Source organism: Papaver somniferum, chromosome 5, assembly GCF_003573695.1.
Source record: "Papaver somniferum cultivar HN1 chromosome 5, ASM357369v1, whole genome shotgun sequence".
Lineage (NCBI taxonomy): Eukaryota > Viridiplantae > Streptophyta > Magnoliopsida > Ranunculales > Papaveraceae > Papaver > Papaver somniferum.
The window spans coordinates 78,650,576-78,722,664 of NC_039362.1; the positions used below are offsets into that span (position 1 = coordinate 78,650,576).

The 72,089-nt window shown below is 37.5% G+C and overlaps 1 protein-coding gene and 2 long non-coding RNA genes across 4 annotated transcripts; 2 read left to right on the forward strand and 1 right to left on the reverse strand.

Moving 5' to 3' along the window:
- Nucleotides 1-31,420: 31,420 nt before the first annotated feature.
- LOC113281991 lies at nucleotides 31,421-34,172 on the reverse strand. Its single transcript, XR_003326479.1, has 5 exons — nucleotides 33,767-34,172; nucleotides 33,431-33,551; nucleotides 32,814-32,971; nucleotides 32,382-32,498; nucleotides 31,421-32,051 (listed from the first exon to the last, which is right to left on the reverse strand). It is a non-coding gene; the product is annotated as an uncharacterized LOC113281991 (long non-coding RNA).
- A 4,666-nt stretch (nucleotides 34,173-38,838) lies between these two features.
- Nucleotides 38,839-40,127, forward strand: LOC113277565. Its single transcript, XR_003324986.1, has 2 exons — nucleotides 38,839-39,637; nucleotides 39,749-40,127. It is a non-coding gene; the product is annotated as an uncharacterized LOC113277565 (long non-coding RNA).
- Nucleotides 40,128-65,394: 25,267 nt separating this feature from the next.
- On the forward strand, nucleotides 65,395-68,495 carry LOC113281992. 2 transcript variants are annotated; one of them, XM_026530904.1, is made up of 2 exons: nucleotides 65,395-67,849; nucleotides 68,074-68,495. In XM_026530904.1, exon 1 carries the CDS (start codon nucleotides 65,430-65,432, stop codon nucleotides 67,728-67,730), a length of 2,301 nt encoding a protein of 766 aa, XP_026386689.1. In that variant the 5' UTR covers nucleotides 65,395-65,429; the 3' UTR covers nucleotides 67,731-67,849; nucleotides 68,074-68,495. The 2 variants fall into 2 exon arrangements, with proteins under 2 accessions (XP_026386689.1, XP_026386690.1); XM_026530905.1 differs by having other exon boundaries at nucleotides 65,612-65,790; nucleotides 65,904-68,495.
- The last annotated feature ends 3,594 nt before the right edge of the window (nucleotides 68,496-72,089 follow it).

Genomic DNA, 72,089 nt, shown 5'->3' on the forward strand with positions numbered 1-72,089 from the left:
ATTTTTGCACCAACAGTGATGTCTGCTAATAGCGTAATGGAAAGGTGGCGCATGCCAATGGCGTAGTGGAAAGGTGGCGCCTGCCAATGGTGTAGTGGCAAGGTGGCTCCTGCCAATGGCGTAGTGGCAAGGTGGCGCCTGCCAATGGCGTAGTGGTCAAAGTGGCTCATGCTACATCTTGGCATATTGGTGTTAGATCCAAGTATGGCTTAATGATATTAGCTCTAGTTGCCACATCGAACTTAAGGGGCTATTTGGCATGCGGCGGCGTAATGGCCCTGGCTAAATTAGGGTTTGGCATATCAAAACCCTAAGTGGCATGTTGTGGGCCCAGAGTGGCATAATTGGGCCACGACTAGAAAAAAAGGGTTTCCCTTTGGTTTGACCAAAGCCATTGGCACGTTGCTGCCGTGAAATGGTATGGCCTGCCAATTGGCATACTGGCGCGGTTTGGAAGGTTGGCTATCCAATTGGCATGTTATTGCCACGGAATGGTATGGCATGCCGATTGGCATACTGGCGTAGTTTGGCAGGTTGGCTAGCCAATTGGCATGTTGCTGCCGCGGAATGGCATGGCCTGCCAATTGTCATACTGGTGCGGTTTGGCAGGCTGGCTAGCCAATTGGCATGTTGCTGCCGCGGAATAGCATGGCCTACCAATTGACATACTAGTGCCGTTTGGAAGGTTGGCTAGCCAATTGGCATGTTGTTTCCGCGGAATGGCATGGCTTGCCAATTGTCATACTGGTGCGGTTTGGAAGGTTGGATAGCCAATTGGCATGGCGCCTGTGATGATTACTAGGCGCGGTTTTGGGATGGCTTGTAGGCAATCCCAGCACTTTGGCGTGAATTGCAGCAGCGGTGTTGGCACATTGCTTGTGGTGGCATGGTGATGCCTATTTGGTCGCGTTAGGAAGCAACTAAACTTAATAAATCAAGTGGCCAAATCGTACGGCCGTGCTTTTTTTTTGAGACTGGCTTGGGCCGTCTAGATTAGATTCCTAACAGAATTAGGCGCATCGGCCAACCAACTTCCAACTTTATTAAAAGTGTGTGTGGCGGGTTTTGAGCGATCTGATTGGTTAATGGGAGAGGGGGCTGGCAAGAGAAAGATGAAGTGTGGCCAACGGCCACAAGTGGCGCCCATTGGATTGAATTGGATGGCTATGTGGCGTGGCCGCGCCTCCTTTGTCATTGTTCCTATTTTCCGCAGTTCCTCTTTTGTTACTTGTTTTCTGGTAGGACTTTTCTCCTACTGGCTCCATGGCGGATCGGTTTCCTATCTTACCTAGGTTTGGCCTCGACCAATAGGGTTCGAGATATTTGCACAAGGCGTAAAAGACCCAATGTTTGCAAATTAATTAGGTCGAAAACTTGAATGTTGTGATTTATCACAAAATTGAACAAATTTAACAAATTCTGAGTGTTGACACAAAATTCTTTTATTCTCAGAGAGCAGTTAGCGCGTCTTCTGATTGAGCATTTTCATGCAGACCTTAGTTTTGATATTTCGGGAAATTCGTGCTACTCAACTGCGAGTGAACACTAATTGTCATGTCATACCAATACTAAAGGGTTCAGCTGGGCAACATAGCATATGAAAATACTCAATAAAACATACACTAATGAGTAATGCAGGCGAGAGTTTACAGAATGTTTGGGATTATTGCTACATGCACCATACTGAATAAATATACTGAGTTGCTCAATACATGTGTGAGTAGAGAGGCCCGGGCACTCATTACTTTTAAATGGATCAGTCCTTTTGCAGACGACGCATTTGGTTTTATATTTTTAGCCCTGAACTAAAAACCACCATCAACAGTTATCTAGGAAACAATTGCACAAATACAATCGCTTATTTCGATAAGACCAAAATAAAGATTAGAATTAATTTTATTTTTCTCATCAGGTCCTAATTATTCAGACAATAACTCAGACCTTTCATCTTTTGACAAGACAGGTACTACGTTAGTTAAGTTGTATTTCTTGTCAAGGCATTCGATTAGACTTGAATAACCTAATCCTTTCACTTTGATAAGTCTAACTAAGATCAAAAATAACTTAGTTTCTCTTATCCGGAATCGAACTGGACTAAACAAATGATCTCGTATTTTCTTAAGCCATGAACAATTCATACAGACCAAAAGAAAATTGACTTGCATAATTATTTCTCTTAATCGGAAGCAATTGAAACAAACATAAACATTAAAGCACCGCAATTGCACCGAAATTTCGTTAAGCCAAAAAAAAATATATGAAATATAAACAGGCTTTTCTTGATTAACTAACAAATTCATTTCCTCGGATTCCACACCCTCTTCTCCCCAGAAAGATATATCATTAAGCGCAAGTTCAAGTTAGAACTCTCCCCCATTATGTTGTCATCCCATCGCAAGAACAAAAGAACAACAACAACATCAACCTTTACCAGAGAAAGGTTGAATCGTTCTTAACTATTGCGTACCAATAGCAAAAGTTGAAAACCCGAAACATAAGGTACTAATGTACCTTAACAATGCCAATAGATTTTCTAAATTTTCTAAGGTTGCCCTGTCTAATGGCTTAATAAGAATGTCATCTAGTTGACGTTCAAAGGGAACATATTCTAGTTTGATAACTCCATTCTCATACAATTCTCTAATAAAGTGATATCTAATATCTATGTGCTTAAGACGTGAATGTTCAACAGGATTTTCTGTTAGACGGATAGCACTTCAGTTTTCACAGAGAATTCCCATAGTTGGAATGTTTATTTCATAGTCGATGAGCATCCACAGTAGTTGGGTACAACATGTACCATCAACAATATATTCTGCTTCACAGGTTGATAAAGACTGTGAATTTTGTTTCTTGCTATGCTAGGCTACTAGATTTTGACCAACATAGAAACAACCACCAGAGGTACTTTTTCGATCTTCTACACATCCTGCCCAATCAGCGTCTGAATAGGCAATAAGACTGTTGTTTGTATCCATAAAGTATGATAAACCATAATCTAGGGTACCATTAACGTATCTTATGATTCGTTTTACAGCTTTTAGATGTGATTCTTTAGGGTCTGCTTGAAATCTGGCACAACATCCCACACCGAAGGCAATGTCTGGTCTGGTTGCAGTCAGGTATAACATACTCCCTATCATAGATCGGTATAATTTTTGATCAAATGATTTTTCTCCTGGATTGGACTGAAGTTTTCCAGTAGTTGGCAACGGTGTTGCCATAGGTGTTGCACCTTTTAACTCAAATTTTTCCACCAAATTTCTTGCATATTTTTCTTGAGAAAGAGAAATATTGTCCTTTTGCTGCTGAATTTACAAACCAAGAAAATATGATAATTCTACAACATTACTAATTTCAAATTCTCCACTCATAAGATTTAAGAATTCATCCGTTAGATATTTTGAGGTGGATCCATAGATGATGCCGTCTACATAAATTTGTGCCACAAGAACATTCTTTCCATTCCATTTGGTGAAAACTGTCTTATCAGCACCACCTCTTGAGAACCCCTTTTTAAGTAAGAAGGAAGTCAGCTTATCATACCAAGCTCTCGGAGCTTGTTTTAGGCCGTATAAAGCCTTTTTGAGTTTAAGGACATGGTTTGGAAATAATGGATCTTCAAATCCTTTGGGTTGAGCAACAAACACTTCTTCTTTTAAATCCCCATTGAGAAATGCAGATTTAACGTCCATTTGAAAAGGTTTACCTTAAGATTACATGCATAAGCAAGTAAAAGTTTTATTGATTCTAAACGAGCAACATGAGCAAAATTTTCATCAAAATCAATACCTTCAATTTGCGAGTATCCTTGAGCAACGAGTCTGGATTTGTTTCGGATAACTGTTCCGAATTCGTCTGATTTTTTCTTGAAAATCCACTTTGTTCCGATAATATTTACTCCTTCTATTTTAGGAACTAGTTCCCATACTCCTTGCCTTTCAAATTGATTAAGTTTCTCATGCATTGAGCTTACCCAAACAAGATCACTAAGCGCTTCTTCAACATTTTTCGGTTCTATTGAGGAGAGAAAGCAAGTGTAGTGACAGACATTCTGGAGTTCTCTTCGAGTCTAACTCTGGCATTGGCATCTCCTATGATGTCCTCAGTGGAATGTCTTTGATGAACCCACTTAGAAGGTTTGTGGACAATATTTTCGATATCATTGGGTTGTTCAACAATACTATCATTATCATCCTTATCATCAATGTCACTAATAAGAGGAACAATTATTGGTTCTTCTTCAATCTATTGTTTTTTCTATCAGTTTCTGAGGGAGGAAGTTCTGTAGCAATATGATTGTCTTGATGAAAGTCACTGATGTCATCAATAACAATGTTAATAGATTCCATCATGACTTTGGTCCTGAGATTATATACTCGGAAGGCACGACTATCAGAAGCATAGCCAAGAAAAATTCCTTCATCACTTTTTGAATCAAATTTTCCTCTATATTCTTTGTCCTTAAGTATATAGCATTTGCTTCCGAAAACCCTTAAATAGCTCAGATTAGGTTTTCTTCCATACCATAATTCATAGGGAGTATTTAAGGTTTTTGACCTTAGATAAACTCTATTAATGATATAACAGGCTGTGAACACAGCTTCTTCCCAAAAGGTTAATGGTAGGTTTTTATTGTGAAGCATTACTCTTGTCATTTCTTGAATATTTCTGTTCTTTCTTTCAGCTACACCATTTTCCTGAGGTGTAATTGCAGCAGAAAATTGGTGAGAAATCCCATGTTGATTATAGTACTCGTATACTTTTGCATCTTTGAATTTTGTACCACGATCGCTTCTTACTCTTTAGTTTGCAACCTTTTTCATTTTGGATTTTATTCACAATAATCTTAAATTCCTCAAGTGTGTCATTTTTGTGTTTTAGGAAAGCAACCCATGTGAACCGTGTATAATCATCTACCATTACTAAAGCATACTTCTTTCCTCCAACAGTTGCTTGTTGGATTGGACTACAGAGATCCATATGAATAAGATCGAGAGGAGCATGAGTGGCCATGTCTCGAGAAATTTTGTGTGGAATTTTTCCTTGCTTACCATTTTAACAAGCACCACATACACCTTCTACTTTAGTATTTACTTTGGGAACGCCCCTGACACGTTCACGATTAATGAGCTTACCCAGCATTCGGTAGTTGATATGACCAAATCGTTCATGCCACAAATGGGTTGACTCCACCTTGGTCAAGTTACAGTACAAATTAGACTGAATATCAAGAAGATAGCAGTTATTCATACTTCTTCGTCCACGAAAAATTATTTTTCCATATTTATCTTCAATATCACAACCTCCCATATTGAAGATAACTTTATGACCTTTATCACAAATTTGACTAACCGAAAGAAGATTGGGTTTCATTCCTTTAACATAAACTACATCATGAATTTCAGGAATGCCCGGAAGTTTGATAGTCCCCTTCTTGATGATAAGGCAGCTACTCCCGTCTCCAAAGGTCACCGATCTTCCCTTGTAGTCTTCAGTTTTAGTAAACCAAGAGAGATCACCTGTCATATGTCTACTACATCCACTGTCTAGAAACCATTAAAATGGAGAGGTTGTATTGAGTGAAAATGCTCCTTGGTATTTCTCAGCAGATTTTCAGTCTGACTACTTGATTCCGAGTAGGGATGATTTGTTAAGTTCTTATATAATTTCTTAACCTGTTTAATCAGAATTTTTGTACAACAAATCTTATGAGTTAAACTATACCATCATTTTTTAAGAAAACCTTTGAATTGTTTCTTCTTATTCGGTTTCAAATGTCTTGATGTCAGTTTTGAAGAATTTTGAAACTTCTTTATGTGAAGTTCTTTTGTATTGACCAGTCCCCTATCAGTCATGATATTACTGATATCTTTAGTGTGAGACCAGTTCTCTTCAATGTTTTCTTCTAACATCTTGACAAGTACTGAGTAATACTCTTCTGTACATTCTGGAAGAGTGTTTAAAATCTTTGAAATGTTAACTGAATCACTTATTGGATTCGATTCTTATAGGTTGGATCGCACCAAACACAGATTGTTAGATCTTTTCGTGTTTGCCTGCTCTGATACCAATTGAAAAGACAAGGGTATCCAAGTACACCATAATATTTTATTTATCCACCTATAAGTCCTCTACCGAAACTGATTGTTTATTGACAGAGTCGAGATAATATAGCGAATCGGTTCACACTTCGTGTGATTGTGTATGGATACGATATCGAGACAATACGACAACAAGATAACTTGTGTGATTGACTATGGATACAAGATCGAGACAATACAACAACGAAGTATGATACTTGATAATAGGCTCGGACTTAACCAAACTCTATAGGATCACTATCAAGTATATTCGAAATTAACGTTTGTGTATTTTACTTCTAATTATAATAAAACAATTATAATTCGGAAATAGAAAACTAAAAGACACAGCAAGATTTTGTTAACGAGGAAACCGCAAATGCAGGAAAAACCCCGAGACCTAGTCCAGAATTGAATACTCTCAGAATTAAGCCGTTATACAAAATCAACACTAACTTCGTATAGTTGAGACCAAGCAACTAAACCTATAGTTCACCTAGTTTCTTCAGTATCCCTGCGCTTCCGACATTCAATAAGTGCACGCACTGGAACAATTCCTTTGGATCGTAGTATTCCAAAAAGTAAAGGAACAACAAATCTGTTTGGTAACAACTCTATTGATTCTTTCCAATGAAGATATCTCAAGTCATATACAAAGGCTCTTCCGTTTAACCAATAAACTCCTTTGCCTGGTTAGATCAATCCAATCTTCAATTACCGAAGTAATAAGATCCGGATTTGTAACAATCAAATAGAACTCAAGAGATCTATTATTTCTACCGATCTCACGAAACTAATCAATCGAATAAATCTGATATTAGTTGGATCCCAGCCGATCAAGTTTTGTGCACCAAAGATATGAAAACCAAATCAGAAATCTTCTTTGTCTTTAAAACTTCTTAGATCTTCAATAAACACCTGCACAACACAACTTGAATCTCTTGTGATCAATCACGCACAGAACGGAGTCTGTTAACAATAGATTATCAAAAGACGTCTTTAGATCTATAAACAATTCTAAAGTTCATGTCGATACTTCGATCTAGTTTGAGTGAATCTTATATCAGAAGAGAATATTCTCAAGAATAAACAAACTAGGTGGAATCAAAGATCAATAACTGTTAGTCAATCAAATCAATCGAAAACTAATAATAAACTGCAACTATCTAGTTTCCCAGCAACGATACTCGTAGAGCTTCTTAATCCCACAGAAGTCTTTAAACAATCGGTCGTAAGAGATTTCGCATAATTAGGGTACTTTCCTCTCCGGATAGAGGGCTCCACCAGTAACAATACAACTTGGTAGTTTTGCTGGCTCTCAGGATAGTTTGCTCGAAAAGCAAACTTGGGTATTTATAGATCAAGGAAGTTTGGACACCAAGGAATCTCCAAAACCGAATATTCTCAAGATATGCAATATATTTCCAAATCGGTTTCATAATTCCTGGAAATGCTTTGTCCAACATAACCGAAATCTTACTAGAAAATCTTCAACCAGTAAATGCACAATACCGATTTTTATTCTCCAGAGATTTGCAGAAACTAATAACCTTATTTAAAAGATTCTTTAGTTTGTTTTCGGTCCGGGATATCCTTGAGTAATTAAGGAATATCTTTGAACAATAAAAGATAATAATTACTGAGCCTGTTCAAAGTATGTCGACATCTTTTCTTATGTAAATCCTCTTCCATATTTACAATCTTGGAACCGATTATACCACACTTCCAAACAAATTAGAATTGGTTCATCTGTAATCCAAGACAACTATGTGATTTATCAAATATTAATTCACTAATCATGGGTTTACGGTTTTACCAAACACAAGGATCGGTTTTACCTCCATATGGTTATTGGGACCGGTTACATCAGTAACCAGGATTGGTTATGTCAATTACCAGGACCGGTTACCATATTCTCACGGTATTACTTGTGATCGGTTACACAAGTCACTAGGATCGGTTACACCAATTACTAGGACTGGTTACGCCAATTACAAGGATTCATTACACAACTTTTTTGTGATCGGTCACACCAATTACTAGGATCGGTCACACCAATTACAAATATCGATCATACCATCTTAGGTGATTACTTAGGATCGGTTACACTAATAAAAGTCATACCAATACATATCTCAGGCGCTGTGACTAGTTTTACCAAGATACATAACAAGTTATGATCGGTTCTACTAAATCACACATATTGGTAATCCAAAGATATGCAATGAATAACAATACCAATAAGCCTAGCGATTTCCCTTTCTATTCATAAAACAAGTTCATGAATGTGCTTCCTTTAAACAAATGTAAACATTGTTTCCTATGATGAAATCTTCACCTTTACCCATACACATAATCACAATAACATTCATACGATTATGTCGATGTCTTATATGCAAAGTTCAAAAGATAAGTGTTATACTTCGTATCATATTCCTTAACACTATGATCATGTAATAATGTCCTACTACTAGAGTATAATCATTCACAGCTTCGCAGTTATGTTTTCAATATAGCACGACTTGAAAGATACGTTAGGAATGAAACCGTTCAAGTCAAAATATTACTAACCTCAAGAGGAAGGATGATGTTGTCAATGTAGCTCCTTACTTCTTCACATTCTTCAAGTCTTCGAGTAATACTTGTATGTCTCATAATCCTAGACTTTCTAGTCTAACCTATACGAATTTGTCTCTAGTACATAATCAAGCGACTCTTTAAATGAGTTTTGATTCACTAAAATATGACAACCAAACTTGACATACCAACGCTTGGTGGGTTCAACCGAGCTATGCTCTAAAAGAATCGACTCTAGTCACAACTAGTATCACATAAGAGGTGTGGGGATTAAGTTTCCTAGTTACTATAGTTCTCCTTCATATAGCCTTTCAAGTCAGGGTTTGCTAAGTTAGCGTTACATATTCACCATTAGATGAAAATATGATTTAAAATACAAGCTAAGTCTGCTTGAAACGAAAGCAATATCTCTCCACCATTAGATGGTCTTAGCTTGTCACATACAAAAGAAATATACTTTCATTTAGATATGGGTAACCGTACCTAAACGTGTAGATTTAGTTGGCTCAATAATAATTAACCAAAGTTAGTCATATGAACACTTTTGTCTTAACCACATTCATCTAACACATCTAGATCAACTATGATGATCAATCAATCATCAAATGGATCTAATTGTGTTTCACAGAGTTGTTCAATTGATGACAATCACATAGAAGTATATATGATCCAATCGAAGCAAAATCGGATTGATTTGTAATGTACAAAGTACAAGAATCAGTTCATGAACATTAAGCCACGGTTTGCAAAGATTGCATTCCTTATTTCATAAATATATTTGTTCATGAGTATGTAAACATACTAAACCGATTTTAGAACTTTGACCACTAAGTTTGCAAACAGGTACGCAAACTTTGGTTCCGTACTTTGGTCTTGTCCAACAGTTTGCAAACGGGTACGTAAACTGTCGTCCCGGACCTAACTCAGGTAGAACCGTTCGCATACTGGTATGCAAACTTGGTTCCCGGACTTTAACAGTTAAAATTGTTCGCATACTGGTATGCAAACTTGGCGTCGAAAACAAGAAATTATTATGGGGCAGACAAGTTTATAAAGAGATTCAAAGAACAGACAAGGGTTGCCACTAAGTTATGGCTTGGAATCATGAAGACAAGCAGCGTTGGGATTCAGGCTTCCAACTTTTATATTTTAACCTAAAGGGCACCTATATTTTGCAACTACTTTTATAGCTTGGAATCATGAAGACTGTTGCGAAGAACTACTTGTATTTTATTTTATTTTACAACTTTGAAGTCTTAATGTTAATGTTTCAGAATGCCATAATTTGTTTTGCGCATTTTTCCATGTATAAAACATGTAGGATATGGAGATGTCTTCACTTATACCTGCAGTTGATCAAATTAAAATTGCTACAGTTTGTTTTTATATCTTCCATATAGATTTTATTGTTTGCCGTTTTGTGTGGTTTAGTTACTAGACCTGATTCTTATACCGTATTTATTCTATTTTCATATCATATGGCAGTCTATGTGATTCCATGCAGTAGCGAATCCATTTCGACTTTTATATTTCCAACTCATGACTTTTACAGGTTTTGTGTTTCTCTATGTAGGTGTAATCTTATGGTAGAAACAATAAGCTGTACTTTAAATGGACTAAGTTTGGTGGAAAAGTTGGCGAAACTTAACAATATATATCATAGCTAAGTACTGAGGGTTTCCTTTTTAGAAATTTATAAAATGCAAATGGTACTGCTTCTTCAATGTTATTTGGTTGTTATTCCATTTTTGGAGACTCTTAGATGTTTCATACATAATAGAATGTAGGTTCTTCCTTTTAGGAAGTAGTTCTGCACTCCCTTCTTATTAATAGTCCTGTTCCATGGCACTCAGTACTTGCTATATTTTTTTTATGTGGTTTATTTTTGTTTTCCATGTTACATATAGTGTTCCCTTGGTAGTGAAATAAAACTTTTTTGATTAAACAAGTGTTAATGCACTAGGTCGAAATCTGGGTTCAGCTTGTTTCTGGATGAGTATTACATGATATATATCTTGCAGCATAGTAGGAGGAAGGTCCAGAATTTGTCGATGAATTCTGGAAGGTTCTTCCTACTGCCCTTCGTAATTAAGCACATACTGGGGATATGTTTGGAAGAAATGCTGCATTGGTATGGGTAGAGAACTTCCATTTTAGCGGTCTCTTATTCATCGTTAATATATTACGTGATATAAGAATTTTTATTCTGGAAGCCTCGGAGTTATGAATTTGTTGTTTGCAAAGAAAATTTTGATGGAAGGTCCGATTGAGGGAAAAATAGAAAATGGAGACATATTTGTAGGTGTCGTTCTAGATTATGATGGAGTTTTCTGTATTTGAAAAATAACATTTTGTAGTTGTCTGTTAGGGTACAGACCCTAAACTCGTGATAAGCCCATGGGTAGAACTTAACTCGAAAATCGGTTGACTAGATGAGGGAACCCATTGACTTATAAACTACCAATTAAACCCCATCTAACCAATGTGGGACTAGGATCCCAACATCCCACCATGCTTCCATACCCAACGTCCTCGTAGGCCCACTCTATCGACACTGACCCGAAGGTATCCCTTTCTCTTATGGCGGCTTCACTCCCCTATCAGTATTCAATGCGGGTGACAACTATGCCCATGCATAGGTTCCCCAACACTTTAATCTAGCCTATAGGTCACCCTTCTGTGGAGCGGGCATGGGTCGTGGTGGTTGGCTCTGATACCAAATGTTAGGGCACCGACCCTAAACTCGTGATAAGCCCATGGGTAGAACTCAACTCGAAAACCGGTTGACTAGATGAGGGAACCCATTGACTTATAAATTACCAATTAAGCCCCATCTAACCAATGTGGGACTAGGATCCCAACATTGTCTGTAATTTTACATGGGATGGTGTAGAAAGCCATTGGTGATTAATTGACTATCGTCATCCAACAACGCACTCATCCCCTTGCTAGGGCTCTGAATTGTTTCAACTTATTTTACGCAGGTTCAACAAAATTCGCGCCGCTATGGAGGTACTGCTTACAACCGTCTGGGGTACCCTATTTTCGATTTTCATCTCAAGTATGCAACACTGCACACTTTCAACGTCAAAGTGACAGTAAACTTAAGAAGTTAATTCATTGATTTATATGTTGATTCACTTGGGGAACTAATTTCAATTATTCATATGGAATCCAACCTTTCTCCAACCAAAGTTCAGGGGGTTCGATCTGCATGTTGTTGCATCAGTAAAATTTGAAGCTGGAAAGAGGTGAGATGATCATGATGGTCCCCCTAGCAAAACAAAAAACATACTGCATTGCATTCATAATGAGCAGAAGATTCGAGGTGACATGAATCCACCTTGATAGGCTGGAGGTTTTGATGGTTATGGATAATGAGCAGATGATTCAAGGATCGGAAAAATTTATCATTTTCAGGAAATATGGTGGAAACCATTCAATATGTAAGGGTCACAACATGCTGCAACTGGAGAATAATGGGTCTGAGAGCTTTCATTTATGGTTTTGGATATAAAACTCTTTTGTATACAAGGGTTTTATAGGAGTTTGATTCATTAAAACTGTAAATAGTTTAGAATATATGGTACACAACTAAAATAAGTTTGTTTGGTTGCGGGGTTAGACTCTCAACCTATGGGTTACGGGTTCAATTCTCATTATTGATCGATCGAAAAAAAAGTTCATTTGGTTTTGGTTTTTATTACTTTTTCTTTTCCTTATTTGATTCGTCGATTTGAAATAAAATCGCATTTAAATATGATTCAGTCAACCTCCCCTGATGTAATATTTTAAACTTTGGTCAGACCGCTTATCATCAAATCCGATTCTTAGCGAAAAACACCATACTCAAGTTGTTATCCCAAACATAAACACAACCTGCAAGTTTTGTAATAACGCACAAGAAACCTTAACCCGCTTATTTCTGGAATATAATTTCACTGTCCAAGTGTGGATGCACCTAAATTTTGATATGCAGTTTATACGTAATGATATTGTTAATTTTCATGAATGGTTGAACAATTGCTTTGAAAACCGGATAGAGGGGGCTCTGGTATAGAATGGCAGGTGTTATGTAGTGTCAGTATTTGGCATGTTTGGAAGGCGAGATGCAAAGTAACATTTAGAAAAGAAAGCCAAAACAATGTTACTATAGCCAATAACATGGTAAAATATTTGAATAGCTACTTGACAGTGAATAATCATGGGTACAACTTGATGCAAACTCTCGTTATAATCCTCTAAACGATGAAACACTGAAAGTGACCAAGACGGAGGACACACCAAGACAAATGGATATACAAATCAACATAGCTGTAACAATGATGAATTGTGATGCTAAATGTGGAATTGGGCCGACTTTGTGTGATTATACAGAAAATACCAGAGAAGCTAGGAGATGTATTCCACAGCAACAATAACAGAGCAACTAGAGAAAGATGGGGCTGAACCAACTTTCAAATGGGCCACAAAGTGGAGTGGACATATGATTACCTTCAAATGGGCCACGAGCTTCTTGCCACGGATTCATTTAAGTCGTGTCTATTGATGACGTATTGCTACGGGTTAGTCTTTGGCGTGGAAGTAGATGACTTATTAGCCACGTCTTGTGGGGAATTTGCTACGGGCATACAATAGGTCCATGTTTATATTATTATGGCATTTTAGTCACGACATAGTAATTTGTGGGAACTAGTGGGCTTTTTTACACCTTGCCAGAGATAACTGCTCAAATTATAAGCGCCAAAATGTTCCCGCTGAATCAAAACTTGATCCACGTTTTTAATTGTAAAATAGAGGAAACCTCCCCACTTCTCCTTATTCTTCGATACTCCCAATCCCATCATCTTCATCCAAAAACCACTGTAACTTAACTTAAACACTAAACGGAACATTATTTAAATACCCCTCATATAGGTCAGAAAAAAAACTAAACTTAAACTTCAATGCTTCATCTTCTACTCTATTGACCCAATCCTACAACAGTATCATTCTTCTACTCCATTGTTCCAATCCTACAAGAGAATCATTCCTACCTCGTTATCAATTGTTCATTTTTAAACCCTAAACATGTCAACCCTAAATACCATTAAAATCAAATCGAAAGAAACCCTGGATACTAAAATCTTATACGGGTAAGGGATATCCATACTTGTTTCGAGATAATTTTTGTTTCCTTCTCTCGAATAAAACACTAGATTGTTTCATTTTTTATGTCTGGCAATTTAATTTTATAATGTTTTAGTTAATTTTGAAATCTAATCTGTTTTAGTATAATTTTCTCAATAAAGTTGGTGGGATTCCCTAATTGCTCGATTTGATTTTAGAGGGCAAAAGAGGAAAAGAAATGGGAACATGGGAAACAAGAGGTCGATATAAGTGGTGCTGGTGTTAGTTGATTTCATCAGAAAAATATGAACATCCTAAAGATTAGGGGGATGAGATTTCTAGAGAGATTACTGGTATGGTCTTTCATTTAATTTAGCATACCATCTATTGTATGTATTCATGGGTTGTTTCTATGATTTATGCAATCTGAATGATGTTCTTGTTTGCTGTGTTTCTTTTTTACATTGACAGAGCATAGACACAATTACATCGTGTTATCAGATTAGAGTGGTTATATAATTTGTTTATATGATTAATTTTTGTATGGTTATTTGTAGAAAATTCATGTAAAAGTAAAACTGCAGATTACCTAATTGTTCGTCTGTATCTAACGATATATATATATAGATAAAAATCATGGTTGTTTCAGGACTTCACTTAGATTTATGTAGTTGGAGGTTTGTGTATGGATAAATCGTTTGATTGTATGTGTTTGGTTTTAAGTAGTTATTCACTTTGATTTCCCACATTACCATGGGTGTTCAGCTTCATAGTTTCAGCTCTTACAATTTTGTGGAAAAGAGCACCACATTTATGCTATATACTAGTGGCATGAGCTATGCCTAGTAGTTTCGAAGGCAGGTATACTAGTTGTAATATAGCCCTGAATGGTGAAATCTTTCTCAACTCAGGTGATCCTTTTTGGTTGTGTCTCCAAGCATGTAATTCTAATCAAAACAACACGTACTAACGCAATATGCTTTCTCTGTAAACATGAGCAGAGACACCGTTTGAAGTGTGGTAATGTTTTAGCAAAACTAAGTATACTGTTTACAACCATATTAATTGCTCTTTTATTTGTAGGAAATCTTTCGACAAACATAAACTTGTGACCTTGTTGTCCATATCCAACCTATGTATGCAATCTGTGGGCACTGGTTTGGTCGTATTCTATCCAGTAAGCATCTTTTCTTCATATTGATTTTATTTTTGCATCACAAAATATATTGTTTGCCTTATATTGCCATTCAAGTCTTGAACTGTATCATTCATGTTCCCCTTGGAACTCTCTTGACTGATGTAGTAATCTACCCTTTCAGAAAAATGTATGCCTCTAAAAGTAGGTAATGTGGTTCATTATTACACTCCACACTCCATTCAGACGAAAGAAAGAATCTTAAATTCCTTCGGTACAAGTTCCATTTTTCCTCAACTTTTGTGTTCCGATTGAAATTCTCATTCTAAGTTGGTGAATGTCCTTATTTGATTGACAATTTTAGATTGAGACTGCTGAACGAGCGTCGGAAAAGTCTGATGGTAAGCATTCGTGGTCAAAGGAATTATTGTTACATGGAAACTTCTCGAGCTACTGATATCCTGTTCACTATAAAAATACTCATCTTTTCTAAATTTCAATCTTGCAAATGTCTTTGGTATTCAATATTTGGTTTATCTGGATTGCAGGAATTATTAAAGTAGTCATTAAAATTTGTTGTTTACATCTGAGATATGTAGGGACGAAAATGTTACCTTTAAAGCCAGAAGGCTGCGACTTATGGACTTAAAGAGGTATAAAGACATAGAACTTTGGTTTTCTTAACCCATGGTTTCGTGCTTTCAGATTTTAATTGGAGGTATGTATATTTCTTTTCCATTTCCTTTATGCTAATGGATGAGTAAAGATAAGTAGACTATTCGAATTTAGAAAAATACGTGCACGCATCTGTATTAACAGAGCTTCAATGATCTTGGAATTAGTGGAGAAAATGTTTTCTAATTCATTTCTTTTTGATTTTTCTATAACATTATTTCCTTAATAATTGCAACTTCTAAGGTTTGTTGTGAAGTCTAATTTAACATCACCCTATTTGCTCCTGTTTAAGGGTTGATTTTGGCTGAATAATCTTGGAATGTATAGCTCAGTTATGTCCATTACCATGTGAATAGATGCAGCATACCAGAGTTTGATAATAATTTCGAAGTGTATGTTGTAGACTTATTGGGATTTGGATGGAAAGTATCATCCCGTGGTATTATAATGGTCTGAATGCAACTGATATGCTTATAGCCATTGTAAGAGCAGGTGGAAGGTGATCAGAAGCCCGGGGTGGTTGAAAATTACAACAAAAATGGTTGTTCTTTATCTTTTCATGCGAAAATGCAAAGTGAAGATGTCATATATTCCCCTTAATATCCTCAATTCAAGGTTGAAGCGAAAAGAGATGTCTTATTAGAATCTGTTAGAGTTCTGGAGAGACAGGTTGATCTTGTTTTCAGTAAATATTAACACCTGAAGTTTTTCTACTTCTAGTATCATATGTCAGTCGGCTTTTTTGTTTTGTTTTGTTATGTTTCAATATCAAAAATTGACGATAATATTATTTGAGTTAGCTAGCTTATGTGTAATTGAGTCTTTTGGATGTATTTGATTTTTATTAACGAATGAATGAAATCTTTAGATATTTTTCCTACGTGAATTATTGGTGAATAATTTTAGTATGAAGTTTTGGTGCTTGCTAATAAACCAAACCAAGCTATACTAAACAGACTGTGAAGAAACTCTTAAAGTGACCTTTTGCCACGATATAACATGTGGCAATAATGACAAATCATGGCACACATGTGCGCTAAATAGCCACGGATGGAACTCGCAGCAAATGATCAAATAATAGTTGCCACGCAAACAAACCGTGGCAGAGACCGTGGCTAATACAATTAGCCGCTAGACTGTTTGTTACGACCATACAGCCGTGGCAAGTTATCTTTTGCCACGGATTTTTGGCCAATTGCCACGGTTGTCTGGCGTCACTAAAACTCAGTATTTTTGTAGTGACACCATAGTCAAGTTGTTATCCCAAACATAAACACAACCTGCAAGTTTTGTAATAACACACAAGAAACCTTAACCCGCTTATTTCTGGAATATAATTTCGCTGTCCAAGTGTGGATGCACCTAAATTTTGATATGCAGTTTATACGTAATGGTATTGTTACTTTTCATGAATGGTTGAACAATTGCTTTGAAAATCCGGATAGAGGAGGCTCTGGTATAGAATGACAGGTGTTATGTAGTGCCATTGTTTGGCATGTTTGGAAGGAGAGATGCAAAGTAACATTTAAAAAAGAAAGCCAAAACAATGTTACTATAGCCAATAACAATGTTACTATAGCCAATAACATGGTAAAATATTTGAATAGCTACTTGACAGTGAATAATCATGGGTACAAGTTGATGCAAACTCTCTTTATAATCCTATAAACGATGAAACACTGAAAGTGACCAAGACGGAGGACACACCAAGACAAATGGATATACAAATCAACATAGCTGTAACAATGATGAATTGTGATGCTAAATGTGGAATTGGGCCGACTTTATGTGATTATACAGAAAATACCAGAGAAGCTAGGGGATGTATTCCACAACAACAACAACAGAGAAACTAGAGAAAGATGGGGCTGAAGCATCTTTCAAATGGGCCACAGAGTGGAGTGGACATATGATTACCTTCAGAAGTAATTCGGAACTTACTCTTTTGTTGCTTATAGGAAAATATGAAAAGGAAAGACAACAAAGATACCAGATCAGTGGGGAATTCTGCAACAACACTAGAGTCGACATCAATATCTTAGTTAGCTCCTTTGTTCTAGTTAGGAGATTAACTTTAATTTGGGCATCTAATATATCATCTTTTTGTAACAAATTCTTAATCAATCATGTATGGACTGAATATGCTTTATGGGCAATTTTAACTTTTTTGGATATTCAGAATTGGAATCAATGTGTAATGGTTCACACAACCTTATCTAATGTAACATGAGGGAAACCTCTTTTTCTATCCTGGCTAAATTGGGGCCTAGAGTGATTAATTTGGGCTTATAGATTTCCACATCCACCCAATAAAGAAGGTTAAGGGGTGTCTAAATTTGATGAATTTACCAATTTACCCTCCATAAAATATCCATAGTATAAATTTACCCCCATTAACTCTTAATAATAAAACCTAAAACTAAAATCAGTTTCAATTTCAATTCTATAAACCGATTCTCTCCTTTTCTTCTCGCTTTTTTTTTTTGAAATCAAAACATCGTCGATTATCGACGATCCAAAAACGATTAATCGTTTCTTTTTCTATAAAATGTCACCGAAACAAGCAAGAGTGAAGCATATTACTAACAGGAAATTTCCTAGTGTGGATAATCCCGGAATTGTTGACGCAATTCGAAATAAAACGAAGAAAACGGTTGAGGAAGACGAATGATCTTTTATCGCACAAGAGGAGGAAATGGGTCGAATTAGGTACTTTTCTATCAACCCAATCCTCTAAACTAGGTTTTAGTAACATACAATCGCTCAAAAATTGAAAATTTTGAAATTCAAATTTTCCGAGTTCCCAGAATCGGTTTAGGTTAGTGTATGTGTGAACCGATTATGTTTAGAAACGGTTGATGTTCATATCCACATACTCCGATTGTTAAGAATGTGTTTCTGGTTCGATAAATTTGAACCAGAGTCGAACTATGTTAATGTCCACATAGCCCGATTCTGTAACTGCAGGGATAACCGTTTTTTTTTTTTGTAATTTTTTTCGTTAGAATCGGGTTACATATCTGTCCACAAAAACCGATTGTGTAGCCTTTGATTCTTATATGCTTAGTCAATAATCGGATTACATGATCACTTATAAAAAACCGATTGTTGTTGTAATGCTGTATTCAGATTTTATATGCGTATCGGATAAACCGATTCCTGTAAGAAAAAATGCCCAACTTTTCTGTTCCCTTTCTTTGTTAGAATCGGATTAATTGAGCACTTATACAATACGATTGTTGTGTGTTATGTTAGGAATCAGATTTTAAATGTGTATCAAGTAGACCGATTGTATACCTTATATAATTCCTTTTTTGTTTGTTTCTTATCTCCGTATTCTACATGCCAAACAAGGACAAGCAACAAAAGCAAGCCGAGAATAAATATAAGATGAAACATGAATTTGCATCTCCTCAGAGTTTGGGACCTCGTCAACAGGGTGGTCAAAATTTAAATGCTTCCCACCGAAGGGGCTCAGGGAGTAAATCCAAAGCGATCCACATCAATGACCCACCACCTCAAGTGGAGCAACCAACACAAGAATAATTGATAAGTGCATAATTCATATGATTTTAGTGTCCATTCCATACTTGTTTTAGCTATTATTCTTGCATATTTTCGTATTATTACTCTTGTTTTCTCTTATTTTCCTCTATTAGGTGAATCATCCAAAAAGGAGCTACAAAATGCTGAAAAGATCTAGGAAGAGAAGTATTCCAAGTGTCCAAGTCCAAAAGAAGTGGAAGAAATGCGACGAAAAGGAGCAAAACGCTCAAAATCAAGAGAAGGGCCAAATACTGATCTTAACTCATTCAAATTAAGAATTTTTCATCATCATATTGAAGATAATTTAAATATAAAAATATTGCAAAAAAATGAGGTAATTCCGAGTTCGGACGAAGAAGTTGTGGTCAAAACGAGTTTTTATCGAATACCGAAGACAAAGCAATATTTTAGAAAATATGAAGAAATCATGATTTTTTTCTCCAACTGAGGAGTTTCATGAGATGAGGGAACTATAAATTATGAAAGATTAGGGATTTTAAGGTGTGGGACCGGTCACGGCTAGGGCATGGTCGACCGTCCAGGTAGCCCGGTCCCGTGACACCTTTCCCTATTTTTTGTTATTTTTCATGAAACCGTGAAAATATGGAGAAACCATGAGTTTTGCTCAAACAAGGAAAGTTGCTAGAATGAAGGAGTTTTCATGAGTTCATGAAAATAATAAAATGAGGAAAAATAATGGAAGAGGCATGGGGACCAGCCATGACTAGGGCATGGCCGGTGGGCCCAGTCCCTGGGCGCCTCTTTATTATTTTAATATTATTATTTTCTCTCTCATGTTTTGTGTAGGATTCCTCATTTGTCCATATTTTCGAATGCTTGTTCGTGCATTTGGGTGCTCGTTCGTGCATCATTGTTGAGTACACTTGCACCATTTTCTTGGGGCTTACTCAGTGATGGTCCAGATGCCCGATTATCGAGTATTTATTATTAATTCATGAAATCTAGTAGAGAATGATTCATGAAACCGAGTAATAAAGGTGAGTAGTTATTTATTATCAATCCATAAGATCAGCCGTGGATTCGATTACGGATTCAGAATAATAAAATGAGCATTACCATCCTACAGGATCGTGGATTCGACTACACAATAGAAGTAATAAAATTATGTATTACCATTTCATGAGATCAGCCGTGGATTCGATCATGAAATCGGAGTAATGAGATTATCTATCACCATTCCATGAGATCAGCCGTGGATTCGATCATGAAATCAGAGTAATGAGATAAAATAGATTATCTTCTAGGAATTTAGTGGTGAATGTCATGGTAGAATTAATCTATTGCAGAAGGAATATTAGCCAGTTAAAGCGTCATACCCTATCTGAAAGGTGCAAAGTCAGGAAACAGCGAGTGTTGCCGATGTCCTAAAGGCGTTTTGCCCTATCAACAATTATGTATGGAGAACCGCCTGAATCTATACACGTTCTCTCTACATAGTCAGGGAACAGTGAGTGTCACCGATGTCCTGAAGGAGTTTTGCCCTCTGAACAATTATGTATGGAGGACCGCCGATCATTCTTCTATGTAAAAAGGTCATGATGAAATGCACAGCATCGAACGCTCAGCTAGTGGGAGGATTTTCAAGAATCATATTCATCATGGCTCTGAGAGGAACTCGATCAGAGATCGTGAAACGGTTCACGGATCGTAAAATATGAATCGTCACATGCGTTCCTGAAGCCGGGTCAGAAACATGTAGTATCATGATTTTACGATTTTGACCTTTTTTGAAAATCCACCATCAACATTAAGTCCCCTGCTTAGTGAGGGACAATCATGTTCCGCAGTAAGCATTAGATGGTGATTTTTAGTCAACGAGATCAGTGGTTGAACTCGGTCGTACAAAGGTATTCTCAGAATCCTCGATTTGCTCCAATGGAGTCATGTACGAGCAAATGTACAGATAAGGACCCTGATAATAAGATAGAGTGTCATCTCATGAGCACGAAGAGATGACGCACTGCTGATTTGGTCGATCGAAGTCCAATTTTGGTCGGTTTAGCGTTTGCGGGCCCGGCCCAAAAAAGGAAATCCTTGTTTTATTAGGTTTTTGGAAATAAATTTGATATAAAAGGGAAGAAACCCTAAAAAAAATTGTTTTTTGTCCGACCAAGCACCTCCTCTCTCTCACGCTCGAGCAGATTTTTTTTTCTTCTTTTTTGTGTACGCCGGAGGTCCCATCGACGACCGCCGGCCGAATTCGGACGAACTCCGGCGCCGACGAAAGGTATGAATTTTTATTTTTTGCTGTATATTTGGTGTTCTTCATGAGTTGTTTGAAAACAAAAAAATCCATAAGTGTCCATGCATGTGTAGGTTTTATGAACAATTTGTTTAGAAAACGTATGTATACCCATTCGTTCGTTAGTTTAAGAAACGAGCAAAAATCCCTAATATGAAAGAGATACATAAATTCTTGAGTAGACATAGTCTAGTTGCAGTAGAGAATTTTTATTTTATGAGGTTTCATGAAAACCAAAATTCATTCTTAAAGTATGAACTTTCACAAACACTTTTAGGAACGTAGGTTCGTTCGCAGTAGAAGTAATAAATAATGATCCTTAGAGTTAGAGGAATTTTGAAAAGACCTGTACTCCATGATAAAATTTATATGTGAACTTTCAAATTTTTATTTGGAATATGTGGACTTTTGGAAAAATAGAAAAGACCATCGTTTCATTAAACAAATGCTCGTTTGAGTAAAAAATATATTTTTTTAATATTAACTCACGCAAAAAAGATTTTTTTTTCACATGTGAGTTTTTTTTTTTAATTTTTTGATAAAAAATCAAATAGCAATTTTTTTAAGTAATTGTCAGAGATAAACAATTGTATTTTATGATTTTATGATGCGTTTTTGCGGCATAAAATCATGGAACTTTCACATGAACAGTTTATATGAATTGTTCATAGTTTCGTGAAAAGTCAGTCGACTTTTGAATAATAGATTTTGCTCGTCTTCGCAGGTTTGAAGGAGTGAGCAAGTTTTTCGAAAGTTTTGCGTCATTATCACTAAGTTCGTGAAATCGTAAATAGGTAAGAGTTGAGGATTACCATTTTTGTAGACGTTAGTATGAGCATTACAATTACTCCGTTGCTTTAATTTCATTGTGTTGACAAAATTTGTGTCTGGATGTCACAGCAACTTTGCAAAGATGACTGATTCCCGTGATAGCGCTCCTGAAGATGATGTTTCCAGAGAGGAAACTTCTAGGGAGGATGTTTCGTCTTCCAAAGATGATGATTCTTCTAGAAATGATGATTCTGAGATTTCCAAGGAGAAAGAGGAAGCTCCTAAAACCAAGAACATCCCAAATGTTGATGACGAATTCTTTGTGTTTCTGTATAGACCCGAAAAGCGTCCTTCAGGTTCCTCGTTTCGGCTGATCATTAATCCCAGGAGTACTATTCAGAACAAATTAGTATCTCCTCAAGCAATAATTAGGTTTTGTTTGAGTGGGAAACATTATTTGGGTTCACACGTGGAACTTAAACTTTCTCGAGATCCCCTGGCACATTTCTCTGGATGGGCAAGGCATATGTTGGGTCATAGTCATGTAAGGACCATGCTGGATCGTGCACAGGTGACACGAGCTATTCAGGCTGCTGGGGATTTGATTATTCATCACGACATACCAGGTATGGTGGATTTGCTTGCTCGCTGGTGCGTTCCTACTCATACTTTCGTATGCATATGGGGAGAATTCACCATCACTTTAGAAGACGTAGTCGCTTTGTTGCATCTCCCAATTACTGGCAATTTCCTTAAAGAGCTCTCAGCAGAGGAGAATGTAATATCTGACGTGTTGGAAACCACAATGCGTGAATTCAACAAGTCACCCAAAACTTGTTATGCTCAATGGTTTAAGCACTGGTGGCCGAGAGATGAGGTCCCTGAAGAACCTGTCGATAGTCCCATGACCATCGCTGCTTTCTTGTGCTTGTGGCTCTCCAGAGATATTATTGAATATATCGGACATTTGTTGAAGCCATTTGTGATTCCTTTTGCCATAAAGATGGCCAAAGGTGAGAAACTTCTCATCGGCTGTCTATTTTTGGGTTCACTGTTTTCCAATTTAGACTCCTTAGTCATAGACTCCAGTATCTCCAATGGTTTCATGAAAATTGAAACATATGCTAATACCATGTTCCTCCAAGCTTTAATGTGGGAGTACTTTGAGCAGTATGCACCAATTCCTCATAGCATCTTGCAAGGGCCAAATGTCGACACTCTCCATGCTTTACTTGAGAAAAATAATGTTAGGATCATGCGTTGGTCAACAAAGCAACCAAAACAGAAGATACATCTCACCGATGTTTTGGACATCGAGTCTGAGTTTGATTTTCTCCCTTGGGTGTCGGTTCCTCCGCTCTTCTCACAATTAATTACTTTCAATACTGATGAAGAAAATACCATATTGAAAACTGGCACTAGTTTGAGTGATGGAGAGAAGTCTTTTATATTGAGTTGCACTCCTGGTTACTTAGTGTCATTAATGCATGGAGAATTTCGAGTGGAAGAATATAACATTGATAGAGCAGATCGACAAATGGGTCTCCATCAGTGTACTCCAGGTCATCGAATGAATAAGACATCAACTGATCATTTGAAGGCTCACCTGGATTGCACACACGTGGAAAGAAATTGTTTCCTTGTTTTGACCGAGCTACTTATGCGACTCCGGGTTATGTAGACTTCTGGCCTCAGCAACTTGAGCGCTTGCACAAGTTTGCAATGGATGTTAAGTCTCTAGTACGAGAGTTTCCTCCTGTTGATGTGATTTCTGATCGACCAAGGTTGAGGCATCTCTCCAGTGGTGATAAAAGAAAAACACCTCCAGAATGTTCTCAGGTTCGTTTTCTCCTTACGATTTTGGTGAATGCATGATAACTACACCTTAATTACTCTATTGTCTTTGTTTTAGGATGGCCGTGTTATGAGATCTCAAACTCATGTAGACTTTTCAGAATTTCAATAAAGTCCCCAGGCTGGAGAAAGCAGAAGCGGAACATCTTATAGGATGATACCGAATAATATGAAGTCCCCAGCCATTTCTTTGGTGAGTTGTTAGCACTTCCCTTATCATCGCGATTTTCCTTTGTCCGCGTAATTAGGATTCAAAAGAATATTTTTAATTTGTTTCAGAATTTTGCTCCATCGGCCATTGACGGTCTTCATCTTACCTTTATACGAACAATCCAGGAATCCACGTTAATGACGAGGTTGATGTACGTATCCTTTTGTGTAAATGATTATGGCATTTCCTTGAATGAAGTAATGGTAATTGTAGTTGATGCATCCATGAGGATATTGTTGTGGAAATACAACATGGCCAGGTCGTTCATTCGTCTTCAAATAACAGTGAGAAAGAGAATCTTCAATAATCGGGACTGAATGGAGGTAATGGTGCTCCCAATATTGATGCCGACCATATTAATCCTTCGAATGACTTGGGAACCCCTCAAGTAAGTATACACTTTATATTCTCTTCATAGAAGTATAATATTGCTTACTTGAGATTGAATGAATAAGAATCCACATGAATGAATGAAAAACTTTTAGCAAAATACGTCATCAGAAAATTCAGAACTCAGCGTTTTAGCAAAAACACCATAAAATCTTCATCCGGAGTCAGAATTTCGCGATCTACCCATGTATCCTTATGCCCAGGAAATTTCCAAGCTTTCTGAAAGAAGATTTTTAAGTTTTGAGCACGTTTAGGGGTCTAAGTCAGCGAAACAGTAAACTTCCAGGAGACTTTCAGGAATTTTTCAGCTGGCATGTAGTTCAATGTTTTGGCCACAACTTCTTACTCGTTTATCCAATTTATATGAAATTTTGATATGTTGTAGAAAACATCCATATGAAGAGAATAATATATGACTCAACCTTATATTCCTTAAAAATTTCTCCCAGTTCGTCGTTTTATACAGGGTAGTATAAAATCTCTTCAGACGGGTTTATTGAAAAACGTGTTTTATGACTTCCACACTATTTGCTCATGTCTTGGATACATAATAAAGAACTTAGGTAGTGTTAGTTAACTTATATGCTGGATTTTATGATTGCCTTTGGTTTTCATGCTCGAAATGCTCTAATCTCATGTAATCTTCGTATTAGGTACCAAATACCGAAATTGAGAATAATGGAGCAAATGATGATTCGAACCGTATGGTGAATTGAGTTGATGATGTTATGATCTCTACACCTCAATGCAATTAAAATAGTGCTACTGAAGTTGTCGAGGGGAATGAAATTCAAACTACCGTCACTTCAGAGATGAAAGAAACCAGACCCAGGATGGAAGAAACCGCCCAAGAAACTGCTCCCACAATTGCTGAAGCCGCTCCAATAATTGAAAACCGCATAATAGTGCATGAATATCCTACTGCAGGGATCATTATTGATCCTCCATTCGGTGGTTCACTCCCATATCACGCATCAGTTGGTGGGTTTAGCCTTCCCATAGGGTATGCTGACATGTATGAGAAATTGTGGAAGATGTATGGTCACAGTGTTGTCACCAGGGATCCAAGACGCAGTTACTTCTTAGTAATGCAAGTAGGGATTATCTTGCGTGTCATAGATGATATAAGGACCAGGGAGATAAGCACTGTTACTCCAGACGTACTCTCTGATTGGGAGTACAACTTGAGGAAATCTGAAGAGCTTGGTTTCAACTTGAAGTGGCTTCGTCAGAACATCAACATCATCAGGGATGCAGTAGAGAACAATATACCCTTGATCAGTGATGTTGTGGTGGAGAAAAAGGCTAAGACTGCTGAATTTACTGAAAAACTGGAGTTGGAGAAAGCGGCCTTGCAAGTCTTTGAGAATGCAGAGAAGCAGAAATCTTACTTTGACGACTTCCTTTAGTTTTCCTTTCCATAATCTCTTGAACCTTGAACTTCTGAGAGATGTGAGGTTTTATTTTGGTTTTGAATTTTGATTGGTTTTGAGTTACTAAGTAATTGAGGATTTTCCTTTTGGAATTGATAGAGATTTTTCTTAAAATAAAGAACTTTGATAAATTGCTGAATTCAAATACTGAAAGCAAGAATTGCAAACTCCCGGAGAAATTGAAAATACATGTGAAAGAAAATCCTAAAATGAAAACGTTAGGCGTTTTGAGAGTTCATGCCTTGAACACAAAACATCTTGGGATTCTGAATGTTTCATGCTTCAAAAGCCTTCAGCCAATTTTCGTGAATCACTGGCACACTTGTCTTGCCCTTCATATCAGCCAATTTGTAATATCCTCCAACAACTGATTTAGCAATCATAAAAGGTCCATCCCATTTAGAACTTCTTGTGGAATAGAGATTATGCTTAGTTGCTTTGAGAACTAAATCCCCTTCATAAATTGTTAGGCTTGGTTTCCCGTGCCCTTAATATCTTCTGCTGGTTCAGAATTCCTCGTATAGTGGGATTCCATGTTGGTGGAGCTTTCCAATTCCGCGGCACATGTGGACACTCGTGCAAGGGAGAATATTTAGGATATTGATTGTGAAATTCAGTCATTATTCCAGCAATGACTTTGTTAGTGAGACGACGGATTCGGAGAGGATCTGGGTCCAGCCACTTGGTGAAATATTGTCGAGGTGAGACTAACCACTCATAACGTTTGGTGATAGCTTGGTTATGAGTAAAATTGAGTCCCCAGACAAAGGTAGCATATTTGAAAGTTGATAATATGAATACATGAGGGGGAATAAGACTTTCCTGAGTGCGGAATCTTATGACGAATTCGTGTGCGCTCTCCTCAGGTTTTTGTGTAAATCTTATCAAGGCTTGGACTTTCTCTAGATGCTCGAATGGTGGAGTGTCCTCCATTTCTTCTGAGCCGGAGCTTTCCTCTGAGTCGGATCTTTCTTCAACAAAGAAATGTGCAATTGAAGGTATTGAAGTTACCTTTTCACCATGAATCCATGACCGTCCAAGGATCATGTCATATCCTAGATCTTCTCTGACTATGTGAAACTTGGTTTCTGACCAGGGTTCCCCAACTTTCATCCCGAGGATGATGTAACCATATGCATCTCTGGATATTCCTTCATGGTCTCTGATTGTAATGGGAGCATGAGTGGCCTCTTGTCGAATGATACCTGCAGCTCTGAGAGTTTTCAAAGGTATGATATTGACATCAGTACCAACATCGACCAGTGCTCGCTTGAATTCATTTCCTTTCAGGTACACTGTGGTGAGAAGTCCCCATTCATACATCTCTTTGTCAGTGACTGGAGGCTCAGGGTGTATTTCTGGGATTGACAGTCGTTTCCCAGACACTATATGATTCAGAGCCGAAAAGATGTCCATCCTTTGAGCCTTTGACAGATACAACAATTTGCAGGCATGCTCGATCAATGATTGAACCGCTTTTTTGACTGGTGGTTCAGAGAACGTAAAGGTTCGAATTAGGAGAGGATTCTTGTGTACTCCTTCAGTCCCCAGTTCTCCTGAATCGGCTTTTTCCTTGAATATGCGTTTCAGAGTTCTGCAATCACTGGTTGGATGACTGACATACCTATGAAAGCGACAGTAACGAGGATTCTCCACTTCCTCGTCTGTCAGCTCTCTTTTGACGGGAGGTAAGTTGATCACATTATCTTGGATCCATACTTCCAGTAAATCGATCACCTCTTCAATAGGCAAAGGAAGTCTGGTATTTCCTGATCATTGTGCTGACATTCAATCGGCGCTTGTGCATTTCGAGCTTGATTGTCCTTCCTTGGTGCTTTCGTAGACATTGGAGAAGCACTCTTATGTTGCTGCGCATCAGCTTTTCTCTTCCCCCCTTCGGTAACATTCATGGAGGGTTAAACATTGTACTGTTTGTTGACTAAACGCCTGGTGCTGGTTCGAGTATCTCGTGGCTCCTCAGTTTTGACAGTTTTTGTTCTTTCCAGTAAGGCTGGAGCAGTAGTTGTTGATCGCTTGGCTGCTTCATGGAGTTCTGAGAAATTTTGGAACCGGAGATTTTCCAGCAAGGCTTTGTAGACAGGGATCATCCCATTGATGCACAATTCTACCAACTATTGCTCAGTAACATTAGGATCATGACAATCCAAGGCTTGAATTCTGAACCTCTTCACATATTCGTTAGGATGTTTGGTATTTTTCTGAGCCATTCTCTTTAAGTCGGAAAGAGTAATCTGCTCTGAGACGAAAAAGTATTTCTTGTAGAAGGCATTAACCATTTCTCCCCAACTAGCGATGCTCCTTGGTGCGATGTTATTGTACCAAGTATATGCTCGGCCGGTCAGAGACTTGGAGAATTCCCTCAGTCGGACGACATGATTGTGTTCATGTTCTCCTAATGCTTCCAGGAATCGAGAAACATACTCTCGGGCGTTTCCCGCTCCATTGTAAAGTGTGAACGTTGGAGAAGTATAGCCTTTCGGGAGAGAAATCCTCTGTACGGCAGAGGAATAAGGAGGTTGATAACGATGGACAGATGGTGCATTTCCTTTTCCACGAGTCTCTATGAAACGCTCCAGATCTTCACGAGTGATGAAACCTACGGACTCTTTTTCTGGCGTATTTTCTGCAACTTTGCGGGCTTCATCATCATCCACCACATGGACTGGTGAAACTTCAGGGTCAACTTGTTTGGCTTTTCCTTTTTCTGACCCTTCCTTATTTTTCTCTGACATTTTGTCTGTCAGAGTTTTGAGATAATTGCAAAGCTCCTTCTGAGTAGCAGCCATATCAGTTTAATTTTTGGCGAGAACTTCCTGGACCTTCATGAGATCATCTATGGTGGGCGGATTTTCTCTAACTTCCTCAGGGTGTCGGCCGAAGAGAGGATGATTTTCAACATTGGTTGGAAGCATGAATGGTTTCTGGAATACCATCATTGTTATTGTTGCTAGTGCTAGCGTCGTTTGCATTTGTAACCAACCCAAACCTAAGACCAGCCATTTTGTGAAAATGTGGGATTGCAACCGAGAGATTAATCTCCCACTGTGGTCGCCAATCTGTAGATGGGGAAAAACGGTTCGCTGGTTTTCTAGGGAATTGAAGAGTCGAGCGTGTTGTCGAGACTCCTCAACCAAGCAAACTGCTCAACCTCACACAGATGCACTGCAAAGGCAGTGCTTAGATTCGAGAGATCAATCTGTAAGACTCCGGATTAAACCAAGTCAATGGCCGTTCCAGAGTCAATTCGGTCGCAAAGAGGGAGATTGGTTGATCTGTAGGAGGGAAGCTGAGAATTGTGTGGGATCAATGATGATCAAGGATTGTGGATGTGTTGAAGGTTTCTGCAATTTCTGTGAACTGATAAGTTCGAATAAGTTCTGGTAGATTGATGAATTCTTGAGAGTAATTGCTCGAAAAATTTTGTGTAGACGAATGTTGTCTTTTCAATCATGGATGCAGAGACTTATTTATATTGTCAGAATAGTAAACACCTTGATCCCTGTAAGTGTGACAGTTTCTTGAGTAAAAGAGTGGGGAAGTGGGAAATCGTGGTGAAACCAGTTCCAGGTCGTATGGAGACGTGGTTAACCGTCCACCCACTACTTTGTTAACTCCTTCAACCGTTTGCACGACTTACTCACATTTCTCATCGTGGATGAATCCACGTGTCGTAGGCCGCCAAACCAAAACCCTAATCGATATCCCCCCATGTGAGGTGATTAATGTCTCACGAATCGTGGAGTCTGCGTGACAAACGTGTATTTTATTAGTCAGTTGTTGACTGATTAGACAATGAGTCTCGGTTTTGTTGAATTGAGCATGAGTGACGAATGCTCAGTAATTCATGGATTGAACATACGTGTTCTTATGTTGACTAGATTTTGTGCCCGTGCTATGCCCTGGCGGCTTCGCAAACTTGGTTCACCAATTCAATCTACAATTATAAACAGAATGGCATGGTTATGCACCAACTACAAATACAATGCATCACTACCTCTTTCTTTGAACCATATTTTTGATTTGGTAAAGCTCGGCTTCGCCTCGCCCCGTCCCGATATGATTTGGTAAAGCTGGGCTTCGGCTTCGTCTCTCCCAGTCCTGATTTGATTTGGTAAAGCTCGGCTTCGCCTCGCCCCGTCCCGATATGATTTGGTAAAACTGGGCTTCGGCTTCGTCTCGCTCAGTCCCAATTTGATTTGGTAAAGCTCCGCTTCGCCACGTCCTGATGCATTTTTGATTTGGTATCACCAAGTTTCTGCACAAAATTAAGACCACTGAATTCAGTTTCGCTGACAGTCATCGTTAAAATAAGTCATCTGACTCATATCCTTAGTTAATTACCCAAAACAACTTAATGTTCCAAGCATGAAAACAGGTACGTGCTTATTTGATAACTTAGGTAAATACCTTAATTACTTTTCAAAATTTAGATTAACATTATCATCTTAATCACATTATTGTCTTTGTTTAGCCAATTCATATGAAATGGTTTTGAAGTTCAGATACATGTTAGTCCTTTTACGCACTAATATCTAAACAACCAAGAACTAAGCTTTATTTTCCGTAGCAGCAGCATCAATGGAGAAAGAATCTCTCTAAGCGTGAAAAGTAAAAGGAATGGTGGGCAGTAGGAATCAAATCTTACCTATGTAAGCTTACAGTAAGTTATAGCACCTCCCTGATGCCAATCCTAGTTAAATTAGGAACTCAAAAACAGCACAAAATTAAGCTCAACCTACAGAAATTTATATGGATTTCTGATTGGTTTTGAATATTGAATCTAAGTATCTTTTTCAGGTGACCGAGTAATCCATAAATGACGACCTTACTTGAACATGATTCGTTCTATGGGCTTGTGCTTTCTTTCTTGCTTGAGCTGTATAATATCCTAAAAATGAGTCGAACAGAAAATTAAAGAGAACTCATATTGTATTTTAGTCAATATTAACCACCCTGGCTTTTCTACTCTTTAAGCCAAACTGAAATCACAGAAAGTATTGTCGCCAAATTAAGGCCTATTGTGTCAAAATGTTATCAACCTATCTTGTCCAAAGACTTAATGTCCAAGTTGAGGAACTTTATCTAGTGCTACCTGTACTCACTTGTTGGTAAAAAAGAAAATCAACCGGAGGTAAAGCAAAAATGCCTATTATCACCACATGTAGCTGCACATCTTCTACAATTCGATGCCTCATAAAATTTCAGTCATACAATTAGCATCACTCCACTGACTCTTAGATACTTTTAACCGTAATTTTGAAGCCTAGCTGGTCTACGCCTGTCACAAAGAAAATGGCGTAACCACTCAATTGGTGGTGTGCATTTAGTGTGAGTGTGCATTTAGTGTGAGTATGCATTTGAAATTTTAGTTAATATCTCGCATACATAGCTATGTCCCATACATAGTTAATATCTCGCATACATAGCTATGTCCCATACAGGGTATCCAATTCCTTGTGGAAACTTAAAAGAGAATTCACCATTCAACCACCAGAGATAACATATCAGTGAGAAACACACCTCATAAGCCAATTAGACACTAATCATTAGTCAAATCTAATTTTAGTTAATATCTCGCATACATAGCTATGTCCCATACAGGGTCTCAAATTCCTTCTGTTGTCGCTTGTGGAAACTTAAAAGAGATCACCATTCGCCACCACAGATAACATATCAGTGAGAAAAACACCTTAACAACTGCCATCAGGCAAGCAGTTTGATTAAGAAATCCCATCTTACAACTTCTCACAAAAATCATCTTACCTTTCTTACTCAACCACTTGCAAATTTTTTGTATACCTTTAATGACTTGGCCTTCGTCGCTGATTGCACAGTCGATGGCAGATAATTTGGGTTTCCGTTCACAATATTACCCGGGTCAGCAGCAGAATACGACAACCTCTTTGAAGCTCTGACTTGGGGAGTAAAACTTCTCAGAAATGATAGCCAAATGCAAGAGAAAACTGCACATAGGTTGTATCTTCTGCAGGTACAAAACCACACCTTAGTTAGATGAGAACACACAAATTTTAATCATACAGGTAATGGATCTTGGCAGCATCTAATCAACTAAGAAGTTGAAAAACACATAAATTTGCAGTAACAATCAAGTCAATCATAAACATAAGCAATTGTAACTCGAAAACCTCATATATCTATTTATTTCATAGGATCACCGGTGAAATTGAATGGAATTAGGTGCGGATATATATAAAAAGCAAGAACAGATATAAAAAATAGTCACCAGTTTAACAGTTTCATAAATGTATAGAGATTCATAATAGTAACAGAATCTACAAAGTGGAGTTGTTACCTTCTTCCTGTCGATAAACTTAACTGAGAAACTGCAGTCGGCGAGCCATTCCTCCATTATCCATGAAACCTAAGCCCGTTTTTCCAAACGGAGTAATCCACCTTTACAACATATTGCCTGCACAAAACCGAATATTCGACTTCAATGAATATCCGAAATCATTTCATTAATCTCTGCACTTTTTAAAAGTATAGGCAACAAATTCCTAAATAGCTCGAGATATCCATGATAACTACAAAATAGCTACATACAACCAAGTGGGCTCAATAGATTGCTAACAGCACAAACAACTGTCACATAGACATCACCATCAGGTCATAAAATTCCTGTTCATCAGACCTCTAAAAAAGCCATAAAATCGCATTTAAAATTGGTCACTAATACAAGCATAACTCCTTTAATCAAAGATAGATAAGATGTAAGTAAACTTACCGGTCATATGTATTTATTTAGTTCTTTTCAACTGAAATTGGGTTAGTATTTACATCTCTAGTCACATATGCCTCTATGAGCACCGCAAATTAGACATACAAACACTAACACAATTCAATTAGGACTGGTCCTTCTCTTCCTGGTATGGATCCTCAGGCCTGTGGAAGATCATAATTATACAATCATGAGTCACAGAGTTGTAGGTTATTATGTAGCAATGCAAATCCTATATCACAAACTCGCTTTTATTCCCTTTACACTTCAGTCAGCACGCACTCTATTTTTTGGCAATGGAAAGCAAAACTTCATCCGGTTGGCTACTGCACCCAGTGAAATTTGTGTACTCAAACCGTAAGTAAAATCTTATCGTTTAAGGCTAAATAACTAATCAGAACTAATATTTAATTCCTGGGTTTGCTGCTTAAGTTTGACTTCAATTTTAACCTAAACTATTAGCAATAGAAACCATAAACAGACCAGCCAAGAAAATACTTGGAAAGTTACATTCCATGGGTCCTTGAAAAGTTGAAAACAAAATCCATGTTAAACTAAAATGCTTAAATAGATGTCACACTACATATTTCCGTCGCTTGTTTCATTAATTATAATCTTAGTACCTATTCTTGGGCAACGTGTAATGGACATCTCTCGCCAGTCCTTTAGCATCACCACACATATATAGATAACCGTCCCCTGATATCGTACGTTCCACACATCTGCTGCTTAGATGATCAGCCACTGCAAAAGAGAATCAAAAAATCTCATAGAGGCATCATACTAAAGGACATCTAATTAATTACCTCATGGTTCTTTTATGATCGACCACCGCAAAATCATAAATATAAAGAAAACCAATCTGGATGTTTAATCTACAAGGTTCTATTTATCCAAAAAAATGATTACTAAAACAAAATCCTAATTAAACCTTAAGTTGTAGAGTGATTAGCTCTCACCTGCAAAATAACCTTAGAGTGTACAGTGATTTCCCTAACCTGTGAGCTTAAAATATTACTTGTTTAATTTCGTTTACTTTCATAATAGAATCTAAGAAAACAATAAAATCAAAAAAGAACAGAGAATGCCCCCAAATCAAAATAAGCATATAAATAGGATTACAGAAGAATTGATCTATAATTCTGGTTAATAGACTAATATTAGATCAAGAAAAATAGGATTATCAAAAACTTATTTTGTTTTACATTGTTTGGAAAAAATGTTCACTTAGATTTTTCCGAGAGATTTAGGAAGATGAGATCGATTAATTTCGTCAACTGTACTATGCAGAGGTGTTTCTGATGAACAAAGAGATGGAGAAGGAGATCAGAGAGAGGAGAAGGAGATCAGAGACGAAAGAAGAAAAAAAATCTGTCGGGATTTGAAATAGGGTGTTTTGCGAGTTATAACCCGTTGACCAATAGAGTATCGCCAAGTGTACTCCAGGTTCAACGTGAAAACTCTTTTCTCAGCGATTGTGGCCCTCTCGAAAACTCATTATTCTCTCGTTGAACGGTGATGCTCACCATTCAACGTGGGGGCTCCAATGAGTTAGGATTTTAAAGGAGTTAGATATTGCTCGTCTGAGCAAATATTGTAAATTCGGGCAATTGGGCAACTATTGATCGATTAAACGAATTGCTGAATATTGATAGTTGGATCAATATCTAGCAACTGAGTAAGTATTGCTCAATTCGACGGATTATTTATTGGTAACGTGATCCAATAAAATATTAATTAAAATATTGGTAGACTACCAAATATTATATGATTAATCCAGATATTGATTGATGAATCAATATAAATTTATTAGTGCTTGAATCTTACTCATAATGATGATTTGTGGAGCGTTTATTCGAAACCCTAATTTCTGATCAATTGTTCGTCAATTGATGAATTGCTGAAAAATAGGTCATGAGTGATGGAGGGACCGACCACATGGGATGATGGATGTCCATGTGGCGCTCAAGTGCTCTAGTGAGCGTGCACCAGGGTCCTTTGTTGACCGGTTGGTGAAAGAATAATGACTAAATGTCGGTTTCATCATTTATTAAAATAGTGCTCAATTGAGCATTAGGTGATAAAACCTAATTATGGAAAAGTGGGGAACCGACCAAGAGGGCATGAAACCAGCCCTTGGTGGTCGTGGGATCAGCGGATGGTTGTTGATCAAATTCCAAGTTGGTTAGAAAGAGTTTGGAGCCAATATGAGCAATTGAGCAAATTAGGTCAAAATTATAAGAATGTGTGGGACCGGCTCCTTGCAAGCCTCAGGGCCGGCCTTGGTCGGTCAAGGAAGCATGCACGTGTCACCATAATGTCCGTGTCTCAATCCTGAGAGATTCGGCATTTTCTGATGTGCGTTTGAGCAATATTATGAAATTTTCAGAAGAGTTCGATCTTTGACTGAAATTCCTGATTTTGCTCGAATGAGCAAGTAGAACTTTGCTCGTTTGATCAAAATTTGGAAAATATTAAAATAATGATATTTTTATATTTGGCGTGAGTAGCCTATCGGTCATGTGACCATTTGACTTTTTGGCTTTTTCATGGTTTGAGCAATATTTCAGAAAATATGAAGAAATCATGATTTTTGCTCAAACTGAGGAGTTTCATGAGATGAGGGAACTAGCAATTATGAAAGATTAGGGATTGTAAGGTGTGGGACCGGTCACGGCTAGGGCATGGTCGGCCGGCCAGGTAGCCCGGTCCCGCAACACCTTTCCCTATTTTTTGTTATTTTTCATGAAACCGTGAAAATATGGAGAAACCATGAGTTTTGCTCAAACAAGGAAAGTTGCTAGAATGAAGGAGTTTTCATGAGTTCATGAAAATAATAAAATAAGGAAAAATAATGGAAGAGGCATGGGGACCGGCCACGTCTAGGGCATGCCCGGCCGGCCGGTTGGCCCGGTCCCTGGGCGCCTCTTTATTATTTTAATATTATTATTTTCTCTCTCCTGGTTTGTGTAGGATTCCTCATTTGTCCATATTTTCGAATGCTCGTTCGTGCATTTGGGTGCTCGTTCGTGCATCATTGTTGAGTACACTTGCACCATTTTCTTGGGGCTTACTCAGTGATGGTCCAGATGCCCGATTGTCGAGTATTTATTACTAATTAATGAAATCTAGTAGAGAATGATTCATGAAACCGAGTAATAAAGGTCAGTTATTTATTATCAATCCATAAGATCATCTGTGGATTCGATTACGGTTTCGGAATAATAAAATGAACATTACCATCCTACAAGATCGTGGATTCGACAACAGAATAGAAGTAATAAAATTGTTTATTACCATTTCATGAGATCAGCCGTGGATTCGATCATGAAATCGGAGTAATGATATTATCTATCACCATTCCATTAGATCAGCCGTGGATTCGATCATGAAATCGGAGTAATGATATAAAATAGATTATCTTCTAGGAATTCAGTGGTGAATGTCACGGTAGAATTAATCTATTGCAGAAGGGATATTAGCCAGTTAAAGCGTCATACCCGTTCTGAAAGGTGCATAGTTAGGAAACAACGAGTGTTTCCGATGTCCTGAAGGCGTTTTGCCCTCTCAACAATTATGTATGGAGAACCACCTGAATCTATACACGGTCTCTTTACATAGTCAGGGAACAGTGAGTGTCACCGACGTCCTGAAGGCGTTTTCCCTCTGAAAAATTATTTATGGAGGATCGCCGATCATTCTTCTATGTAAAGAGGTCATGATGAAATGCACATCATCGAACGCTCAGCTAGTGGGAGGCTTTTCGAGAATCATATTCATCACGGCTCTGAGAGGAACTCGATCAGAGATCGTGAAACGGTTCACGGATCGTAAAATATGAATCGTCACATGCGTTCCTGAAGCCGGGTCAGAAGCATGCAGTATCATGATTTTACGATTTTGACCTTTGTTGAAAATCCACCATCAACAGTTATATTCTTAGTTTATGAATGACTGAATCTGGTTTCTTTTGAAAATTGTTTGTGTTTGTTTAAGACGCGACAAAAGAACCTACTACAATGTGTGTGTGCAAAAAATGCATGACTCTGGAAGTTTTTTCTGTCACAATCAGTTTACATTTACCTGTATAAAATCCGATTCTGACAATTCTCCAGGGGCACAATTTCAGAATCGGGTTTTGAAGGTGCACCACATAAACCGATTCCGAAAATTTTGTTCACCTAGTTTTTAAGTTTTCAGAATAAGGATACATTTAAAGTCCGATTATGACAAAACAAAAAAAAATCCAAAGTTAGGGAATCGGTTTCTGTGGGCATCCCATGTAATCCGATTCTTGTGAGGAAAAGTGACAATGTTCATGTATCTTTTTTTGACAAGAATCGGATTACAAGTGACAAATTAAAAACCGATTATTGAGAGGCAGATTTTGACAACCTCTATAATCGGTCTATGTTGGCATCACATGTAATCCGATTCTTGCAAGGAAAAGTGGTAGTTCTTCTATAACTTTTTTTTGCCAAGAATCAGATTACATGTGCAATATTAAAATCCAATTATTGAGAGGCACATTTTATATGATTTTCAAGGACATAATCGGACTATGTGGACATACCTAAACTCCGATTGTTTGAATTAAATTTGAAAAAAATAGATGTTGAGTCTATATCTATATAAAGACAACCTCTTTGAAGCACTCCAACATCACACACTTAGCCTAGAAAATGGAGTGGGATCCGGAAGTAGACGTGAAATGGGAACCGTATGAAGATTTGTATCTCGTTAAATTGTTTGCTAATACGTTCCGTGAACGTCCGAATGAAATCTATTCAATGTTTTGGAAGATAGTTAAAGAGTTCTTTTACGGGCGTACCGGGAATCACAATAACCGCAAATGGAGAGACTTGGCATTTCGATTCAACTACATAAAAAGCGCAATGCGAGAGTATGTTAAAGTTAGAAATATGGTGTACCAACATCATCCACAAGCTCCTCTTAGGGAAAAAGTGATTAATCCGATAATATTTATACTTATGTCATCGTTAAAAGTTCGCATACTTACTAACATTTAAGAATTCACTGAATTTCAGCTGGAACGTTTCAATGGGATTTGGAGAATTCGTAACGGGGAAACTAAGTTCATTCAGCATAAAGAATATACAACGTTGTACCGACGTGCTCGGAGGTTCATTGATGAACATTTGATGCGTCAAATTCTAAAATACCCATACTAAATCCTATATATGTAATGCGCTAATTTCCTAACTATGTAATGAATATTTCATTTTTGAAAGTAAGATATAATCCGATTATGAGGGCATATATAAACATTGATTCCCATAATCGGTTTATTTGGGTGTTGAAAAAACCCGATTCTGGGTTTACTTCATTCTTTGAAAAAACTCAACCCAAAATCGGTTTACAACTGCACTAACATCAACCGATTCTGGATCGAGTTTTGAAAAAAAAATTAATTTTTTTTCAAGTTTTGACGATGAATAAATGGTAGTTGATTTCAGGGTTAACTTGATTAAACATCATTTAATTTCCCAAATTAGCACTAATCAATTAGGAGTAGTTTTACCATTTAGTAAAATAATTGGATAAGGGTTATCCGTTTTACTTCAAAATATTCTTTTTTGTCTTGTAGTCGTAGGCCCAAATTAATCATTCTATGCCTCAATTTAGCCAGGTTTTCTATTGTGAAAATTTCTGAGAAACCCAAATTTAATCTCTCTCTTTAAGAAACCCATCATTAAGATGGTATATACGTGTAGCATAAAAAATAAGATCTATGGTCAAGATTGATTAATATGTTTAAATTGAATTTAAGTTTTCACATTTTCGGCATCACTAAATTAATCTTTACCCATTACTTATAATAACAAACAAAAAAAAGTATATATTTATTTACGGTCAATTAGTTGCCTTATTCAACAGTCTATCAACATGATTTCCGGCTTAATTAATATTACAGTGAATTAGTTACCTTTTTTCACGGATGAAACCAGGAATCATCGGAGATCCTAATCAATATTTGGATAAGAGTCATAAGACAAACACTAATCACTTGGTCGCTGTTTTTTCCTTCCATTACGATTTGTCTTATCCCAAACTTCGTGTTGCACAGAGGATAATTTCAGTTTTTGCAAACTGTGATAATTTTAATTTTCGCACATTTTGATAATTGCAATTATCACGTTCATGTGAAAACTAGAATTTCCCATGTAACTAGATGACCGCAATGCGGTGGGGGGCCGACTGAGAAATCACTCGATTCCCATCCGAATAAATTTTCACCGATAAAGAAAGAGCTTGGGACACATATTGTGCAACACTTTTCTCCATGATAGAGCATCTAGGCGGACTGCCATTGAATCCCTCTTCCAGGAAAAGCTCGATCGGTTCCTCCGATGAGTGTGGAATTGTTCAGGAAAGATTACAAATGTTCCTAAACAAAATCTACTATGATTTTATAATTTCATTTTATATCACGGGTTTATGAGCCGGTACTGTTTTACGGAAGGAAAACATATATTATTAGCATTTTACAAAAATAGAAATTAAATTTTAATTCCTAAAAGCGTTAAAAAGAACAAGTGTGGTAAATGTAAACTCATAACTCCACGTGTTGGTGCTCTTACATGCACTGTGTTTTGTTATAACCAGTCTAGGGTTCCATATATATTTTAAGTGGTTACGGTAAATACAACCCCAATTCAATGCCTTCTTTTCCGTAACTTTCTTTTGCATTTTTAACTCCCTACCAAACAAATTCCGTTTTTTTATTTAATGGATGCAGTTTCTACTCTGATTGGATTTGAATCATGGGTTATGGGAGATTGATCAGATCTGTGTGACTTCAATTTTTGGTGGGTACCTGGCTGTCGGAAAGGGAGTTTGATTTTGCGTATTTGAGATCTTGCATGAGAGATTTATTTTTCCTTCTGATGGTCAAATAATCAAGTTATTATCTTTGACAGGTTAATGAAGAATCAATTAAGTTATTACTCATTGTTTTTTTCGGTATGGTGGTGATGAAGGTGAGACTGTGAGAGTAATTTGATTCCTATCTTTAGTATCTACCGCAAGAATTCTGGGCTAATTAATCGGGTGCGGTTTTAACCCGATCTGGTTCATCATCTCCTACATCCGCGATTAACCCGAGATGACCCGAAATCTCTGTAATTTACAGTATACCTCTGTTTTTATTCCAGATTTTCTTTTCCAATTAACTTCAGCGAAATAATGCATGAAGATTTGAGTTGTTTGTTGATTCCTCAAATTGGATAGATGTATAAATTTCTTTGGTTGATCATTTTTTGATTAATTCTATGAATTTAATCATAGTTAAACTTTGAATTTTTTTCTATTTTGAACAAATATGATGGTGAAATCGATCGATTCTGATCGATACAATGGATATTTTTCAGAATTTTGACCTGAGAATATGTTTGTATGAGTGTGTTTCAAATAAATTGGTGATCAATTTGATTGATTATCCCCAATTTAACTTTAATTTTGTGAAATTGCAAGATTTAAGATTTCAAATTTTAAATTTCTGGGACATTTGTTGTGACCGACAAATTGCAGTTTTCTCATCATATAGAAGGCCTCCTTGACAGTCGGCCAATTATCTCGCAGATTTATGATGGTTACCGAATGATAATTCAAGTTATCACCCAAATGTGATCGCAAACAACCCGATCATCCAATCATACAAAACCACTGGCAACAACAAGTATCACAAAAAAGAAGATAATATAAGAGGTGAATGATCTTACTATTCACATGAAAAGGGTGATAATAGAGTTTTTGTTTTCTTTTAGAACGGGAAGAAATGTGATAAGCTCTGTTAGCTCCTAGAAGAAGAAGAAAATGAAGAGTAGAAGGCGGACGTGACATGAACAAGGTGATTATGTGACATGAACAAGGTGATTATGACTGACATGGAATGTTGGAATTGTTATATGTCATGTACCGTGTATGAGAGTGGGAGTGCCCCATATCATGTTAGTGTCGTTATTTAGTATAAGTAGTTGGTGGTAGTATTTAACTTAAGAGTGGGTGTCCTTATCATTGTGATGAGTGGGTTAGATGTAAACATCTGGTGGCATTGTAGCCGTTGGATTTAAGAGTAAGGTTTAGCTTTATAAGCTGAAAGTCCTGTAATAGTTAGGGTTATCAGATTATTAATCCAAAACAGAACTTTGTTCTACACACTGTGTTCTTTTGAACTGAAAGGCTTGATTTTCACGAATTAAGAGAGGTTTATCCTCAATTTATCAACCCAATCATGTCATTGTACTTAGGTACATGAAAATTGGTATCAGAGCCGTTTCGATCCGCGAGGGATTTGATGGCAGAGTTTAGTGAAGCTGCACAACTTCAACAGATCTCTGAAAGTGAAAATCAACACGAGTTGAAGCTGGTAGAAATGAACAAGAAACTTGATAATATTTTGACAAAGGAGTATTTCCATGAGTAGATGAATGTTTTTTTCAGAAGCAGATGAAAATTGTTTCTCAATTTATTTTTACTAACCCTGAAAAAATTGGTGGCGACTCTTCGTCTGATGACGGAGTGATGGGCACCTAATATTGCATACATTCTTATCATTTTGTAGGTGTTTAGGGTATTTTGTTGCACTAATTGCTTATAATAATGCCAAACTATATATTTTGTACTTCTTATTCGTTGCGAGTAAAATGCGTGGGAATTGTCCTGACTTTTGTTTTGTAATTCTAGGGGAATGGAAAGAATGGTCTGAACATGTGCTTTGAAGGAAGTGGAGCTACAATACCCTGTCAAGCTAGTTACCAAATCGATGTTAGGCAGACGCGTGTAGTGGAGAACGCAGCCATGGTGCCAGCAGAGTTGTGAAGCTAATGGATCTACTAATGGACCAGAAATGCAAGAAGAAGAAATCAATGGGATGAAATTCAAGTGATAGCCATGTTGGGAATTAAAAGGAAGCCAATCCCAATTTTTCTTCTCATACCAAAATGGGGTCTTCATGCTTCACACCTGAATATCCATTCCATTACCTTTCCCAAAACCCAATCTCATCACAAGAAACAAAATATCTCTCTGCTGCTGTGTTCTTCTTCCCCAAAATTTCAATCACCCATCTTTTGTGTCTCCCCAATTTGCTTAGCATGTCAAATCTATCAAACCCATACATCTATCACCACTTTTACCATGTCAAGACTTGTTGCTTATCTTTTCTATTATCAATATTCAGTCATAACCCTAGGCTTTGAATGATACAAGAGTAGGTCAGCTGTTTGGTTCTCACAAGCGAAATAATTGACAAGCTAGAGGTATGATTTTGTTACTCCTTGCAAACATCAAAAGCAGCAGCAAGAAATTGACGGCAATAGTCAGAAAAAGAAGAAGATGTTGACCAATTCTCTCTACAACAACAGGTGTGTAAAATTAGGTCTGAATTTGACTTTCTTTGCAATAACGACAAGATGAAGATAAGTGCAGTGGCGGTTCAATAGTGAGTTTAATCACATCAAATCCCTAATTTTGTGGTTGTACTTTGTTGAAAATGAGATTTCTATTTTGGGAAACTTTTGTATAAATAGAGAATGGGTTGTTGATGAAAAGCAAGCCCGGACTAGCCGGTGCAAGTTGTAGTGTTAGGTTTTAATTTTGTAGTGATGTTTTAGTTTGTTAATTAGGGTTGAAATGAAGAGCTTACGCTTATTAGATTACTTTAGCAAACTCTGTTGTTTTGTTTGAATATTATTGCATATGGAATGGTTTAATACTTGTTTACCAGCATATATGTATAACTTTTACTTCAAATGTCTTGCATCTGTAGTTGTTAGGATATTTGTATGTTGTTGATCCAACTCATGCTTCATTTGATATGGTTAATCTGTGATTAGTTGTGCTATAAAAAGACATCTAATTCTAAGGATTAATCCTTTAGTTGACATTAGACCATCTACTTAAGAATCTTTAAGTTATCGGAAAAACGGGAGACTTGTATCTCTACCGCCGATTAAAGGGACAACACTGTTAGCTAAACTATCTAACCTAGGTTAAGTACTGGATTCAACTTCCATAGTACTTTCCACTTGAGTGTTTAAAATCCTTTATTTCATTTACTTTCTTCATTCTATTTAGCACTTCATACCAATTGGTTCGTCGTATCGACACCCAACAAAACAACCCTTGTGATACTCTCTCTTTTGAATCAGTTTTAGTAAGACTTTGGAATCAACGTTACACCGACTAGTCTTTGTGTGTTCGACCCGTATTTGCCCTGTTTACATTGTTGACACCGTGCACTTGCGGTTTATTACAATTGTAGGTTATCTTTCTTGGCCTACCAAGTTTTTGGCGCCGCTGCCGGGGACTTGGTAGCGGTGTAGTTGATTCTAGCTTCATCTTACTAGTTTTAATTTAGTTTTGTATATATGTGTTAGATTTTCTTTTGTTTTCCTGTCATTATAGTTGTAGCTTGTTCTATTGCATATTAGTTGTAGTAGTTGTTGTAGTTTTTCTTTTAACTTCAATTATTCTATCTACCTGCATTCTCGTACAAGCATCATTGTATTAGTTAGTCCATTTGCACATCTATCTTGCATCACTTAAAACTGCCTGCATTTGTGTTGCTGTGGCTTGTCAGTTTTCTGTGCTTCTGTAATTTTTTCCATTTGATGTTTTGTAGTCATAACTTAGCAGGTTAACTACATCCCATCTGTAGTCTGTCGCATCCAGTAGATGCTTAGCAAAATTTTCAATTGTTTTCCTTTACTTTCTTAGCTTATAGTAGTTAAACCCATCTGTGTATCTAATTTTCAGTAGTATAATCCACTTGTCTATATAAACTGCATTTTAGCTTTGTGTTGTTAGCTGTAGTTGTAATTTTTCAGTTCACTTGCATCTGTAACTTTTCTGTTGTTTTGTAGTTCAAGCTAAACCATTTGTTCATATATTTTTCATTACTGAAAACTATCTGTCGTTGCATTCAAAAAAATAATATTGTAGTTGTAGCCTTTAACTTCGATCATTTTGTATCTGCACCTCTTCATAGTTATATTCTGTAGCTTAGTTCATAGTTGACATCATTTCAGCGCCTGTAACTTTCAGTTTGTTGTGATACTATAACCTGCAAGTCATCTCGTTCATAGATACACTTTGTTCTATATTTCAGTAGGTACAGTCAATGTAAATCACTCAGTTTTATTTATTTGTATTTAACTTAGTGGCTGTAGTTAAGTTCTGTATATACTTATTTAGATTTTAGTCATTGATATAACTTAGGCTTTAACTCTATCTGTGATATAATCTGTATCTTAGTTCTAGGTGAAAGCTTCGATCCATGTAAAGCTGTTTGTAGCTAGTTCTGTTATAGTGCGGGTTGTAAAAATTGTTAGGTTTCCGCTGCTTTTAGCTTTCTCTGTATATAGCATATTGGGATCTGTATCTGACTAATTGTAGATGGGTAAAAACAATTTGCTGGTTTTTAAGGAATTGAGGAGATGACCGTACGGAGGAGACTCCTCGAACCGAGCGAAATGTTAAACCTCACACAGATGCACCGCTGTAAAGGGGGTGCTTTAGATTCGAGAGATCAATCTGTAGTACTTTGGCCTAAATCAAGACAATGACCATTCCAGAGTAAATTCGGTCACAAGAGAGGATGGGTTGATCTGTAGGAGGGAAGCTGGGAAATGTGTGGAATAAATGGTAATCAAAGATTGTGGGTGTGTGAATTCTGAATATGATAAGCTCTGAATGATTGAAATTGCTCAATTGAGAGTAGTTGCTATATTGATGAGTTGATGATCTCGTGTTGTCAGTTTGACGTGAGATTGATGATGTCGATGATTCAATCATGATTCAGAGACTTATTTATATTGTTGGAATTTTAGACACCATGATTCCATGAAGTGTGACAGTTGATGGAATCAAGGAGTGGGGAAGTGGAGATCGTGTTTGAAACCAGTTGCTCAACGTGTGGAGACTTGGTCGATTTTCGACCCACCACCTCGTGAATTCTTTCAACTGATTGCACGACTTGCTCACATTCCATCGTGTGTTTGAACACACGTGTCGTAGACCGCCAGACCAAAACCCTAAGTGATATCCCCCCAAGTGACACGATTGACGTCTCGTGGTTTGTTAGTCAATTGAGGACTTCGTGGTTTGATGGGACGATGAGTCCATGTAGTTGCCGAGTGTCGAACATGATTTTTCTGAAACTCATGAATTGAAAAAGTCATGAGACAGAGGTATAGTTCTTACGATGAAGTGAGCAAGTATTGCTCATTCGGTGGATCGTCGAATATTGATTGTTGAACCAATATTTCTTGGTTTGAGCAAATATTTATCATCTGAGCAAGTGTTGCTCATATGATGAATTGTTGAATATTTGATCGTCTGAGCATGTGTTGCTCGTCTGATGGATTATTGGTAGCGTACCAAAAATATTAATTAGAATACTGGTCGTTGAACCGAGCATAATTAATAAAATTAATGACCATGAGGTCGTCGTAAAATTATTAAGGTTAGAATCTGGAATGATGATCCTTGGATTCAGAAACCCTAATTTGATCAATTGATGATAAATTCATGGTTCGTCAGAATTTCAACCATGGGACGAAGGAGGGAGCGACTACATGGGACCGTGAATCAACCATGTAGTGTCCATATGATCACGTGAGAAAATGCGAAGAACTCCTGAAGAGTTGATGATTTGTTGGTGGAAGAATGATTAAATGCTGGCTTAATCATTTATTCAAAAATGCTCGTCTGAGCCTTAGGTGAGAAAACCTAATTAATTATGACGAGGCGAGGGACCGACCATGGAGTCATGAAACCGGCCCTGGGTTTTCCCGTGACCGCCTGACGATCACTTCATGAAAATCCAAAGTGTTTGGGAGAGTTTTGGACCTAATACGAGCAATTGTGCAAGTTAGATCAAAACTGTGAAAATTGATGGGACCGGCTTCCGTGAACCAAAGAGCCAATCTTGGTTGGTCAAGATAGCGTGCTCGTGTCCCCAAGGCGTCCGCGTCTCAGTCCTGAGAATTTTGATATTTTCTGGCGTGCAATTGAGCATCCATTCGAGAAAATATGCCAAAATTAGGGTTTCGACGAAACTGAGGAAAACACCATGAGATGATGAAAAATAATTATAAAATAAGGAATGAGGAGGCGTGGGACCGCCATGGTCAAGGCATGGTCGGACGGTTGTGACCACGGTACCGTGGTGCCTTTTCCTTACTTTTATAATATTTTGATGATTTTATGAAAAATTCATGAATTTTGAGAAATTTGATGAATTTAGGGAGTTTCCATGAATTGAAGGAGTTTTCATGAGTTCAGGGAAGCAAAAAATATTAAAATAATAAAAACAAGGGCGTGTGGGACCGTGGGAGGCATGGCCAGCTGGCTTGGGCCCGATCCCATGAGTTTCCCTAATTTTTGTGTATTTTTTACATGTTTTTGATGAATTGAGGGAATTTTTCCTAATTTGAAAGAAATACCATGAAATCAAAGAATTTGATGAATTCAAGGAAAACTAATAATAAAATAATGAAACAAAAGGGCGTGTGCGACCGGCTAGGGCATGGCCGGCCGGTCAAGGCCCGGTCCCACAAGTTTTCATAATTTATTTTATTTTATTATTATTTGATGATTTGTGCAAAAACACCATGAAATCAAGGAGTTTTTTCATGAAATTAGAGAAATAATAATAATAATAATAATAAAATAATAAGAAACCGTGGGGTGTGGGGCCGGTTGGGACCAAGACATGGCCGGTTGGCCAATGGTCACGCCCCACACTCCTTTCCTTAATTTTATATTATTTTTTATGGATTTATAGAAGTACCATGAAACCGAGGAGTTTCCTCGAGACGAAGGAGATTTGATAAAATGAGAGAATTTTCATCAAATCATGGAAAATAATAAAAATGCATTAAAAATGTAAAACTGGCGTGGGATTGACCACGACACGGTCGGTTGGTCGTGTGTCCGTGCTCCCAGCACCCTGGTCAATATTTTTAATTATTTATTATTTTCTTCTCTATTTTGCATAGGTTCATCGTTTCGTTGTATTTTTGAAATACTCGTTCGTGCGGTGAATGTTAGTGTATCGTCGTTGAATACACCTTCACCATTTGAATCGGGGCTTACTTAGAGGTAGCTCAGACTCCCGGTTGTTGATTATTTATTACTAATTGTGGAATCCAGTGGAGAATAATTCACAAAACTGAGTAATAAGATGTTTATTATTAATTCATAGGATCAGCTGAGGATTCGACTACGAATTCAGAATAATAAAGTGAGCATTACCATTCCATGGGATCGTAGATTCTACCATAGAATCAGAGTAATTAAGATTTATCTATTACCATTTATGAGACCAGTTGTGGATTCGATCATGAAATCGGAGTAATGAGATAATATAGTTATTGTTATTCTATTAGATCAAGCCGTGGATTCGATCATAAAATCAGAACAATTGTTATTGTCATTCCATGGGACCAGTCGTGGATTCGACCATGGAATAGGAGCGATTGTAATTAGGAATAATTAACTTTGTGGCTCTATACTAGCAGAGCAAGCTGTCTAGGAGCATTAATTATCCTGATACGAGCTTGTCGGTAAGTCATATCTTTTATATAGTCAGGGTAAACTCATTGTTTGTTCCTGAAGACGTTATCGCTCTATACTAGCAGAGCAAGCTGTCTAGGAGCCGTCCATCTCGTGATACTATATAGAAATAATCACTGAAAGTATTCAGTATTCATGAGATATGCCGTTGTCCAGTCGTGAGACTACATATCCACATGTACTCTGAGAGAAGGTACTCTCCGTTGAGAATTCGATGAGAGACCCATGTCTCAATACCCACGTCTGATTGCTGGATCAGAGCTTCGTATAATTATGAGTTTATGATTTTATCCCTTGTCGAAAATCCACCATCTACACTAATAATTGCAGCTCATAGTATTTTCCCACCTGTAGCTCTCTAATTCGCATAATCTGTTTCAATAGTTGAACGTTCTCTTAGCATAACTTTTGTTTCCGTAGTTCTTTTTCATTTACCTTGCACCTGTAGGATTAGTGTAGCCTGTAAACTTTGTAAATTTCTTAGTTGAGTCATAGAATAGTACCACCTGTAACTCATCAATCTTTTGCAATTTTTATGTCACCTGCACTTGAACATTAAACCTGCAAAACTGTCTTGCCCTCATCTCAGTTAAATCTCCTTAGTGTTAACTGACTCCTGAGCTGTGTTAGGTGTTACACAACTGTTGTTGTAGTTTTCATTTCACGGAAATTGCATTCGTAAGGTGGTAAGCATTGGAGTTGTTCAGTACTTTGCATCTCATACCTTATTGTACCTTGTCCATAGCTAAGCATTTTGTCAGTCCCAATCAGTCCAAATAAGCATAAGAGCTATTCACTTTCCCCTGTAAAATATCAAATTTATGCACTTTGTAACTTTTCAATTTGCTGCTTGCATTCGGACTGTCCTGAAAAATCAAGTGGAATAACTCATTTTCAGGCAGTAAAGTACTCTCAGTTGCTTATACTTATATCGATATTGTTTGAAACTGCACATTTCTGGGAGCTGAAGCTTGTTGTTGAGTTTACAGGTACCTGTGGTGCCGCTGTACAAATCAAAGAAAAGGAAGAAAAGGAGCAGCAAAATCTGTGGTACTACTTAAACCCAGTTTTATACTGACGGCATCATTCTCAACTTTTAATGTTACTATCTCAGATAACTTCCATGGCTGCTTGTTGAACCTGTAGCTTCATTGCTCAACATTCAATCTCTGAACTTTTAATGCTCTATCTTGAATGAATGCCATGAGTGCTCGAGTCTGAACTAGTTGCTTGATGACCCAACCCCTGAATATCTGGAGTTTATGCTTGATTCTGTGACACTTGGTAAAATTTCATCTAGCTGAAATTCTGTTTCGCTGCATTAAATCTGTGTCTGTTTGAATATCTGAATCCTTGAATATGATTGTCATTTCCATAAATCCTTGTTCCCCTGATATGCACAATTACTGCTTTGTTGATCAATGCATCATTTTGAATCTGTGTGCACAATTCTGAGAACTAGTTTTTGATACCCATAAACAGGATCTTGTGAAGCCGATTAACATGTTTATGTGCTGAAATTGCCATTTAACTGTGTTGTTCTCGATTCTTAGACAAAAATACTGTGTCTGCGTGCATGCATCTCTAGATATAATTGACAGTCTGCTAAGCATCATCTATGGCCCGAGTTTACTATTGTGGGCTTCTGAAACAATTTGAATAGTGTGTTATGTGACCAAACTGATAGTTTAGATAGTCTTCATCAAGACTGCCTACTTCAAACACCATCCCCCATTATTGACACACCTGTCCAAGTTGAGACAATGGGTGATGACATCATTCGGCCCCGTACTCTCCATGAGTACATGTATCCCACAAGAACAAGTCAGTTCTCATGTATCGTCTTATACCAGACTGATGGTCCATTTGAATTGGATGCAAACATGATACAAATGCTTCCAATATTTCGAGGGGTTGAATCTGAAAACCCCTATCATCATGTAAGAAAGTTTGAGAAAATCTGTCGGACTATGCAGTTTGAAAATATGTCCGAGGACTCTCTAAAGTTGCGTTTGTTTACGTTTTCGTTAAAAGAAAGTGCTAAATCATGGTTTTAAAGTCTGAGACCGCATTCAATCACCACTTGGGACCAACTCACTAATATTTTTTTCAAAAAGTTCTTTCCATATCATAGAACCATAAGCATTCGTCAAAGCATAAACTTTTTTGTGCAGTTAGATGGAGAGACATTTTTTCATCATTTTGAATGATTTAATGATTTGTTGTTTGAGTGTCCTCATCATGGCTTTGAAAAGTGGAGAATGGTGGCTATTCTTTATGAGGGACTAGACTTTAAGTCCCGAGTCATGGTTGAGTCCATGTGTAATGGCGAATTCATTGATAAAACTGTGGATGATGCATGGTCATTCTTAGCTGAACTTGCAGAGAAAACCCATCAATGGAAATCCTTCAGAGAAACTAGGACAGTGTCACATGATATGGGTGATCTCCATGACTCTAATACAAATATAGAATTATTGATTAAGAGAGTTGAAGCTCTAGAGAGGTGCACAGATGAAAATTCTGTTGCACCCAAGTTATGTAACCGGACTGAATTCCCTTAGTATCTTGTGTGATAGCTTAGGCCATTTGCTTCATAATTGCTCTGAATTACATGCCATTAAGCAGTCTAAAATGCATTGTGCCAATACTTTCCATCAAATGCATGATCATAACCTATATTCACCAACTTGTGAACTAGGAAGGAGAAACAACCTGAATCTTTCATGTACTGCTGACCCTACACATGGTTTACAACCTGCAGTAAGCCAAGTTGTCACTCAACCAAATGAAAATGGAAGAATTGATGAGCATGTGAACTGTGAGCCTGAAATGTTTGTTTTCCCCAATGAATTTAATTCTGAGTATAGTATTTCAGACCTTGTTGCTGAAAATGTCAATCCATGCTCACCTATTTTAGAGGCAGCCGAATGGGCAGAAAACACTAATGGTTTTGATGGGGTAGGATTTTCATGCATCTGTGATGACGACGAGGATATAATGTTAGAGGAGGTCGTTAATTTTGAAAATGAAATTTCAGAGTCTTGTAACTCCGAAATGCTAGACCGTAGTGTAGAGACCTTCACTGATAATGTTTCTTCTAATGTTTATATTCATCGCAATCAATATCCAGATGATTTTGATGCTGAGTTGGGGCTTGTTAATTTGTTCAATGACCGGGAGCATGATACTATAGTACTTGTTTCTGACTGGGGAAAAACTGAATTGCGTAGTGATACTTTTGAGCCTAAGCATGAATGTAATTTAGACGCATTTGATTCCCTTCCTAAGTCACAAAATGATTGTGTTACATCTGATCTACAGCTTGTTCCTTCAGAGAATGCTAAACTCACTTTGTTGGCGAGTCCCAACCTAGGGTTAGAGATGTGTGCATCTCAAATTCTTTTGGACATCCTGTCCACTAAATATCATGTTATTGAGAAGCCACATATGGGATCACTTCCTGTTTTTCTGCATGTCCCTGAACATGTCAATTCAGACTTTGAATTTGTGCAGGAAATGCCTCAAAATCTGCCAGTTTATGTTAATAAATGCCATATCTCTGTAAAATTCAGGTTTGGGGGTAACTCGTTTATACCCGCAGTTTCGCTTGCATTTCTGTGCTGTTATATATGCTTGAAACTGTTGATATTTCTGCATGTCATTCTCTGGATTGATCCTCAACTCTTTAGGTTGTATATATATGATGAAGCACCTCTGTATAATCCAGTAGAGAAAGTGAGGTTTCTGTCTTGAGGAAGTTTGAGTCTTGTTCCATTTTTTTGCATACCTGTTTGCTAATCCAATGTCACTATCAGCTGATTTCCTCGGGTTCTAGCGTTGAATAATGGGGTTCTAATCTTGCTTCCGCTGACATCTGGTAATCTCTTTCCCTTTCTTTACTTAGCATGATCCTCATGGTATGTTGCAGTTATAATTTTGTTAATCTTTAGAAACATTGAGGACAATGTTTAGTTTAGGTTTGGGGGTGGAGAGTAGATGCCATTGACTGTCACTGTGTTATATTTTGAAACTGAATTCTGCCATATTAAAAAAAAATGGAGCTCATTTACCTTGATTTGTGATGCTTGTGCATGTATGTTATCGTAGGATTCTTAGTCTAGATGATGAGGCACCCCTGATTCTAGCACAATTCACATGTTGATAAGAAATTTGCACATGCACGATCTACCAATACATGTATAGCCTCGGGTCGAGGTGTATTATCGGTTAAGTAGACTGCCAATCATCTAGAATGCTGAATGAGACTTGACTAGCTTGTTCTTTGGTTGGCTGGGATAGAAGTTGGAGGATACGTTAAGAAAAGCAACCATTGAATTTGACCGGGTGCATCGAAAAAGGATGCCTCTTGCCAAAAGTGTCATGTAATGTATTGTTCTGTTTTTGTGTAAAGTTGTTGCGTCATCTTGTGTTTGTATATCTCGTTATTGCAAAGTCAGATGAAAAATCAGTTTGAAAAAAAAAAAAAAAAATACAGTTGAAAAAAAAATGAAAAGAAAAAGAAAAAAAAATGAAAAGAAAAAGAAAAAAAAGAAATATCTATTGTCTGTTATCATGTTATATTTCAGTAAAAATGTTAAAGTGTCTCCCTTGCCTCAAAATGAGAGTAGTCAAGGTAAAATGTTCTTTGTTGTTATGTGTTGTAAATGGTCTTGTAATATGCAAGGAGGGTGTAGCCATCGATGTACAACGCGGGTAAGCTGAAATATCACCAACTCTTAGGTGAACATTCACAATTCTCGTAAAGCCGGACAACTATCTTGGCTTTGAATTCAGTTCTTAGCCTAAAAACTATCTCTTAGCAATTGGCAGTCATAACTTCTGATCATTCTCTAAACATGTGTAGATACACTTTACACTCTTATATGTCCTTAGTTGTTTCAGTGCTAGAATTGTGCCTTTGAAAGCTAGATTGACATATCCTTTTGTTGTGAGTTAAAACTGAATGCATGTATCACTTTCATGGAATCTGAGCTTATATTTTGTCCTAGAACTTTTGGGTATTTTTTTGACCAGCGCCAGTGGCGTAGGTAGGACTTTTCTTTTGGTTTTGTGTTTTACTCGAGGACGAGCAAAAGGCAGGTTTGGGGGTATTTGATGGGCACCTAATATTGCATACATTCTTATCATGTTGTAGGTGTTTAGGGTATTTTGTTGCACTAATTGCTTATAATAATGCCAAACTATATATTTTGTACTTCTTATTCGTTGCGAGTAAAATGTGTGGCAATTGTCCTGACTTTTGTTTTGTAATTCTAGGGGAATGGAAAGAATGGTCTGAACATGTGCTTTGAAGGAAGTGGAGCTACAATACCCTGTCAAGCTAGTTACCAAGTCGATGTTAGGAAGACGCGTGTAGTGGAGAACGCAGCCATGGTGCCAGCAGAGTTGTGAAGCTAATGGATCTACTAATGGACCAGAAATGCAAGAAGAAGAAATCAATGGGCCGAAATTCAAGTGATAGCCATGTTGGGAATTAAAAGGAAGCCAACCCCAATTTTTCTTCTCATACCAAAATGGGGTCTTCATGCTTCAACCTGAACATCCATTCCATTACCTTTCCCAAAACCCGATCTCATCACAAGAAACAAAATATCTCTCTGCTATGATAGACGCATTTATGTGTCTAATATAGCCCAATTGTATATTGTGTTAGTACCCATTTTTTGTACTTATTATGGCTTTTTATGTCCCTGTAGGTATTTCTGGAGAAATAAGCTTTTGCGGCGAAATTGGCTAAAAAAGTGGTTTTTGCGCTCGTGGGAGAAAATTACTATACGGACTCTCACTTTGGATAAGAGGTAACCTAATTACTAAGGGATGACCTATATCCAGGCAGCTGCTAAAGGGAGACCAGCCACAGATAAGGGGAGGTCATCTTCTCAAATTCAAAAGAAAATTTTGGCGGGAAATGAAATGCTTCACGAACAGCAAACAGGGTTGGAATTTTGGGGCACTTTGGGACAGATTCGATCACCAAATTCGTTTGGGCTGGATGTTAATGGACTAAACAGAGTTGGTACATGCGTTTTTATCAATCGAAATGGGCTGGATAATCCGGGCTGGATAAACAGAGTTGGTACAGAGATACATATCTTCCCGATATGTACAGAGAATGGGTAAAGGATTCAGGGAGAGTTTTACGCTAGTTAGACTTTTACTTGGTCCTGTTCTAGTCTTGATAAGAGTTTGGTGGCAAATATATAGCTAACAAACGCGTACAGGGAGATCAGAGAGAGATATTTTCTCAACAGCGCAGAGAAGAGAGAAAAAGAAGAAGTCGGATTCACTCGAGATTTTTGGGGGTTTGGTAGCTATATAAGTGTTGGTTCGAGTCATAAGAGGGGTTAGAAAAGTTTAGAGAGAAATAGGAGAGAGTTCAGAGCCGAAACGAGGAAGATACCATTGATTGTTGCTGCTGCTGCTGTTCAAGGAGGAAGAAGAAGAGGAAGAACAGACCTGCTAAGGCAGTCGTTCTTCATCAGTCTTAAAACCAGAACACGCTGTGTCGCTTTACAGCACACGGCTTGTATCGTTCTTTCCAGCAGCTTACACCCTGTGTCGCTATTTACAGCACTTTAGTTCTATCGTTTCTTCTCAGCACTTACACCATTTGTAACAGTGACGCTGTAACACTTTACAGCGTTGCTAATTCCTATTTCATCATATAATCATCAATAAAAACACCTATTTTAGCCATGAATTTATCTTGTGAGTGTGTTTTTGGGATGAGGAGCTAAACCCATTAGCCGAGACGACGGAGGAAGCCATTGGCACAAAATTTATTGGTATAATTCTAACTTTTACATTTATTTGCAATATTATTATTTGATTATTTGCACGAATTAAAATTGAATTAATAGTTTTTATTGAGTAATTGTGAATTGACTTGATGAAGCATGCTGGGTTTTAGTAACTTTTGATGTTTTATACTTTTTAATTACAATTATTACTTCAAAAACTTATTTGAGGCAAATATTAGAATTGATTTTAAAGATAAAATTGCATAAGAACTATTTAGAGTTTACTATTAAAATGGTCATTGGTGGAATCCTAGTCTTGGTGTTTTTCTCTATAACTTTGAACAACTCTTTTTATTTGCCTGTTTAAATTTAAATCTAAAAACTGTTTTCTTCACAAGTCTGAACGAATCCGTTTTACCACTTCAACTACAATCATTTGAAAAACATCAAATTTTTGGCGCCGCCCGGGGACCTGTGTTTAGTAGCTTTTTTTTAGATTTTTTTTTTGTTCTTCTTTACGTTTTGTTTTTTTGTTTCCTTGCAGATTTTGAAGTTGGAGCGAAAGCAATTTTGCCAAAGCTTGTGGTATTTACTTAAAGTTGGAGTGAAAAGCAAAGCTAAAGGAGCAAAAGAAGAAGATTTTCTTTATTTTGTAAAAGAGAGAAAAAAAAGAGAGATTTTTTTTTTGTTTTTTTTAGCTTTCATTTTTTTTTTTGCATTTTTTTGGATGTGAACTTTGGAATTTGGACATTTTATTTTTTTTACCCTACGGAAGGGTATTAAATACACTGTTGCAGGGAAGGACGACGATTACAATATCTCGGCCCCTCGGGTTCGTACACGGCATAGGAGTCGTGGCCCGAGTCGACAACGGTTCTTCGCCCGTCTGGTACGGGAGGTAAAATTCTAAACACCCGCGAATCTCCTGCAAGCGGGTTACTGGACTCCTTAAGGTGAATATATGCTGAGGACTTGAATATGGACTGTTTTTAAATTCCTAGTAAAGGGCAAGGACTGGACCATACAAGATAAGGGTTCGGATTTCATCACCGCTCCCTTCTTGCCCGCCTTAGGAAAACGAAACCTAAAGCGAACCTAAGCCTAAAATTTGGACTAGAAAGAGACCTATAGGGTATCGAGCTTAACAGGACAATCATTCGAAAAATATTGGTTACTCTTTTAAGCACACCTCGAAGTTCTTGACGGTTTCTGCGAGTTGAATGCGTGACTGCGCCGCATTGGATCGGTGAGGTTTTGGGTATCAAAGCTCCACTGAGCTTCCCTCGCCTCGATTCAACTTGCTTAAACTCGGATTGATTCCAGAGGGGTTTGCTTAAATTGTAACGAATTCCCTTTCGAAGGATTAGAAGCTGGTCTAGAAACAATCTAAGTGGAGCCATCATGCTTGTTGTTTGCTAGAAATATTTAGGTTTGCTGTGGTAAAGTCGAGTCAGCCTGCTGTGTGATTGCTAGAACCTTCTGTTAGGATTTTTATTTCTTTTTGAATTCTTTTTAGTGTATGCCCGATTTTGTTAATAGGGCTTGGAAAAGAGATACTCTAGGTCGATTGATTAGCGAAAAACCTAGTAGTTCTTCTGATTTAAGCAGGGAGCTCGAAGATTCTTCTTTTGAGAGCCCTGTTTTTGGAAACTTCTGTTTTGAGAATCTGTCTCTTTGTGAATAGTACCCCTAGTACTTCTGTTGTGCCAGCGATGGCAACTTTGAAAGATTACATGTTCCCAACTAGGACCAACCGAGCTTCATGCATTAAATTGCCAGCCACTACGGCTAATTTTGAGATAAAACCTAGTATTCTTCAGATGATCCCTATATTCTTAGGAAAATATGATGAGAACCCTTATTTTCATATTAGGGACTTTGAGGAAATCTGGGGACAATTAGGATAAAAGACCTTACTGATGAAAGTTGGAAACTTAAAATTTTCCCTTTTCCTGAGGATAAAGCCAAGACCTGGCTGAACAACCTACCGTCTGAATCCATAGAAACATGGCAGGAACTTATCGCTGCCTTCTATATGAAATTCTACCCTAAGCATAAAACTGCAGCTGTTAGGCAGAAAATTAGTGCTAGTGTGCAACAAGAGGGAGAGTCTCTTTATAGGTTTTTAGAGCGATTCAATGATCTCCTATCTCAGTGTCCTCACCATGGATTTGATAATATGAAACTTGTACAGATTATTTATGATGGTTTAGACTATTCGACCAAAGCCATGGTTGAGTCTATGTGCGCTGGTGAGTTCACTAGTAAAAATGCTGATGATGCTTTTACCTTCTTAGGAGCTATCGCTGAAAAATCCCAACAGTGGGAATCTTGTGTTGAACCCCCTAAAAGACTCTTGGTCAATAGAAGTAGCACCAATATGGTAGATACGAGTTTTGCGTCAGATGCTAAGTTTGCTGCTTTGTCCAGAAGGTTAGAAGCTTTAGAAATGGGTCAGTCTAAAAATAGGTCCCTTGTTGAACCTAATAGAGCCTCTCAAGTCTCTAGTTGTGGAATAGAGCCCGATAATTCATTTTGGGAAGGTCAAGTTAGTGAAGAACAAGCCCATGCTGTCTATAACAACTCTAGGTTTGAGAACCGTCAGAAGTTTGACCCATACTCAGAAACCTACAACCCTGGTTGGAGAAACCATCCTAATTTCTCTTGGTCTAAGGGCCAGAATCAAGGCCAGTCTAGTAATTCTCAGCCTCCCCCAGGTTTTGGTTATACTAAGAACTCTTCAGGTCAGACCCAGAACCCATCTGAGAATAGAATAGCTAGCTTAGAGGAAACCCTTAGTATATTAAGGAAGAGCCAGGAGATGCTATCACAAAGCCAGGAAATGTTAGTAAAAAGCCAGGGTAATTTTCAAGAGGAAACCAAACAGAATTTTAAGAATAGTGCCCAGTCTTTTGCTAAATTAGAGCTTCAAGTCGGCCAAATAGCTAAGTTTATCAATGAGAGAGAAGAAGGAAGGTTCCCTAGTCATACTGATCCTAACCCCAAAGGAGAGAAATCGTACAATCATATGGAATGCTGTCACAACCCTAAGGAGTGGAAAGAAAGTTGACAACAAGGTCGCCATGCCTGATAATGAACATGCTGTAGTTCACCCTGCTGAGCCAGAAAATGAGGAGACTATAGAGTCTCCAAAGAGACCAATGAGGGTCCTGTTAAGCACTTTGTTCCCAGAGCCCCGTTTCCCCAGCTGCTAGTTCCGACTAAGAGGGAGTCCAACTTTAATGATATATTGGAGGTTTTTAAGCAGGTTAATATCAACCTTCCATTATTAGATGCAATTAGGCAGATTCCCTCTTATGCCAAGTTCCTTAAGGACTTGTGTACGCGAAAGCGTAAGCTCAGTGTCCAGAAGAAAGCCTTCATAGCTAGTCATGTGAGTTCTATTATTCAGAATACCACTACTCCTAAGTATAAAGACCCAGGGTCCCCTACCATTGCTTGTACAATAGGTAAGTACCGTGTTGAGAAAGCTTTGCTTGACTTAGGAGCCAGTGTGAATTTACTTCCATATCATGTGTACCTTAAGCTAGGACTTGGTGAGATGAAACCTACCCAGATGACACTTCAGTTAGCTGATAGGTCCGTTAAAATTCCTCGTGGTGTGATCGAGGATGTTCTCATAGAGGTTGACAAGTTTATTTATCCAGTGGATTTTGTTATCCTAGATACCCAACCTGTCCCTGACCCAGAGAACCAAATACCAGTGATTTTAGGTCGCCCGTTTTTAGCTACATCCAATGCGATCATTAACTGTCGAAATGGTATTATGAATTTGTCTTTTGGTAATATGACTATTGAGCTGAACATTTTTAATATTAGTAAGCTACCCTCTGAACTAGATGACTCGAATATAGAAGAGGTGAACATGATAGGAACATTAGTCGAGGAGTCATTACCAAACACTTTGTTAGAAGATCCATTAGAAAAATGCCTAGCTCACTTTGGGATTGATTTTGATGATGATAATGTAATTAATGAGGTGAATGCTTTGTTAGATTCAACCCCTTTGTTAGATACTAGTAATGGATGGAAACCTAAGTTCGAACCACTACCAGTTTCTAAGTCTACCCTAGTTCCTTCTTTAGAAGAGCCTCCTAAGTTGGACCTAAAACATTGCCAGATACCCTGAAGTATGTGTTTTTAGGCCCGTCTGAGACTTTACCTGTGATTGTTTCTTCCGACTTGGATATAGATCAGGAAAGTAGGCTAGTAACCGTCCTTCAAAACAACAAGGAAGCTTTAGGGTGGACCATAGCAGACATTAAGGGTATAAGTCCTACTGTTTGTATGCATCAGATCTATTTAGAGGAAGACACCAAACCTTCTAGGGAGATGCAACGTCGACTAAACCCTAATATGAAAGAAGTAGTTCGAACTGAGGTTCTTAAGCTATTAGATGCAGGCATCATCTACCCTATTTCAGACAGTAAGTGGGTCAGCCCCGTTCAGGTTGTTCCCAAGAAATCTGGTATTACTGTAGTCCAGAATAATAACAATGAGTTAATCCCGACCCGAATGACCACGGGTTGGCGTGTTTGTATTGACTATAGGAAATTGAACAAGGTCACTAGGAAGGACCACTTTCCCCTTCCCTTCATCGACCAGATGCTAGAGAGATTAGCTGGACATAGTCACTACTGCTTTTTAGATGGCTACTCTGGATATAATCAGATCGTTATTGCCCCAGAAGACCAGGAGAAAACCACTTTTACCTGTCCCTTTGGTACCTTTGCGTATAGACGCATGCCTTTCGGGCTATGTAATGCCCCTGCGACTTTTCAGCGTTGCATGATGAGCATATTTTCTGACATGGTAGAACGGTTCTTAGAGGTCTTTATGGATGATTTTTCAGTGTTTGGTTCGTCTTTCGATGAGTGCTTGCATCATTTGTCATTAGTTTTGACTAGGTGTAAGGAAAAGAATTTAGTGCTTAATTGGGAGAAATGTCACTTTATGGTTCGTTCAGGAATTGTTCTAGGGCATATTGTATCTTCAAAGGGTATAGAGGTGGATAGAGCAAAAGTTGACCTTATTAAAACTTTACCGGTCCCAAAAACCGTAAGAGATATTAGGTCATTCTTAGGACATGCTGGTTTTTATCGTCGTTTCATTAAGGATTTTAGCTTGATGTCTAGACCTCTTTGCAATTTGCTTGCAAAAGATGTTAAGTTTGTTTTTGATGATGCTTGTTTAGAGGTTTTGAGAAGCTTAAGTCATTACTCACTACCGCCCCCATAGTCCAGGCACCCAACTGGAACCTACCCTTTGAGATCATGTGTGATGCTTCAGATTATGCTATTGGTGTTGTGCTAGGTCAGCGAGAAAATAAGTTACTTCATGTGATTTACTATGCTAGCAAAACTCTGAATGATGCCCAGTTGAACTATACCACTACCGAGAAGGAACTATTAGCCATTGTGTTTGCCTTAGACAAGTTTAGACCCTATCTCTTAGGTTCTAAGATCATCATATATACTGATCATGCTGCTTTAAAATATCTTTTGTCTAAGAAGGATACTAAACCTAGATTGATTAGGTGGATTCTGTTGTTGCAAGAGTTTTCTCCAGACATTAGAGACAAAAAGGGTGCCGAAAATGTTGTAGCAGATCACTTGTCTAGGCTAGTTGTTAGTTCCCCAGATGATTCCCTTCCTATAAGGGATAGCTTTCCTGATGAACAATTGTTCTTTGTTACCCAATTACCTTGGTATGCGAATATAGTGAACTATCTTGTTACTGGTCGAATGCCCCAACATTGGGGTAAACAAGATCGTTCTAGATTTTTAGCTGAGGTTAAGCACTTCTTTTGGGATGATCCTTATTTGTTTAAGTATTGCCCAGACCAGATTATTAGGAGATGTATACCTGAGAGTGACCAGTCCAGTATTATTTCCTTTTGTCATGATCATGCTTGTGGGGGTCACTTTAGTGCTAAGAAAACTGCTGCTAAGATATTGCAGTGTGGATTCTATTGGCCTTCGTTGTTTAAAGACTCCCACAGTTACTGCGTTACTTGTGAACGATGCCAGAAATTAGGAACCATTTCCCGTAGGAACATGATGCCCTTGAACCCTATTTTAATTGTTGAGGTCTTTGATGTGTGGGGTATTGACTTTATGGGTCCGTTTCCTAATTCTTTTGGTAACCTATACATCCTTGTCGCCGTAGACTATGTCTCTAAGTGGATTGAGGCGGTTGCGTGTAAAACCAATGACCATAGGGTTGTGATTGAGTTCTTGAAAAATAATATACTTACACGTTTTGGTACACCGCGAGCTATAATTAGTGATGGAGGGTCGCACTTTTGTAATGGGACTTTTAGACTTCTGATGAAGAAATATGGTATTACACATAAGGTAGCTACCCCGTATCATCCACAGACTAGTGGTCAGGTAGAGGTTTCCAATAGGGAGATAAAACGTATATTAGAGAAAACAGTTAATCCTAATCGGAAAGACTGGTCGTCTAGGCTTACTGATGCCTTATGGGCTTACCGTACTGCGTTTAAGACCCATTGGAATGTCGCCTTATCGGCTTGTTTATGGCAAGGCATGTCACTTACCTGTTGAGTTAGAACACAGAGCTTATTGGGCTGTTAAGCAGCTAAATTTTTCACTTGACAAGGCAGGAGCCCATAGGAAACTCCAGCTCAATGAGTTGGACGAGATTCGTATAGATGCTTACGATAGTGCGAAGGAGTATAAGAACAAAATGAAACTTGTGCATGATAGAAACATATTACGGAAGTCATTTTCTCCAGGTCAAAAAGTTCTTCTGTATGACACTCGTTTGCATCTATTCCCCGGGAAACTGCGCTCTCGGTGGACCGGTCCTTTTGTGGTCCGTACTGTTTTTCCTCATGGAGCTGTTGAGATCGAGACACTGGATGGTAGTAGTTCTTCAAAGGTTAACGGTCAGCGATTGAAGCCCTTTTTAGAGCCTTTTCCTACAGGTGATGTTGAGGAGGTCCCTCTGGAGGACCCTGTTTACCCTTGATTGACCATCGAGGCGATTTGTATGTTGTATAATTTTGTATTCAGTTTTTGGTTTCACTTCACTCAGGTACTATCTTTCCGAACTCTCTCTTTACTATTTCCTCATGTTACTTATATTCTTGGTACTGTTCTTTCATGAGAAACATTGAGGACAATGTTAGATTTAAGTTTGGGGGTGGGGAAGAAACTTTTTGTTAGCTTTTTGCAATAAATAAACTCCAGAGCCTAGAAATTTATGCCTATTGAGGATTGCACTAACTAATCTAAGTGGATGGAAGCATTTTGATTGTAGGAGTTTGAGGAACCAATCTGATTAGATGGAAACATCTAAAGAGTCTATTCATAAAAGCACAGAGCTCAGGTGTTAGAAATAACATGATAGTTTCACCATATCTCGTTGAGTCCTTTTCACTTCTATTTTTTTTATTTTGTTTTTAAACTATGTTTCTCTAAGTGATAGGTGGGGCCCACGATTCAAGTTGTTACCAATGCTAGGGTGAATTAGAGTGATTGAGATACCATGAAAAAAAAAAAAAGTTGAAAAGAAAAAGAGATGAAAAAAAAAAAGATGAAAAAAAAATGGTAGTTACCAAAAAAAAAAAAAAAAAAAAAAAAATTGAGACCAGACCATTTGACCAAAAGGAATAAATTCAATAAAGTCGACCACTGGTACCCTTGTATATGCCAGTTGTGTTGACCTAGAGTTAGGTTATCGACCACTGGTACCCTTGTATATGCCAGTGTGTTGATATTAGTCAGACTAGTATCTCAATCCATTAGGATAGGTTCATTTTGGCGGAGGCCTTCAGACAGATATGGGAAACGCCGTTCACTTAGTAAACATCAAAACCATACATGTTTTTATATCCATCTTCTTGATCTATCCATGTGATTAGTTTTGACTCCGAATATGATGTCCATAGTGCAACTATCTGAGTAGAGCTCTGTCACTTTATATGAATTTTAGTATGCTTGAGTGCAAACTCGTGTACACAATTGGAATTTCGCATCAGGGTACTTCTTCCTGTAGTCAATAAGTATGCCAACCAAGGAGATTCTTTAGTGCCTTCCAAGGTTCTGCGTAGATAGCTAAGGTCTGGAGTACAGGTTTTGTGGGTATATCTCTGGTAAGCCCTCCCGAGACTATAACTCGGCCACTAGGGCCACCTAGGGGTTTAAAGGCTTATTGCATACGCTAAATGCAATCGACGATGCCTGCGACAGTGAGTTAGGATTTTATTTTGTAGTTTTGATTTGCTCGGGACTAGCAAATAATAAGTTTGGGGGTATTTGATAGACGCATTTATGTGTCTAATATAGCCCAATTGTATATTGTGTTAGTACCCATTTTGTACTTATTATGGCTTTTTATGTCCCTGTAGGTATTTCTGGAGAAATAAGCTTTTGCGGCGAAATTGGCTAAAAAAGTGGTTTTTGCGCTCGTGGGAGAAAATTACTATACGGACTCTCACTTTGGATAAGGGGTAACCTAATTACTAAGGGGTGACCCATCCAGGCATGCTAAAGGGAGACCAGGATAAGGGGGGGTCATCTTCTCAAATTCAAAAGAAAATTTTGGCGGGAAATGAAATGCTTCACGAACAGCAAACAGGGTTGGAATTTTGGGGCCCTTTGGGACAGATTCGATCACCAAATTCGTTTGGGCTGGAGTTAATGGACTAAACAGAGTTGGTACATGCGTTTTTATCAATCGAAATGGGCTGGATAATCCGGGCTGGATAAACAGAGTTGGTACAGAGATAGGTATCTTCCCGATATGTACAGAGAATGGGTAAAAGATTCAGGGAGAGTTTACGCTAGTTAGACTTTTACTTGGTCCTGTTCTAGTCTTGATAGAGTTGGTGGCAAATATATAGCTAACAAACGCGTACAGGGAGATCAGAGGAGATATTTTTCAACAGCGCAGAGAAGAGAGAAAACAAGAAGTCGGACTCATTCGAGATTTTTGGGGGTTTGGTAGCTATATAAGTGTTGGTTCGAGTCATAAGAAGGGTTAGAAAAGTTTAGAGAGAAATAGGAGAGAGTTCAGAGCCGAAACGAGGAAGATACCATTGATTGTTGCTGCTGCTGCTGCTGCTGTTCAAGAGGAAGAAGAAGAGGAAGAACAGACCTGCTAAGGCAGTTCGTTCATCAGTTTAAAAACCAGAACACGCTGTGTCGCATTTACAGCACACGACTTGTATCGTTCTTTCCAGCAGCTTACACCCTGTGTCGCTATTTACAGCACTTTAGTTCTATCGTTTCTTCTCAGCACTTACACCATTGTAACAGTGACGTTGTAACACTTCTTATACAGCGTTGCTAATTCCTATTTCATCATATAATCATCAATAAAAACACCTATTTTAGCCATGAATTTATCTTGTGAGTGTGTTTTTGGGATGAGGAGCTAAACCCATTAGCCGAGACGACGGAGGAAGCCATTGACACAAAATTTATTGGTATAATTCTAATTTTTACATTTATTTGCAATATTATTATTTGATTATTTGCACGAATTAAAATTGAATTAATAGTTTTTATTGAGTAATTGTGAATTGACTTGATGAAGTATGCTGGGTTTGAGTAACTTTTGATGTTTTATACTTTTTAATTACAATTATTACTTCAAAAACTTATTTGAGGCAAATATTAGAATTGATTTTAAGGATAAAATTGCATAAGAACTATTTAGAGTTTACTATTAAAATGGTCATTGGTGGAATCCTAGTCTTGGTGTTTTTCTCTATAACTTTGAACAACTCTTTTTATTTGCCTGTTTAAATTTAAATCTAAAAACTGTTTTCTTCACAAGTCTGATACGAATCCGTTTTACCACTTCAACTACAATCACTATTTGAAAAACCATCAAATTTTTGGCGCCGCTGCCGGGGATTTGTGTTTAGGTAGCTTTTTTTTATTTATTATTTTTGTTCTTCTTTACGTTTTTGGATTTTTTGTTTCCTTGCAGATTTTTGAAGTTGGAGCGAAAGTCAATTTTGCCAAAGCTTGTGGTGATTTACTTAAAGTTTGGGAGTGAAAAGCAAAGCTAAAGGAGCGAAAGAAGAAGATTTTCTTTATTTTGTAAAAGAGAGAAAAAAAAAAGAGAGATTTTTTTTTATTATTAGTTTTTTTTTTAGGCTTTCATTTTTTGTTTTTGCACTTTATTTTTGGACTATGAACTTTGGACATTTGGACTCTTTATTTTTATTTATTTTTTTAGCAAGAAATTGACGGCAATAGTCAGAAAAAGAAGAAGATGTTGACCAATTCTCTCTACAACAACAGGCAGCAGGAGTGTAAAATTAGGTCTGAATTTGACTTTATTTGCAACAGCAACAAGATGAAGATAAGTGCAGTGGCGGTTCAGTAGTGAGTTTAATCACATCAAATCCCTAATTTTGTGGTTGTACTTTGTTGAAAATGGGATTTGTATTTTGGGAAACTTTTGTATAAATAGAGAATGGATTGTTGATGAAAAGCAAGCCCGGACTAGCCGGTGCAAGTTGTAGTGTTAGGTTTTAATTTTGCAGTGATGTTTTAGTTTGTTAATTAGGGTTGAGATGAAAGACTTACCCTGATTAGATTACTTTAGCAAACTCTGTTGTTCTGTTTGAATATTATTGCATATGGAATGGTTTAATACTTGTTTACCAACATAGATGTATAACTTTCACTTTAAATGTCTTGCATCTGTAGTTGTTAGGATATTTGTATGTTGTTGATCCAGCTCATGCTTCATTTGATATGGTTAATCTGTGATTAGTTGTGCTATAAAAAGACATCTAATTCTAGGGATTAATCCTTTAGTTGACATTAGACCATCTACTTAAGAATCTTTAAATTATCGGAAAAACGGGAGACTTGTATCTCTACCGCCGATTAAAGGGACAACACTGTTAGCTAAACTATCTAACCTAGGTTAAGTACTGGATTCAACTTCCCTAGTACTTTCCACTTGTGTGTTTAAAATCCTCTATTTCATTTACTTTCTGCATTCTATTTAGCACTTCATACCAACTGTTTCGTCGTATCGACACCCAACAAAATAACCCTTATGATACTCTCTCTTTTGAATCAGTTTTAGTAAAACTTTGGAATCAACGTTACACCGACCTAGTCTCTGTGGGTTCTACCCGTATTTGCCCTGTTTACATTGTTGACCCCGTGCACTCGCGGTTTATTACAATTATAGGTTATCTTTCTTATCCTACCACGGAGTTTCTGCTAAATCAAATGAAATGGGCGCAGTCAGTAGTGGATTTGTTGCTCAACCTTCTAAACCTGATTTTTGTGTTGTTGCATCTGAAGAAGCACAATCAGTTCCTACTTCTATTCGTCCAGATTCTTCTTCTCAAGTTCACAATAATGTTGAATATCAGAAACTGAAATCAAATCCTTCCGCTGTCGTTGGCAAAGAAGACGATGATTCCACCGATTTTGTGAATTTTCAGTTGAAAGACATTGGCGAAACTGAAGTGAATCATACCGACAGTAAAAATCCTGAAAGATCGACGGAGTTAGCCGTTCTTCACAACAAATTAAACTGTCCGGATTGTTTTCAGATTGGTAGTGATGATTCTCGTAGCATATTTGATCGTGGTAAGTATTTTGGGAACTTGATTCTTAGCTTTGGGTTCAAATCAGATTTTGGATTTCTATATTTGATAACTCCCCTGTGTGTTCGTGATACTGAAAATTTTGTGGATGGGAAGCTGCTTGCTAAAATGCCTGAGGCTGTAACTTGGAATTTGGGGAATGATAGAGATGATTTTCTCTTACAACTTCAACAAGGTAAGATGCTTATTAAAATGCTTCCAATGGATATGTGTGTTTTGAGCACAAATTTTTTTCTCAACCACACACTGCATACTAGGATGTCTTTTAGCCGTTGTTTCAAGTATGTTGCTATAGTATTTGATCGTGGGAAAGGGTTCGATAGATCAATTTCGATGAAATACTACAATGGAAAATTTGATCATAGGCTTATTAGTATGCATGGGTTTGAATCAGATTTTTCGTTTTGTGCTTCTATTTTATTGGTGTTTGTTACAAATGGTGCCAGTGATGAGAGTGGTAAGTTGTTTGCAAAATTTTCACAAGGAAATAGTTTTCCCATGAATACTTCTTTGTTTGAAGGGATGCTAATGTGTGAGATTACGAACGTTCATGAGTTGTCTCATCAAATGCTTGAGATGTGGGAGGAGGGAATTTTTCTTTTCCAGCTGAAATATGTGTTTCCTAAGGCGCTTATTGGTTGTCAGTTTGTGTATTGGGGTGATCTTGGTGATAGCAGTAAGATGCATGCTGAATTCTCGGCGAGGAGTATATTTTTCTTTCTCTTGTTGGCGAGAGTATTGTGCTTTCAGAAGGCTCGTCAATATTTGGTTCAAGTGCTTGGTTGGAAGGGAGCAGAAAATTATTCTTTACAGCTAACATGTGACCTGCTGGAGGCAATTGTAGCTCAATTTCTGTTTCTCTTACCTACTTCTGCAGGGTTTTTTAGGGTGGAATTGTTCAGGGTTATCATTGCTAGACAAACATGTGATATGCACCCGATTCTTTTGCAAGAGCTTCGCACTCTGTTATCTCTTAAGCACTGTCCATTACTCACATCTGCAACTTATGGCAGAATTATGATTCAAGAGGGATTTAAGCAGTTCATTTTGAGTTCTCTGCACACATCTTATTGTTCTTGTGAGTTCTGCATTTTCGGAAAGGGGTTATATGTGCATTATTCCTTACCTGCACCTAATATCTACAACAGTTATATGATGCCAGTAGGTATTATACTGGGAACTCAGATCTTAGTCGTGGGATTTCAGCTTCTTAAAATGTTGTTATGGGTAGGATACTTGAGGTGGAAGTTCATATTGGTTCCACCTGCGTTACTGGTTAGATGGATTGATAACAGTTTTCTCTCAGTTGTGTGCCTTGATGAAAAATGGAATTATATAAGAAATTTGTTCTGCAAAGCTGAGGTCCATAATCAAATTGCAACCACTCTTATGCGGAGCAATGTGCTTCTGACAAGTTTACTGAACTTTCGCTCCAAGAGTTTCAATGTTGTCTATTTGGTTGTACTCCAGAATTTTGACAAATTCGTGGAAAATGATAAGGGGTGGATTTATATGGTTGGAAGAAGTGAAGTCCAAGGTATAAATTCTGTTCCGATGTTGGTTGATGAACAACCACCTGATCAATCACTTGTTGAAGTATATGTGCATTACAACTTGCAGAAAAATTGTCAATGGATTGATGGGCTTAATTTTGAAGTGTGCAAGGTTATCACAGAAATATTCATTGGCCTTGCTAAATTTCTAGACTCTTCTAGTTCCTTTGTTTTCGATAGGGGGAAAGTTTTTTCAAATCATATGTGGGGTTTCAGGTACTCTACAATAAAGATTGCTAACTGGACAGAACTTGGGATCAACATTCTTGTTCATGGGGTTCTTTACACAGATGACATCATGGAGATTCATGTTGTTGTCTTAGCAACAACAAATGATGCTTCAAGCGGTATTTTAGTTAGTGCTTACTAAGCTGCGAGTGGTGAAGTTAATGTGTGCCCTAGAAAGTTAACTTTGCAGATTGAATTGGAGGGATCGCATGTGGCCAGTTGATTGTGGCAGCTCAGCATTCTAACCCAACAATGGCAAACGTACATACTCATGCCTTAACTGAAATAGTTTTAAATGTCAGTCGTGTACCACTCCTTCAGATACTGGTTGTTGAGCTGGTTACAATGCTTGTGGATAGTCATAACTATACTAAAATGTCATTGGGTGTGATGAGTATCCAGGATGGTATTTTCGAGCAGCTAAAGTTGATTCATGGGCCTGATATTGATCCTTGTAAAGGTCTGACATGGGTACTTGGTTGCAGATTGGCGGCTAGTCTTCTTGGCGTGTTAGCGAAAAGTACATACTGACACATCACTACATTCTGGACTTTTATGAGGATTTCATCTTCGAGTTGCAGGAACATAACAAGATCGTAAAGACAGCCACTTCAGACCCAATCCCATCCTTGAGGATAAGGATGTTCTTCGAGGTGTCGGTAATGTCATGTACCGTGTATGAGAGGGGAGTGCCCAATATCCTATTAGTGTCGGTATTTAGTATAAGTAGTTGGTGGTAGTATTTAACTTAAGTGGGTGTCCTTATCATTGTAATGAATGGGTTAGATGTAAACATCTGGTGGCATTGTAGCCGTTGGTTCTAAGGGTAAGATCTAAGTTTATAAGCTGAAAGTCCTGTAATAGTTATGGTTATCAGATTATTAATCCAAAATAGAACTTTGTTCTACAGGCTGTGTTCTTTTGAATTCAGAGGCTTGATTCTCACGTATCAAGAGAGGTTTATCCTCAATTAATCAACCCAATCCTGTCATTATATTTAGGTACATGACATTATAATTTATTTAGAAAAAAGTGTGCGCATGAAATTCCGTGTTTCGGTATCACATAAAACTCCATCAAATACTACTGAAAATTCACATATTGCCAGAATTACCGAGGAGACATCATCTGTTTATTGCGGTCTGTCATGAACTTTATGAATCAAACTAGGTCTCAACCCATGCCGTAAGGGCACGAGCAAGGATATGTGTTTCAAATGTATCCATCGATTCATATATGTCGTAATTATCTGAGAAGAATTGAACCGGTCGATCCAGGTCTAAATGTTTTGAGGAGTCGGTTAATAAACATGTCCTTATCCTCGAATCTTTTAATATTGTGTATGTAAGTCATACACCCTTTGGGACAAAAATAGTTAATCGTTAGAGCAAATCCTATGGCAGTAGAACATTACTTCGTTCACTACTTCAAAAAAATAGCATCAAAGGTCATTCACCAAACTTGTAACAAAACTAAAAACACTTAAAATTACTTTAAAATTCATTAGATTAATCTTGCAAAATCTGTTAGCATTAGAATTTAATATTTCTCTTTGATATAAATTGTTGGGTTCCCAATTTACATAGATTTGTGTTTATTCATTTTCCTAAAATTTATAATAATATTTAATTCTTGATCAATTTCTTTTCTTGTCTCTTTACCTATTATCATGAACTATTTCTCAATCATGCATAATTACACGAAGTTGGGGAGAAATGACAAAAACAGAAATCATGACAAAAAAGGGGAATAAAGAGAGATGTGAGAAACTGAACCAGTTACAATTAATTCGCGTGTAGCCTTGTGTTTGATCAATTTTTTTATAGGTTTCATTTTTCTTCCTGCCCCTACCCAGCAAATCTTAAAATCACAACATCTTTTGTTTTGGAAAAATCTGGCCTATAAAAATTGTTTTGGTATTAAAAAATAATAAAAAAAGTAATTTGAAAACTAAAATCAAATTAAAACAAAACAAAGAAAAATTAACTAAGGGTGACTAAATAATTTACCTATCTTAGGACACATTTTTTCACCCTACTACCACTACTTCTTCCACCACCACATTATGGTCACCACTCCAGTAGTCTCACCAATACCCACCACCATTATCTCCACCGCCGATCCACCACCACCACCACCATCCACCATCAAAACCAATGCTTAATTTACCTATCTTAGGACCCCTTTTCTCACCATACTACCACTACTTCTTCCACCACCACATTATCGTCACCACTCCACCAGTCTCACCAATATCCACCACTATTATCCCCACCACTACCCACCGTCACAACCACCATTAATGCTTACTGAAATAGCTAATATCAAATAAATTTATTATGTATCAACAAAGATATATTCATTTGATTAATTAAAGAAACATTTACTATGAAATATCAATTGAACATTTATTATTAAATTTTAATTAAACGTGATCATTTATAGCGGTAGATTTATGTTCTGCAGGTATAACTTTGATCGTTCTTTATCTAGCCTAATTTGTCCAAGCTTTGTTTTGTATTATGGAAATGTAATCAATTTTATTGTAATACTAAAAACCGTGATTCATTCGATCGGGTACTATAAATAGCTGGGATCCCATTTGGGTGATCCAGTGGTCATGATCATATTGTCTTATATGATTTAGTATCCTCCTCAAAATATTTGTGTTTTGTCCTTACCAGTTGTGCAAAAACATCCAACTACATCTATCACAATAAAATGTTGCTCATTTTGTAAAGACACAAAACTATTATTGTCCACTACTATTCACTAACATCCACCACCGCACGTAAAAACCAGCTACGCCGACTATTTTTTCCACCACCAGTAATGTTACCACCTCCACCACTCACAAATACCCGTTACTGCTTCTTTCACTACCACCATTAAAAATTATTAATATAATTTTTAACCTAGGTCACTGTAGTACAGTGGTAAAGTCATTGGGTGATGATACCAGTTACCTGAGTTTGAAACTCGCCAACACCAAATTCTTTACCGATCAATATATATATAGTTTTTCATAAACTTATTTATTAATAAAAATACGTATTTATTAGATTCATTAAATGAACATTTATCATGAAAAATTAATGAATCATAATGAATCATTCATTATGAGCAATTAATAGGACAATAATTTGTTAGAGCACTGCTCGGTCGAACTCGTATGCGTTGTTATCTCAAGCATGTTTGTCAATGTTAATGATCAAAACTATAAGTCTTGATTTCTAGTCTACTATACCTAAGTCTCGGACTAGGATAGAAAGTGTCGTTCAGCTCAAGAACTCCATGGCGATCATCATACAAGACGAAAAACTACTCAAGGAACTGTTGGAACTTCATCAACTAAAAGGTATGTGGAGACTTGAACTTATCTATCACTCAAAAGTCTATCTACTCTATCTCCTATCTTGACACAAAAGTCGTTTTGCTATATAGACTTTGATTATACACATTTGCTATTTCGAGCCGAGTTTATCTCGCTTATCTATTTCTCGAAATATGTGTTGGTAATCTTTCGCTTGGCCAAGTTCATCTTTACCTAGTGACGAAAGTAATGTTATGTTTCAATCACTTGAAAATGGCTTTGACGAAAAATGGTTTGTGAATAACAACTATAACGTCCTCTAAAAATGTTTCAATGTTTGAAATGAGAGTTTTAGGTTATATAACCAATGTTGGATATAAGCATTGTGTGGTAACACATACATGTATAAGTCCTTATTCCTTGAACCAAAGTCTGTGTACTTTGCTGCTCAGGAAACCGGAACCCAGTCCGCGTACCCAGTCCGCGTACTGTCGGAGGTTCTCTTCACGAGAAAATCTGCTGGAGTTTGTGAACTATTTACAAACTTATTCCGGGTACTTAAGTCCGCGTACTTAGATTGGTTATATTCTAAAAATGATTATCCGTGAACTTATACTTATATTAACTAAGGAATGCAAGTTTGCAAACCGTGGCTATAAAGTTCATGAATCGATTCGAGTGAATCAAATCGTTTTTGCTTCGATTGTGTCTTGTATACTTCTATAAGATCTAAGCAATTGAACAACTCTCTAAATAGTTCATTTGAGTCATTTGAACTAGTTATGGTGAAGAAGAATATGGTTGATATGAAAGTTCTCATATGGCTAACCATTTGGTTAACTACTGTTGAACCAACAAATGTACATGTTTGGGTACGGTTACACAAACCTAAAACGTGCATTTCATTGGTGTGTAACAAGCTAAGTTTTCGATCTAACGTTTGAAAGATATTAGCTTGAATCTAATCAGGTTTTCATCTAACGGTGAATATTGAATGCTTTGTTACTAAGCTAACATTGATTGCAAACCCTGATTTGAAAGACTATATAAAGGAGAACTCTAGCAACTGGGAAACCTAATCCCTACACCTCCTCTGTGATACTAGTTGTATAAGCTAGAGTCGATTCTCCTTTAACCTTAGGTTTCTACCGACACCCTGTAGGTTAACGACATGAAGACTTCATTGGG

Coding starts and splice junctions, on each gene's coding strand:
- LOC113281992 (XM_026530904.1), top strand. CDS start 65,430: ATGGGCGCAGTCAGTAGTGGATTTGTTGCTCAACCTTCTAAACCTGAT.